Source organism: Muscardinus avellanarius, assembly GCF_963383645.1.
Source record: "Muscardinus avellanarius genome assembly, chromosome: 5".
Taxonomy (NCBI): Eukaryota; Metazoa; Chordata; class Mammalia; order Rodentia; family Gliridae; genus Muscardinus; species Muscardinus avellanarius.
Window position 1 is genome coordinate 125,957,581 of NC_137790.1, and position 72,089 is coordinate 126,029,669.

The following is a 72,089-nucleotide window of genomic DNA, read 5'->3' on the forward strand; positions in this document are numbered from 1 at the left end:
GTACCTCCGAGCTACACCCCTAACCCTATTTTTTAGTCCTTTTATTTTTGAAACAGGGTCTCACTGAACTGCAAAGGGCCTCACTAAGTAGCTGAGCCTGTCTGCAAACCGCAATCCTCCACTCAGCCTCCTGAATGCTGGGCTTACAAGTGTGTGCCACCACGCCAGGCTAGAAATTTTAAATTAAGATATTCAATAGACTTTATTTTATTTTTTTATTTTACTTCTTCCTAAATAGCTCGAGTGCACGCACACACACATACACACAGGCACACACACAAACACACACTCAAGCACCAATCATACACACAAAAATCTCGAAAACTTTCACTAATTAGAAGTTTTTTTTTTCTTTTAACATATGAGGTTATATTTACAGAACTTTGATTATCTAGACTATACATTTACCAAGAGCCACCTGCATTTTATAGAATTCCTTCCATTTTGTTCAGAAATATCAAACACATACTTTGAATTGCTTTATGGAATGTTCTTAACCTTTCAGAAAAATAATGCAACAATATCAAAATGAAATTCAAGAGAGAAAGCAGTATTTGTCTCTGTAGGTCAAATTCACATAATATTTAGGTGGGTGCTATTATTTTATTTTTTTTATTTTTTTTATTTTTTTGCAGTACTGGGGTTCCTGGAAGCCCTTCTACCTCTGGGCTACACTCCCAGACCAAATTTTTTATTTTTGGAAACAGGGTCTCTTAAGCCAGCGCGCTGGCTTCGAACCTGCGCGATTCTCCTGTCTCTGCCTCCCAAGCGCGGGGATTACATGAGTGCACCACCAGGCCCGGCATATTATTTGAATGATTTTTACCCCTGAAATCCATAAGGTAAATTCCTAACCTCAAAGATGAAGGTATTAACATGTGGGGAATTGGAGGGGGGGTCATTAGATTGTGAGGACTTTTACTCTCATGAATGAAACTAGTACTCTTTTTATTTTTATTTATTTTTATTTTTGGCAGTAGTGGGGATGGAATCCAGGGGCATTCTACCTCCAAGATACACTCTCCAAAGTTATTTTTTATGCTCTATTTTGAAATGGGGTCTCACTGAGTTGCAAAGGGCCTCACTAAGTAGCTGAGGCTACCCACGAACTGTGATCCTCCTGTCTCAGCCTCCCAAGCACGGGGATTACAAGCATGCGTCACCACGCCCAGCCTGAACTAGTGCCCTTTTAAAAGAGGACTGATAGACCTCTGGCCCCTTTCACTATGTCAGGCTTGTGAGAAAAGACACCATCTAGGCAACAGAAAGCAAGACCCTACCACTTATCAACTCTCCCAGAGCCTAGATCTTCAACTCCTAGGCCTCCAGTTCTGGGAGAAATACATTCTCATTGTTTATACGCTACCTACTCAGCTGATGGTGAGCTTTAAATAAAACTCCCAAAATGCAGCAATATCAAAATGAAATTCAAGAGAGAAAGCAATATTTGTCTCTGCAGGTCAAACTCACATAATATTTAGACAGTGTGTCCCTGTAAGACATATAGGAATTTTGTAGTTCATCAAGGTTAAACACACAGATTAGATTGTTCAGGGCCTGGTGTGGTAGCATATACCCATAATCCCAGTATTTGGAAGGCCAAACTGGAGGACTATAGGTTTGAGGACTACCCTGTTTCAAAAATGAAATTAATTAATCAATTAATTAAAAACAGTACTGGGTATATTGTTCCAGGTAGAACACCCCGGGATTAATCTCAAATACAAAAATAAACAAATAAATACATTCCTCAGAGATAGAGTATGCAATGATTAAGTTAAGAAGGTCAAGGATGCCTCATAGGAGCCAGGCATGGTGGCACAGGTTTCTAATCTCAGCATTTGGGAGGCTGAGACAGGAGAATCACAATTTGTGGTCAGCCTCAGCTATTTAGTGAGACCCTTTGCAATTCAGTGAGACCCTGTTTCAAAATAAAGAATAAAGCCAGGTGTGGTGGCACACGCTTGTAATCCCTGCGCTTGGGAGGCTGAGACGGGAGGATCACACAGGTTCGAAGCCAGCCTCAGCTACTTAGTGAGGCTCTCAGCAACTTAGTGAGACCCTGTTTCTAAATAAAATATAAAATAGGTCTGGGAGTATAGCCCAGAGGTAGAAATCCTCTGGGTTCCACCTCCAGTACCACCAAAAAATAAATGAATAAAATAAAAATAAAGAATAAAAAATAGAGCTGGGGGTGTAGCTTGGAGGTAGAATGTCCCTGAGTTCCATCCCCAGTACCCTCCTCCCCAAAATAAAAATGCCTCATAGGTAACACAGAAATAAAAATTTCAAGAAAGCCATCCAAGTGATAAAATCAAAACCAGGAAGAAATAAATGTTAAGTAAGTCCAAGAAGAAAAGTTTGAAAGCAATGGAGGTCAACGGTAAAGCACCAAAAGAGGTCAAGTGAATAAGGATTTCAAAGCATATTTAGTTTGGGCATCCAGAGGGCCATATGTTGCCTTGGTAACAGCAGTTTCTGAGAAGGGATTGGCTTTGAATTGGGAAGTGGAAGCCAGATTGTACTTGTCTAAGCTGTGAATGGTGGGTGGTGGGTGGGCAGAGGAAGTAGAGAAGTCAAATATTGACATATATTCTAGAAAGCTTCTATTCAAATGAAAGAGACAAAGGATCTGGCCTTACAATTGATGGGGATATAAAAGAGAGAATTATTACTTCACTTCTCTTTCATGTGACATCTAAATTCCTACACAAAGCATTTCCCATAGATTTAAGAACTTCCTGCCAGTAAGGGAAGGTCAATTAAACATTACAATGACTTGCTAGAAATGGTTTGTGGAATCACCTTCCCTCTAGTTTCATCTGTCCAAATTACTTGTTAAATATGCTTGAAGGTTAGGGGATGAGGTAGAGAGGCTCAGAGCTCCCTTGCAATTCTGCAGAGTCTTATTTGATTTTTTTTTTATTTTAATTAGCCTTTTAAGGAATAACTTAGAAGGGCCAGTGTAACATATCACAGATTTTCCTGGTCATAAAGAGGATAAAATATGAGAGAGTAAAGACAGATACTATATAAACTCTTATTTCTTTATCTATAAATACTCGAAGCCAAATTCTATTATCATTTCCACACTTCTTCCTTACTGTTTTATTTTTTTGTTTCTATTCTGCCTCAGCAGTTAGTTTCCTCTTGTAAGTTATTTTGTGCAAGTGTACATAAATTAAAGCAATACAAAGTAAATTAGATAAGTCATGCTCATTTGTGATAGATATTATTTTTCTTATCAGAATCCCTTTATTTAAAGAATCATGCTCTAAACATAGTTACATTTTCTTGAAAATAAAGGAAATTACAAATCTATGACAATTTAACGGAAAATCACCTGATTTTAAAAAATCTTATTGAATACAGAAGATTTATTATTTCAAGTCTAAACCATTGTTCTTTAAAGCCTCATATACAGTACTGACATTTAATTTTTCCAAATTAATGATAAATTTTGTAGTCTACTTACTTTAAGCAGCAAAGGTGTTATAAATTTAATAGAAATGATTAAAGATAATATTGACAATATGATAGTCAATTGGATCGCTGTTAAAAATTATAAAGATTTTCTCTCATGTGTCTAGAGTGCATTAAAACAGAAAAATTCTCATAAATTTTAAAACATTAATTATTCTTATTATAAAGCAATAGTACTTTATAAATGTGAGATATCAATTGACTTTTGCCATTTTAGATTGCATCTGTGAGCCGGGCGTGGTGGTGCACGCTTGCTGCGACAGGAGGATCACGGTTTGCAGACAGCGTCAGCTACTTAGTGAGACTTTTTGCAACTCAGTGAGATCCTGTTTCAAAATAAAGAATAAAAAATAGGGCTGGGGCATAGCTCGGAGATAGAATGCCCTTGGGTTCCAACCCCAGTACTGCCAAAAAAAAAAAAAAAAATAGATTGCATCAGTGTAATTTCAAATATAATTCATTTGCTCAAATATAACTCCTTGAGCCAGGCATGGTGATGCACAACCTCTAATCCTAGCACTTGGGAGACAGAGACAGAAGAATCACAGGTTCAAGGCCAGCCTCAGCAACTTAGTGAGACCCTGTTTCAAAATGAAATATAAAAATAGGGCTGGGGGCAGAGCTAGGGGGTAGATTGCCCCTTAACTCAATCTTCAGTACCAATATACATACATATATATATATATATATAATCTCTTTAACATATATCTCCTTAACAATTCTCTCAAACTATTTTGAGAAACTATATGGCGTAAACAATATAACCATATAAATTATAGTAAATTACTATATACAGCATAGAATAAATTGTTTTGAAATTATTAATACATAATAATTTAATAAATGAAAGCTGTCAAGTGTTGCTTTCTCTTTTGTTTACAGTAAACTAGTAGACCATCCTATTCTTCCCTGTCCTCCGGCACACTCACAGAAGGAGAGGGGATGGTGGACCTCTGAGGTTCTCCAAGTTCTCCTATTTTATTTATTGCATCTTATTTATAAACAAAAGATCAAGCTGTCGTGGATTCTTCTCTGAGGTTTTTAAGTAAATGGCTCCTCAAGTTTCACATTACCACCTGCTTGGGTAGAACAACAAATGGCTTCTACACTAATGTTCACTTCAAGATGCAATTTTTTTTTTTTTTGGTAGTACTGTGGGTGGAACCCAGAGGCTTTCTACCTCCAGGCTATACTCCCAGACCTTTTTTTTTATATATATTTTATTTGGAAACAGGGTCTCACTAAGTTGCTGAGAGCCTCACTAAGCAGCTGAGGCTGGCTTCGAACCCGTGCGATCCTCCTGCCTCAGCCTCCCAAGCGCGGGGATTACAAGCGTGCGCCACCTCGCCCGGCTTAAAATGCAATATTGATATAATAAATTCTCAAGTTTCTTAGAATAACTGAAAAGGAAACTACCATATGACCCACTCCCATGTAGCTTTCCAAAGGAATTGAAGTCAGACTATCATAGTAATAAGCGCATATAGTGATAAGTTTATCATAGCACAATTCACAATATCCAAATGATGGGACAGGAATAGGTGTCCATCAACAGATGGATGAATTACGAAGCTAGTACATTCCACACACAATGGAATTTTATTCAGCCACAAAGAAGAACAAATTGTGTCATTTTTCAGGAAAATGGTTTGAACTAGAGTATATTATGCTGTGATAAGCCAGTTTCAGAAAGTAAAGGGCCATACGCTTTCTCTCATATGTGGAAGCTAGAGATAAATTGCAAAACAAAAGGAACTTCAGATGAATGAGGAGAGAGGCCAGTAGGAAAGAGAAAGGGACCTGGCGTGGTGGCGCACGCTTGTAATCCCAGCATGCAGGAGGCTGAGACGGGTGAAAACTACAGTATAGCAATTGACAAGCAAGTTCCAATGAAACAGACAAATGCCAGGCTTGAGAAAGAACAAGAATATCAAAACATTCTTTGGGCTATCCAAACACAGGTTTGTTGAATGAACTGCTCAGCTTTAAATGAGTTAATAAGACTTTCTGGAACAAAGTAGGCAATACCAGATAGATTTTATGTGAATAGCAAGTCGATGATGGGCTCGTTTCTCTTGAACTGTAATAGCATTTGAAAGCTTTGAGCTACGGATGCCTTAGAGGACATTTTGAATGATTATGAAGAAACTTATTAGAAAAAATTTAGACTTGTTTTGAAGAGAATTTAGAAATCAGATAAAAATCAAACCTCTCTGCTTGCAGAAATCAAGGCCAGTGTCCAAACCACATAAAAGTTTTAAAATAGGAGTCAGGTAACTCAACATCAAACCTCGGGTTCCATTATCTTTTTAGCAAATTATATATATTCCTAAATACTGCTATTGCAAGTTTGTGCCACCACACCAGCTTTCTTTTTTTAATTCTAAAAATAGCCAGGTTTGGTGTTACATGCCTCTAATCCCAGTACTTGTCCAGTACTTGGGAGGCTGAGACAGGAGTATCGCAGGTTCTGTCAGTTTCAGCTACTTAGTGAGGCTTTCCACAACTTAGTGAGACTTATTTCAAAAATAAACAAATAAATAAATAAATAAATAAATAAATAGGGTGGGGTTAGAGCTTGGATGTAAAATGCCTCTGAGTTCAATCCCCAATACCAAAAATAAATAAATATTCTAAAAATATTTAAATACCTAAATACTATAATTATCTAAAACATTATCCTAAAACATACTTCAAATTCTTGATTTGTTCATTTAAACAATATTGACTCTCAACAAAATTAGATTATCTCTTTGAGGAAATCCCATGTTTTTACCACATGATAATATATGGAGATAAAATAGCTTTTATGCTTTTATTATTTAAACAATATTGACTCTCAACAAAATTAGATTATCTGTTTGATGAAATCTCACTTTCTTTTTACCACATTATAATATATGGAGGTAAAATAACTTTTATGCTTTCATTATTTCTATAATGTACCTTCTATTGTTTGGCTAAAACCAGGATTTCTGTTTTATCTATAGGTCGATTACAAAAACTGAAAACTGCTGATAATATTTATATAATCTCATGGCACACAGCAGTGCAGAATGAACTTGTGTGATAAAAAAAAAATAAAGGAAAAGTCACCCTGAGCTGAACTAAAAGGAAACTGTTCCCTGCATAAAGGTCTAATTAATTCTCTTTTCAGACAATCAATTGTTCAGAATATTACCACATGAGGATGCTTATTCTTCCATTTTGAACTACATATGCAACTATAGATAATTTTAAATAGGAGAGGATTAAAAATCATAAACCAATCTATATATTAGGCAGAAAGAAAGCATTATTTATGTTAGCATTCCAATGAATTTGTTAATCTCAGGAAAAACTGTTAATGAGAACAAAATGATGGCCTTAGCAAGGTAACCTTGGTAACAGTTTGGCTTGGTTTCCATGGTTACAAAGAGTACAGCTTAGAAGCTCAGAGAATCACAATTTCCTTTGATTGGTAGATTCTCAAAAATGATGATTTGGAAAGTGACAGGGAATTTGAAAAAAGAAAAAGATTTCCCTTATGAGGAATGAGACATTAAGTGTAATAATAGCACATTGATGGCTGGACAGGAGACAGGTCTTTGAAATTTAATGGAACCTCCCTTTGCTTCTTTATAAAAAAAAAAAATGGAAAGAGTATCTCAATTCATAGCAGCCTGAGTCTGCAGACTGAAATCCCTGCTCCTGATTAACTAACCTAAGTAGATTAGATGGTTTAGAGTGTACTATCTAAATTAGCCTAAAATCTATTAGTTGATTAAGTGGTGAATAAGCCTAAAGGCTCAAATAACTGTTTCAATGTCCCTGTACTGTTCTTTGGGGTTTAGGGTTTACTAGGCAAGCTCTAGCAAGGAGCCCGTGTGACTTGTGACCGAGGAAGAGCAAGGGGGTACTCTAAGATGTCACAGAGCGACTAGAGGGTATCAGGCCTGTCTAGCTGAGGCCAAGGGTGCACCGAAGAGTGAAACCAGCCATCTGACTTACATCTTCAAAGGGCAAGTTCCTCTGTTTTCCTTGAAAATCAAACACAGGGGGTGGCAATAAAAAGAGGAAATGCATGTCGGAGACTGGTACGGCAATCCAGGCAGCGGAGCGGCATGGTTGGGCTAGGATGGAATCAGAGGAAGGGGAAGATGTGGTTTGAAGACCTGACACAATTTGAAGGTAGAAGCAAAGTATCTCATGTCTGGGGGTCAAGGATGACTATGAGATTTAGCCTCCCTGTCGAAATGTTATAATACAAGCAGAAGATTACAAAGCAAAGCTGAAGGTATATTTTGGGGCAGTCAGCAGCTAGAGTGTGTTTAAAGCCATGAGACTAGACAAGATCACCCAGAACTTTGCTTATCAAGAAAAGGACTTGGGATTGCTACCTGGAGCACTCCAAATCATAGATCTGAAGAGGTGTTGTCAGGAAACATAAGAAAATATGATATTCTAGAACACTATTGAGATAATGTCAAAAATGACCGACCAACTGCATCATATGCTGCCAGTGGAGTTAGATGAGAAACAAGAACTATTGGGTTTAAGAAACAGGAAGACAGGAGGTTCACGGTTCGCGGCCAGCCTCAGCTACTTAGTGAGGCCCATTGCAACTCAGTGAGACCTTGTTTCAAAATAAAGAATAAAATATAGGGCTGGAGGTGTAACTCGGAGGTAAAATGCCCCTGAGTCCCATCCCCAGTACTGCAAAACAAAACAAAACAAAAACAAAACAAAAGGAAGCTTATAATTAACCTTACCTAAAATAGCTTTTGTTGAAAGGTGGAAGCAAAAATCTGAATGAGTGCTTTAGAAGTAGACACAGAGACTGCAAGGACAGACATCTCTTTTTAAGGAGATTTATGACAAAGAGGAACAAAGAAAAGGAATAGAAGCTGTCAGGGAGAACAAATCAAGACCTCAATCTCACTATAATGTAGAAATACAGAACACGCATAAAAGCATAAAAACAGCAGACAACAGAAATAATGAGAGTTCTTTGTATGTGCATGGACAGGATAATGTTGAGGGGTTTTTTTTTCTGTTGCAAGGTTCTTGGGTGTGCAAGAGAGGGTGAGATCTAGTGGACACACGAGGGGAGGAGCCTAGGTGGTCATCCGAGGATGTTATCCGGGGAAGGCAGATGCTACGCATGTGTACCTGGTGGCAGGTGGGTAGATAGGGTCTTGGGAAATTTTGAACCTAACACAAAATAAACACTATGAAGCATGAATCCATTCTATTGTATTTTGCCTATATATTTAATGCATATTTCCTATTATAATTATCTCGATTTTGTGGGATCTTTGCTCTTGGAGGCATCACGCTCAGGAAAGCTTAGTTCAGTGCTAGAAATACAAAAAAAAAAAAAAATGCTGCAGGAAGCAACTGCTCTCTAGCTGGCACCGAAGCGCTCTGCCCTGGAGGTGCACGCTCCGGCTGCCGTAATGAAGGCAGTGCGTGCGGAGAGCTGGGCGAGCTGGCGGCTGCAGCTGCTGGAGGCTTATTGCAGTATTTTGGTGATATCTGAATGTGCAGACAGAGGTTGGAGGGCCAAGCAGGCACATTGAGCAAGGCACAAGGTAAATATAATGTATATAATGGAAGAATAAAGAGATTTTCAGGCTGATACAGCAGTTCTTATTCAGGAGTATCGAAGTCTCTAAAGATTCTTAAATGTCTTCATTCTCCATTTCATCTACCTAGTAGCTCCAATTACTTCCCGATTCTTTTCTCCCTCTCTCCCTCTCTCTCTCTCTATCTTTATCTCTATCTCTATCTCTCCTCTCTTCTCTCCTCCTTCCCCTCATCTCTGTAAAGCACACATATAAACATACACCCTGAATGATATGCAAATAAATAATCATTGCTATGTTATTTGTTTGTAGAATACTGTTTTCTGTTTTTAATTTGTCTTGCCTGTCTGACTCCAATATATCCCAGAACGTTTACATAAATCAAAACCTCTCAGAATAATCTCATTTCTTATAGAATCTTTACTGGAAAATATCATTAGAAACTACTGATCATGTACACTGTGTACAAAAGACCAGGTGAATGCAAGAAGACAGACACTGTGAAGTCAGATTCTGTCAAAGAACAGTATTCAACTTAGTCTTAATTGAAGAAGGGGATAACACTGAAAATTTGAAAAGCATATCTAAGCACAAACTAAACTTTGGCTTCTGAATTGGGCTTTATGATCTGATAATTATAAGATATCAGTTATTCCATAAAATCATTGTGGACAAAACTCCAAATGAAGTCTTTTCCAGTCATATGGTAGAGGGGGTATACCATCTAGGTATACTTAGGTATACTTAGGTATACTAGGTGGAGTATACCATCTAGGTATACTTGCTCCAGGGCCGGGCGTGGTGGCGCACGCTTGTAATCCCCGCGCTTGGGAGGCAGAGACAGGATGATCGCGCAGGTTTGAGGCCAGCCGCGCTGGCTTAAGAGACCCTGTTTCCAAAAAAATAAAAAAAATAGGTCTGGGAGTGTAGCCAGGAGAAGGTCTTCCAGAAACCCCAGTACCACCAAAAAAAGAAATAAATACTTGCTCCAGACCCATATCTTCCTACTCAAAACAAATTCTCTATAATTACTACTTTCCTTTTTCGCATAGAGAGGTTCAATGTGCATTTGAATCACACGCTACTGATTCTAATTAGTTTTGCTTTTCAGAGAAAGATGAGTTATATCATTTTCTATTTAGGAGGAAGATGGTGACTCTTTGTAAGAAATAAATTGAATATTGAAATCCATGTTATGATATTCCATGAGAGTCCATATTCCCCCCAGCCCGGAGGTCCTGCCACAAAACTATACTCCACAATACTATAAACATGGTGAGAAGTTATTAAGTGTTGATTGAATGAACTATGGTGTCAGAGAAGAGGTCTGAGTAAGACAGTAAAAGCATGTACTTTGATGCAAGGCTTATCCATGAAGTTCAATAAATGGTTAATGAAATAAAAGTTGCATATATTTAAAGAAAAGCAGCCCAGCTTACATTGAGGATTGATTTTTTCATATTTAATAGAGTAGCTATAAATCATGATTGAAGAAAAAACAGTAATAATGATTCCTTCCTTCCTCCCCCTTCCTTCCCCTTCCTTCCTCCCTTCCTTCCATCTATCCATCCTTCCTTCCTTCTTTCCTTCCTTCCTTCCTTCCTTCCTTCCTTCCTTCCTTCCTTCCTTCCTTCCTTCCTTCCTTCCTTCTTCCCACATGCCCTGTCTTGTCCCAGAACAAATCTTAAAATAGGAAACTGTAAGTCTAGAGAGAAGACTTACGCATAGAAATGCATGCCTTAGGTACAATACATTGAATTCTTCAGCGGGGTCATATTTTAGTAGTTCACACCATCAGCGGCTGAAGGATGCTATTTTATCACTAAAATATAGACCATTTCATAGCACCCCCTACCATTAGCCATCACTTTCATGACCAATTATTCATAAAATTTGCTATTAATTACTATTACATGGCACAAGATGATAGGAACAGATAAAACATAAATATATAGAAAGGTGTTAACATTACTCAGTTTATAAGGTGCTTTAAGTTCTCTGGACACTGCCTCCTCATAGAGTAATATGTAGGAGTCCTCCAGTTAATTCCCCATGGCCTTGAGCAAGCCTGTTTTGGGAAGAGTATGTGGAAATGATATCTCTCATCCACTAGTGTTGGGATGTAAATAAGTACCAGTACTTGGTAAATTAACTCTGATATCCAGTACAGATGAAGATCTTCATACCCCATAAACCAGCAATTTCATTTCTACACATATAGCTTCAAAGGATTACTACATCCGTGCATGGGAAACGTCGCCTTACAAAATGGAAACCACAGAACCAGCCATTAAAAGGGCAGAGGCAAAGCGTGTGTTTATTACATTCGTAAAATGGGGTAATCGGCAGTGTTTTAAGATGAATGTCATTTTATATGTTATTATGAATTTTTAAAAGCATAACTTTATGGGAATGAAATGTGTTTTAGAACAACACCTAAAAAGATATTCATATAAATCTAGAAATATAAATAATTCTTTCTCACTTCATATATATTTACATGTATATGTATGTATATGATGTGTGCCTTTGTGTGCATGAGTGTATAATTTTCAGGCACGCTTTTATTATTTTATTTTATCTTATTGTGCCGGGGATTGAACCCAGGTTTATTCTACCTCAGAGCAACACCCCCAGCCCTTTTTTATTTTGAAACAAGTTCTCACTATATTGCAGACGGTCTAAGTTTCTGAGGCTGGCCTCTAACCTGCCGTCCTCCTGTCTCAGCCTCTCAAGTACTGGGATTACAGGTGTGCGCCACCATACTCACTAAGAGGCTTTTTCTTTAGAACGGGAAAGTACTTCTCGGGAGCACCCTGGTGGATGAGCAAGCCTAGCACTCTACCCTGTGATTTACAAGTTTGGGGTTTCATTGTTAGACATGCTCACCTTGCATTGTCCCTGTTTCATGAAGTCAAAAGAATCAAAGCCGGGCGTGGTGGCGCACACTTGTAACCCCAGCATTTGGGAGGCTGAGACAGGAGGATCGTGGTTTGCGGACAGCCTCAGCTACTTAGTGAGGCCCTTTGAGACTCAGTGAGACCCTGTTTCAAAATAAGGAATAAAATATCGGGCTGAGGGTGTCTCTCAGAGGTAGAATACCCCTGGGTTCCATCCCCAGTACTGCAAAAATTCGGGGGGGGGGGGGCTTCAGAAAAGCAGCAGTTTCATGACAAAGTGAAATCAACCCCTTGAAAAATCAATCACAGAGCTAGGCTGGCGGTGGTGCAGCCTAGAGTAATAATGCGGCCTCAGCTCTCATGGGGCCCACAGGTGAGAGGAAGGAGCACCGAGTCCCGGGGAGGTAAGGCTGTAGTCGCACCAACTTTGGGAGGAGCGATGCAGGCTGGTGAAAGTGAAAGTCTGGCGTGGAAAAAACCCAAGGCGAGCCATAGGAGATGAGCAAGCAAGCAAGAGCTTTATTAAGACCGCCCAGCTCCCTTTTTATCAGGCAGCTGGGGATTTTTTGAAAAGGAGGGGGCTTCCGCTCACAGCGGAAGATCGCACAAAGTACGGGCGTTTACTGATTGGGTGGCTCATACCCCAGTGAGTGTGTTATCAGGGGACTGGTCGTTGGGCATCCCGTGCCCCCTTTGGCTGGCTATGAGGTAGCCAGCATATTCCGGAAGAGAAGCCGGAGAGGCGCCATATTTGGTGTGACTGGGCTGCTTATCCTAACATTCCTCCCTTTTTGGTTTTTTAGGGGCGGGGGCTGTCGGATTATCATTCTGACTACTTCCTGCTGGGAAGAGGCAGTGATAGGAAAGGGCTGGGAGGAGTAGGGAAAGCAGCCCCCAAGTCCAGGCCATGAAAACTAAATTTTGTAGGGGTGAAAGTTGACGAATGTTCCCTGAAGATGCAGATCCCACAAAGACATGAGCCAGACGTCAGGATGGTGGATAGGAGGTATCATCCAGCTGTCTTCCAGGAGGGCTGGTATCATAAGTCTCCATCGCAAGGGATCCATCTCTGTATGCTGTCAGTGGTCCCTGGGAACCGGTATCTTCTGAGTTTCGAAGCTGGTAGTTTCTAAGGAGAAGCTGGTTAAAAGTCTGATTAGATATTTTATTTACCTGGTTTTGTATGAGCTTAGTTATGCAGGGTAAAAACATGAAGGCAACAAATATAATGAAAAGTGGGCCCAGGATGGGCCATATCCATGTAAGTATCGGGGACTGAAACCATGTGGAAAGGGATGTTTTCTGAGATCCTTTTTAAGCCTATTTTGCTCTACTATGCCCGATTCATTAACATAATAGCAACACTCTTCCCGTAAGAAAACACAAGTTTCACCCTTTTCAGCCGTCAAGAGATCAAGGGCCCTAAGGTTTTGAAGCGTTACTTGGGCCAGGGATGTAACCTTTTTCTGTAACTCTGAGAGTGATTCGGCAGTTGATGTGAGGGCACTTTCAAGTTTGCTGCCTAAATCATCAGTGGCCCACAAGGCATAGCCCAGGGCCCCTCCTGCAAGTTCGTTTCTGACGAGGGAGGAGGTTAACTATATTCCAACCAGAATTGGGAGAAAAGCAGCCCTTTTGTAAGCTTGGGTGGAGTAATCAGATATTGTAGTTCAGCATAGCTATAGAGAGTCAATTGTGGGACCACCGTGACCAAGAAACAGGGAGTGGTGGAGTTGGGATATATGATGTTGCTCAGGGTCCCGTTGCACCAGAATGCACAAAGGAAACAGTTTGAGGGGCTCAGGGCAGGAGAGGTGAGATTTAGAACTGACAGAATTTTGGTAATTAACTGAAACCAAGTATATGTAGAGGAAGATGGAGCGGAGTTAGAGACTTTTCAGAGAGATTTAAGTATCACCTAAGCTGAATGTTGAATATCCGTGGAAACTTGTTAGATTTGGGTGCCAATGGATATATATTCATGGAAAAAATAAAGTGAATCACCAGGGTAGAGGCATATCCGTTGCAGTAAACTTTGGCTGTGACTCCAGAAGCCCATCTTGGATCCCATGGATCAGGAATAGTATAGAGGTAGGTTTCAGTTTGGGGATCGAATTTAAAATTTCCCAATCCTAGTTGTCCTAGGTAGGCATCGTGGATTCTGCATGACCGGTGTGGGCATCCGCCATATACATTATCCCAATTTGGGTTGCAGCAAAAACTTTCAGTTTGGTCAAAAAGAAAACAAAGATAAGGGCGGGTAGCTTAATGAAATAGCTTAATGGTGGGAGAGAAGGCTAACTGTATACTATGAGAACATCCCATCAGGGGGCAATCAGCCGTTGCAGGTAGTTCAGTGACCATTGTCTTGTCTTCAGTGTAGGTTTGCTGAACCTTGAATCTCCAGACAAAAGGGGAGGAAAAGATTATGGGAAAGCATATGAAACTAGTGAATAGAAAAAGGTAGTTATTCATTTTGGGGTATGGGAGCATCCAAGCAAAGTCGAGATATTTGGGGTTTTAGAGGATTATGGGGGGAGATAGTGGACATATAAGTTGGTTTATTATCCTGAGGTGTTTGGTGCTTTTGTGAAGCTGCTGAAGCAGGTGGTCGGATATGCTCTGGAGCCAGTTTGAGCCCAGAAATATGAATCCAGGGAGTATACTGATTATTATTTAAGTTTTATAGCTGTTGGAGTACATAGGATAACCTGAGCTGGGCTATCCCATTTAGGTTGAAGGTAGGTTTATCTCCCAGGGAGTTAAAATAGACCTGTTGTCCTATGGTTAAGGAGGAATTGGTGGGTGCCTGCTTGGGGTCAGGGAGTAGCCAGTCTTGATATTTCCAAAGTTCTGATCTGAGATAGGGTAAGAGAGGAAAGGCTATTTGTGAAGGAAGGATATCAAAATGGGGACAAATTCCTGGGGAAAAGTAAGGGATGGCCAAACATGATTTCAAAGGTTGATAAAAGGGAGGGTTTTTTCAGTAGGGCCCAAATGTGTAAAAGTGGCAGGGGAAGTAATTTTATCCAATCTAAATGTGTTTCTAGAGACAGCTTTGTGAGGACTTCTTTGAGGGTGCGATTTGAACATTCTACCTTTGCTGACCGGTATGGGCAATGAAAATGCCAAGGCAGAGATAGAGCTTGGGCTACAGATTGAGTTATTTGGGAAGTTAACTCAGGGCCATTATCAGATTGTAAACAGGAAGGCATGCCAAAGCGGGGGATAATTTGAGAAATTAAGAGATCAGAAGCAGTAGAAACCCTTTTATTAGATGTTTGGAAGGCCTCAATCCACCCCAATAAGGTGTTGACAAAGACAAGAAGGTACTTGAATCTCTTAGCCCTGGGCATATTGGTATAATCTACTTCCCAATCAGCAGTTGGAGTATGTCCCCTCGCGTGGTGGGCCAGAAAGGCCTGGGGTCTAAGAAGAGTGGTTGGGTTTGTTTTTTGGCAGATGATACAATTGGATGTAATCTGATGAAGGAATTTTTTATCTTTAGGTGTAAGAATGAAGAATGACTGCAGGAATATCTTAAGGCTTTGTGGGTTTGAATGAAACAAGGGATGTAGATATTGTAAAAGATAAGAATGGAAATGGTCAGAATTGGAGGAGGAGTCCGAATTATTAGGGGCTGGTGAAGGTATGTCATCAGCATTGTGTAATAACAGTACGAAGGGAAGGGGTTGATAAGTTTTTTGGGCTGCCTCCTGCACTGCCTGGTCAGCCCTAGAATTTCCCTGGGTTACTGGAGATGAGTCAGACTGAAGAGACTTGCAGTGAACAATACCCAACTGCTGTGGGAGGATAGAAGCTTGGAGGAGTTTGACTATCAGTTTAGAATTAATAATGGCTGATCCCTTAGAATTGAGAAGACCACGTTCCTTCCAAATTTCAGCATGTGAAACTAAGATATGGTAAACATATTTGGAGTCTGTGTACAGGGTGAGAGTTTTTTGTGCCGCTAGTTTACAGGCTCTGATAGCCACCATTAGCTCGACCTGTTGGTTGGTGGTATTAACAGGAAGAGGATGGGCGTCAGTTGTCTCAGTGGATGAGACTATGGCATAACCCACCTGCCGTATCCCATCCAGAAGGAATGAGCTCCCATCAATGAACCAAGTAAAATCAGGATCCGTTAATGCCTCATCCAAGATGTTTGAGGGGCAAGGGAGAAAGGTTTCTAAGACTTCACAGCAATTATGTGTGGGAGAAGGATGGTTAGTTGTGGCTTCCGGTAGCAAGGAGGCAGGATTTAGGGGTGGGCCGGCCTCAAAAGAAAAGAAGGGATTTTGAAGGAAGGAAACTAAGAGAGATAAGATTCTAGAGGAAGGTAAAGTCTGTAAGTCTTTATAGGCCAGCAAGTCTCGAAGGTGATGTGGAGATAAAATGGTTAAGAGTGTTCCGAAAGTAAGCTTGTGGGCTTCCTTTTGTAGAAGGTGGTCTGCTGCTAGGGCATGAAGACAAGGTGCCCAACCCTTAACTGTGGTATCTAGTTGTTTGGATAGATATGTGACCGGGGCAAAGGTGGGTCCATGCTATTGGCCAAGAACTCTGAGGCCCTGTCCTCCCCTTTCATGTATATATAGAATAAACGGTTTTGTTAGGTCTGGCATCAGAAAGGTGTCAGAATGGAGTGTTAGGAGGGGGAAGGGGCAAAAACAGAGAATGGAGAGAATAGCAGGGCCTGTTCTTCCTTCCCATTATCCCCCCAAGCCTGGCATCAGGGTAGAGCCGGACGATCACAGTCAGATACCCTGTTATAGCCAGACTCAGGCAGATAGCCTAAGGGGGACTTACCCAGCTGGAGAGGAATGACAGAGGTGGTCAGGATGGCCGGTGGTGGTGGATGTGGAAAGCAAGCACCTAAAAGGGAGGTTGAGGACGGCCTGCCAGGGGAGAGCCAGGAGGAGGGAGTCCTCTAGATAGAGGGGTCTCCCTCCCGGGTTTTGGCACCAATGAAAGTGAAAGTCCGGCGCAGAAAAAACCCAAGGCCAGCTGTCAGAGATAAGCAAGCAGGCAAGCAAGCAAGCAAGAGCTTTATTAAGACAGCCCAGCTCCCTTTTATATCAGGCAACTGAGGATTTTTTGAAAATAGGAGGGGGCTTCCGCTCATAGTGGAAGATCGCAAGAAGTACGGGGCATTTACTGATTGGGTGGCTCATACCCCACTGAGTGTGTTATCAGGGGACTGGTTGTTTGGCATCCCATGGCCCCCTTTGGCTGGCTATGAGGTAGCCAGCACAATCCAGAAGAGAAGCCGGAGAGGTGCCATCTTTGGTGTGACTGGGCTGCTTATCCTAACAGCTGGGTCCTGCAGCAGGGAGCAGTATGCTGAATACCCAAGGAGCCTCAGAGCGCTTCACTAAGGAATCCCTAAGCCTCTCCTGGAGAAACGCTTAAAACAGCAATAGAGAGAATGACACACCTGGAATTCCAGCTACACAGGAGGCTGCAGCAGGAGTATCACAAGTTGGAGGCCATCCTGGGCAACTTAGGGAGAACCTCTCAAAATAAAAAATCCACAGGGCTGGAAGTGGAGCTGCTCGCTTGCCTGGCATGAGGCAGACCCCGGGTTCCAAAAACAAAAACAATGTTGGAAGTGTTTGCCAAGATAAAGGAAGAGTCCAATGAGACATGAAATCGCCATTCCACCTACATTGGCCTTAGAATAGCTTTGCCAGGTTCCATGGCCTGGAAGGTCTCCATTGCAGATGAAATAATTGAAATAGCCCATGAGCTCGTTACATATGGTTATGTTCAAAAACAGGGCTGACTTACCAGACAATTTTTTTGAGCATTAATATTTATTTATTTATTTATTTGCAATACTAGGGATTGAATTCAGGGACTTTCTACCTTTGGGCTGCACTCCCAGTCCTATTTTATTTTTTGTTTTGAAACAAGATTTCATTAAGTTGCTGAGGGTCTTGCTAAATTGCCGAGACTGCCAGTGAACTCGTGATCTTCCTGTTTCAGGTTTCCAAGTACTGAGCATTAACTTTTGCCAGCGTGGCTGGCTTCCAACCAGCGCGACCCTCCTGTCTCCGCCTCCCAGGAGCGGGGATTACAAGCGTGCGCCACCACACCCCGCAACTTTTTTTTTTTTAAACTTGGAATTGAACTCGGGAACATTCTGCCTCGGAGCTACACCCAGACACAGTTCAAATATGTTTAATTTACTTAGATTTTTATTTTTATTTTGAAGGTAAGGCTCTGTCTAGAACAGTCAAAATTAACTGGTCGACCATGGCCATGATTTTATTAAATACTTCACTTTATAGGACCAACAACTTAGTTTCTCTGGATTAAAGTTTGTGCCAATGCTTATGAAAAACATTAAATTTAAGAAAAGTATAAGTTAATTTAAAAATGCAAATGATAAGCAGGGCATGCTGGTACATGCCTGTCTTCCCAGTACTTGGGAGGCTGAGACAGGAAGATGGCAGGTTCAAAGTCATAGTAACTTAGAAAGACCCTGTATGAAAATTAAAAATAAAATAGGGCTGAGGTGTATAGTTCAGTGACCCTAGGATCAATCGCCACCATACACACACACACACACAGACACACACACACACACACACACTCACACACTCTCACACACAACAAGTCATATTTATACATTTTTCCTGCAGAGATTAATTAAATAAGACAGGTTTTTTTTCAACTTCAAACAGTGAGGAAACAAAACAAAAATCCTTCTTTTTCCCAAATAAGAACAATCTAAACTTTTGACAACCTACAGCCCTGTGAGAGTTTTAAATTTTTTCCTTTATTGTGTCTTCAGAGACCACTTACCTATTTTAAAAGTAGACGGCGTTCCTGCTAATGCAGTATATCCTACATGATCTGCTTTTACCAACCAAACCCTGTAGAGCAAGGAACTTGAAGAACCGGAGCACCATGGTCACCCGAGCAGCCCCATCCAGAAATACAAGCTGTCTGGTCAAGGTCACGGTGTCATTTTTACTACACAATGCAGTTCCGTATCTGTTTGCTTTGATTGGCTTCGGGAGGTTATTGAAGGCTTGCATTTCCCAATGCAAAACCAACTTAAAATAAAAATAAAGATTTATTTATAGGCCTAAAGGGTAGAAAACACATCCTTTTTCTTCTTTTTTATTTTCTTTTTTTTGGGGGGAGTAAAGAGAAAAATTAGAATAATGATGTCCAAGTATTTTTTTTTTTTTTTGCAGGTCTGGGGATGGAAACCAGGGGCATTCGACCTCCAAGCTACACCCCCTGCCCTATTTTTTATTCTTTATTTTGAAACAGGGTCTCACTAAGTTGTGAAGAGCCTCACTAAGTAGCTGAGGCTGTCCACAAACCGTGAACCTCCGGTCTCAGCCTACCGAATGCTAGGATAACAAGCGTGTGCCACCATGCCTGGCTACATTTTTAACATGCAAAGCATTTTATTTACAACTGCAAAAATCTTAAACCTAATAAAATGTTTTATGACAGTCTGGAGCACTTCTAGAAATTTCACCTCTAGAAATGAGAAACAGACTATTTGTGATGTAAGAGCAAATTCAAACGTGACTATTTGGAGACCTCTATAGCAGCTAAGTGGAAATTAGAGTCTTAAAACTAACGTCCTGTGCTTTCCTTCCTGGTCTTAATATGTTTGAATGGTTCCTCCAGACAGTGAGTTTGGGGATGGTCTCCCAGTAGTGTTCACCTTGGATGACAGCTCCGCCTCCCCCTGTGGTGGAAACTGATAAGTTCCAGCCCTCTAAGAAACAGCAAGGTGCTCCCTCCCCTGTTATTTGTAAGCTGACAGGAGGCAGACGGACACCTTCTGACATTTTATGCATGCTGTTTTCGTTCTCTGCTGCAGGGAGAAAAGCCTTTTATTTTAACCTGGCTGCCTTTGAAGAAGTGACAGAGAGATCTTCATGGCCGCGAAAGGTAAGAGCAAATATAGGCAGCTAACCCATGCTTCCTTCTATTACGCCTAAAAAGACACGGTGGTTGAAGTGCTCTAATCAGTGAGGTGCATACTTTTAAGGCTGTCAATTATGGCTTTTGGATAATGACATTTTAAAAATTTAACTCCAAGGAGTACGTTTCATTAACTTGCGAAAACAACTACAACACACATACACACTCACATTTTGTCTAATAAACTGAGAAAGCAGAGATGTAAAACAGTGTTTTGGTTGCTATGAATATAAACAGTGAATTAGCAAAAGAAGCTGCCTAGCAATGTTGAGAATTAAAAACATTTAACATCATACACGAGGAAAAGATGAAGTTCCAAGATCAAAGAGATCTGAAAAAAAAAACTTTTCACATATAACCTAGAAAGTGTTGAAGTACCATTAAATATTTTTAATTTCTCTTTTATAGTTCAAAATATAGAACAGAGATGTTTGTTTTGAAGAGTAGGATGTGTTATTAGATCTTAAATGTGATTAACTAGAAATGAATATTTCTGGTTTATGAATTTTAACATCTTTCAAAATATTTTCAGGAGTAAATTAAGTATAAGAGAGCAAATACAAAAACCTAATTTAAGCAAGTAGATCAATTGGGAACTTTTGAGGAGAGGGAGCTAGCACGTTTTTCCTGAAATCTCTAAAACTACGGAAATATTATTGCTGCTGTCTTAATTGAAAGAAGTAATTAAAAGACAAGAGGCGCCGTCGTTTAGGAAAATAAGTTACAGCATCGCTAAGAACACATGGAATTTGCATAAGAATTAAAATATAACATGATTCTATTCTATACCATAACAAACCATTAAACTTGATGTTAGAATAAAATGTTTTAGCATAAAGCATTCTGTTTTGTAATTGGTGGAACATCTTTAGTCTATTTAGAAATAGGACAAGTCCACATGTTGACATTATCCTAAATTAAACTGACGATTCATTCAAAAATTATGCGCTTACTTGTCCCCTGTATCAAAGCATACTTCAGACACTATTTAATATTAAGCTAATGGGGTGATATTTTCATTTTCATGGCCGCTTAACGTCGTACAGTCCCTGAGAATCATTGGGAGAAGTTATAAGCAAGTAGTAAAATATATCCAAGAAACAGCCAGAGCGTGGATTTAATACAAATGTGCTTTATTTTTTATATCTGAAGACAAACAAAAACTTAAGTCTGACACTCACACTTTCTTTCACTAAGTCCGACGCCAACACTTAGTCGAAAACTCTTTATCACTTTATAAAATAAAAGTTAACGCAGCCTGGTTAGCCTGTAAGGTAAAGAGTTGCAGGATGCGTAAAATATTTATAGAGTAGTTATACATTTTTAAAAGAGCAGATAGAAATTCAGAGGCAGACAGAAACTCAAAGGATTTCCTTGTACATCGGGTGGTCTGGGTCTTTGAAGAAATGTGTGACTAGAAAGCAAAGTTATACTCAAAATATAATTAACCTACCAAAAGAGCATTGATATTCAGTAATGATAAGGACTTAAGAACTACACTTACAGGCAAAACTTTGGGTGAAAAACTAACACTCTTGTGTAACCTACTCACAAAATTTAACACCTGGCATGGATAGAACACCTGTAATAAACTCTGTACTGTGTAAAATAATTGAAGTCACAGAGAAGCTAACTTTTAAATTAGAGTCTTGTTTGAGAGCACACGTTGGATTATTATCACTATACACCTAATTTGTGTGTTGTGTGTGTGTGTGTGTGTGTGTGTGTGTGTGTGTGTGTGTGTGTTACTGGGGATGGAACCCAGGGGTATTGTACCTTCGAGCCACACTCCCAGCCCTATTTTTTAGCCTTTAATTGTTTTTTGAGACAGGGTCTCACTGATTTAAGGCTAGTTTTCTTCAAGCCTATTTAAAGATATCACTTACAATTTTGTGATGTTCTCTGGCCCATGAAGTCATATTGCCAGGTAACATCTCCACAGGTAATACAGGTTATTTGTGCATCTAAAGGCAGGTCAATCTGTACTCCCCAAACAAAGGGCAGGCTGAACCGACGAACACGAGTGTGGCCAGCAACCCCTAGTTTAATACAAATAGACATATTTAGGAACAGGTAGTTCTCAAACTTTACGTTTGAGGAAAAAAAACAAAAGTTTCCAGGATGATCTCACCAAAGGCTGCTGCAACATGAACTGATAGCCCAGAGAAGGGAGGAAGTGATCTCAGAATACTAATCTCTCTTAACAGTCTCATGGAGAGACAAGGCAAATTCCACTCCTGAAGAGACTTTGAGCAAGGGATAATCTGGGCTCCAAGTACATCAATGTCTCCGGACTTACTGTGAGGTCCAAGGACCTAAAAGGCTTGGGTCAGGAACATAGAATCATTCGCAAGATAAGTTATAAGCTACTGCGCTTTATTGCAAAGACACCATTTGCAAGATAAAACATGGGGAGTTTGTCCATCTTTTGACTTACCCGATATGGTGGCAGATGCCTCTAATCCCAGTACTCAGGAGATGGAGACTGGAGGATTGTAGGTTCCAGGACAACTTCACCAATTTAGTAAGACCTGTAAGCAACATAGCAAGACCCTGTTTCAAAATTTAAAAGAAACAAAGGGCTGGGCAGGGGTATATCTGGAAGTAGAATGTTTCTGGGTTCGATCCCTAGTACCCTCAAACACACAGGCCCCAAAGAAAGAAAACAAAAAAGAAATTAATCTTACATCTTTTTGGAATTTCAGGATAATACATGTGTATAACAAATATACAGTAAAGTACAAAAAGAACACCAAACTTAGTTTCCATAATTTTTTAAAATAAAGATATACTCATATACCACCAGGAAGAGTGAAACATGGAACATTTCTGGCACGCCATAAAGTTCTCTTTCAGACTAATAATCATGTATATCTATTCCTAAAATAAACTACTATTTTGAATTTTATATACATCATAATTTTCCCTCTGTATTTTTGAAACTTAATGACAACAGTCCTTTTGGCATTAATACTGAAAAAGGATGCCTACTGCCTTTTAATATTTTCCTGAAGTTATAGCCATATTGGCTACTCTCCCAATTCTGACAAAATGTCCTGTCATCTTCCTGTAGGTTTACCACTTGGAATTCCATTTGCAGGGCCCCTTCCCAAGAGCAACAGGAGGTTCTTTTTTTTTTTTTTTTTTTTTTTGGTGGTGGTGGTACAGGGGTTCCTGGAAACCCTTCTACCTCCGGCCTACACTCCCAGACCTATTTTTTATAATTTTATTTGAAAACAGGATCTCTTAAGCTTTGAACCTGCGCGATCCTCCTGTCTTCGCCTTCCAAGCGCGGGGATTACAAGCGTGTGCCACCACGCCGGGCAAGCAACAGGGGTTCTAATGTCTATCTATTCCCTCTGCCCAAGATCTGAAAAAAAAGTTCAGAATAGGATCTTCATGGATAAAAAAGAAAAAGGTGCTATGCTATAGTATTATTAACTCCATGTGAATGGGATCAAATGCTATTTTTCCCCCACTGGGTTCTAATTTTAAAGCATATCCTGTACAAATTCCAAATGTCACAGACCAGTATAAACTTAGCTATCTATACTAATAATTAAAAAAATTTCCTTCAGGTTTAATAAATAAAGGACTCATCTGGCAAGTGTCTTTTATTAACACATATGCACACAAAATCAAAGAGCCTGTCATTACCAGAATCGATTCATGTCAGTTCACAAAGGGCCATTGGTTGGTTGTCTGTGTTCCTTCCGCAGTTTATTGGGTTGTTTGTTTGTCTGTTTTTTATTCCCTTTTCAGTGCTTATTCAGGGTCTTTGAATTTTTTTAACGATGGAAAATTTATTATCTTCGAAGGAAATTCAGTTGACTACTTTTCTTTCTTTTTTTGAGACTTAAAAGATACAGAAAAATCTCCCTCTCATATCCAAACTTCTGTGACTTTGGCTATCATTGCTGAAGTGAGACCCTTGGAATCCACTGTTAAAGATGTGTCTGCCCCTCCAATCTTAGCATATGCATAATGAGATGTAATGAGAGTGCTTATTCAAATCTTTGTGTAATTGTTATAAACATTCTCTTTGTATGAGTAAATGCATAACTGCATTTATTCATACATTAGTATACATTCATTAATATATTAATTAATATATAAAAATATAAATTAATATATATGCATAATATATATGCATTTAATTTGGCAAAATTATTCAACTTTATCTCATAACTAGAACCGACAACCTTCCACATTCTTGATCTCTGACTAACTAGTCAAATCATGATAGCATTGAGTAGGAAAAATCCTAAAAGGGGCACTGAAAGGAGAGTCATCGGGGGAAAAGCTACTGAGTTATGAAGTAACAAATATTTGAAGAAGGATTCAATGAAATTTAAATACGTGGGTTTTTTTTTTTTGTGTGTGTGTGTGTGTGTGTGTTTGTTTTTGTTTTTTTGGTCCTGGGGATTGAACCCAGATGCATGCTACCCCCTAGCTACAACCCACAGCCTGATTCTCCACTTTCTCTCTCTCTCTCTCTCTCTCTCTCTCTCTCTCTCTCTCTCTCTCTCTCTCTCTCTCTCTCTCTCTCTCCTTCTTTCAGTATTGAGAATGGAACCCAGGAGCATCCTACAAACAGGGTCTCACTGAGTTGCACAGGGCCTCACTAAGTAGCTGAGGCTGTCCGCAAATCCAGATCCTCCTGTCTCAGCCTCCCCAATGCTGGGATTACAAGCGTGCACCACCACACTGGGCTTTTATCTCTTATTTGGAAACAGAGTCACACTAGGTTGCCGAGAACCACGCTAAGTTGAGGAGGCTAGCTTTGAACCCGAGATCCTCCTGTCTTAGCCTCTCAAGTGCTGGGTTTACAAGCTTGCACCATCACACCAGGTAAAATACATGTTTAAGATTTTAATTCTCTTGCAGATGCACAGAACCAAAAAAATAAAGGTCTGCCTGGTTTTCTCCCTCGAGCTGTAGACCCAGACCAAAGCCTTCAGGTCTCTTCTTCAAATCCCAGGAACCAAGTATGGCAACCTGGCCTCTCTCCACCAAGCAGATTCTTGCCAACAGTCAGTGTCCCTCCTGGTCTAGAATATTTAAGCCAGGTATTTATACCTTTCTATTTCTGCAAATGCTTTCCCCTTAAAATCAATACAAACTTGGTTTCTTGCTTTTCATCTAAGGCTGAAAGATTTCAATCAATAATTTACTAAAGTCCGAAAAGTATTATGAAAGTCATGAAATTGTAAAATGTTGCTTTTATTTATGTTTGTTATTTGGAAATATGATTTTGTTTTCTTTTTGCCACTTGTATTTCCCTTACTCAGGCGGAGTGGTAAGACTAAATATTTTCGATAGAGCTGTTTAGCACATTTATCTACCTTCTGTTCATTGCTCAATGTGTTGGTAAATATATCCTCAAGGATCTGTCTAATATGTCTAAGTCACCTACAGCTATTTCATGAAAGAATACTTACTGAGTGCTTGTTATACTCAAAGCATAGGAAAAGCAGAAACCCTAGCCCCTCTTGCCTGAACATCTTGGCAACTGAAACAGCAAAACAAAAAGTTAATAAAGAATGTAAAAACAAAACAAAAAAAGCCAGGTAAAAACACACTTGTAAAAATATGCAGGCATATAGAGGAGAGAACATTTGTTGAGTCTCAAAATACTTGGGAAACTTCTGCAAAGAGCTAAGAATCCAGCCCTTCAACTGAACCTCAAGAAAGATAATAAATACCCCAGCTGGGCGTGGTGGTGCTCACTTGCAATCCCAATACTTGGGAGGGTGAGACAGGAGAATCGGAGTTTGCAGGCAATATCAGCTACTTCGTGAGGCCCTCTGCAACTTAGTGAGACCCTGTCTCAAAATAAAGAATAAAAAATAGGGTGAGGGTGTTGCTACAAGGTAGAACGCCCCCTGGGTTCAATCCTCAGACCTACACAAAAAAAAGAAAAATAAATAAAAAGAAAGCACCGGAAGGGAAAGCATATTATCAAATTAATGTTAGCATCTTCTGATACTGGTGCACCTTAAACCAGTGGGTTCAAAGATCATATTGCTGTCACCTACAGTTGTTCTAATCATTGTAGAGGAAACAGTGATTGAAGCCTTGTCAGCATTCTGTGAAAGAGATCTGAATTATATGGCAAATGAATAGCAATTGCTATTCACACATGTATGTGTATATATGCATGTATATGAACACACATATATTGTTGTTTTATTTCATTCTATAAAAGATTAGAAATACGCTTACACTAATATTGAGATGTCAGCACATTTGCTACAATTTTCAGCTTGTTTGGCATTCTTTCAAACCATAAAGTCTATCTCCTTTATCAAAATCAAATCTCTGTGTTAATTCCCTTAAGGTACAAGAGATTTCTGTTATGCCTGATAGGCTTTAAGCTGCATGCAGCATATGTTCCTGGGAAAATGTTTATAATTGCAGATGCCTTCTCCAGGAACCCACTGGCAGACAAATGTACTTTAGAGACTGGAGAGCTCAGGGAGATATGTAAAAGAGCTGGAGAAGCTAACCTACCGGCTTCCATCTGCAGAAAGGATCAGCTGTAATAGCTGACTAGAGTTGATTAACTGCTGCAAGCTGTTTGGGAATGTTGTCAGACAAGGTTTTGCCAAATATAAAAGTGATATAGCAGTGCCAGAGGGCTAAGGTTTGACGATCACATATGGTCACCACATATTCTTCTTCCACCCATGAACGATGACACACCCGGACACCCGGAGCCAGATGCTTGACATCCAAACATTTTTTTTTTTTTAACACCGCATGGGTAGAGATATGAACTTCTTGACTTCAGTCTAAAACATAGCACGTTTTTCCAACAATACGCCTTTCCTAATCTTTCTAAGAGAACAAAATATGCCATAAATCTTGGGGCATTTTACTTCTGAAGGGATTGATAACTTACTCACTGGATATTACAAGATACCTATTCATCTTAAACCAGAGCACATATAAGAGAATGAGCATTTCAATTGTTATACCATGAATCTGTAAAAGACACAAAATTAAGTGAATTTTTATTTTATTTTTATATTATTATTATTATTGTTATTATCATTACTGGTGGTACCGGGGTTCCTGGAAGCCCTTCTACCTCCGGGCTACACTCCCAGACCTATTTTTACATTTTTATTTGGAAACAGGGTCTCCTAAGCCAGCGCGCGTGCCTGGCTTCGAACCTGCGTGATCCTCCTGTCTCTGCCTCCCAAGCGCGGGGATTACAAGCGTGCACCACCACGCCTGGCTAAGTGAATTTTTAGATGTTAACTTTGAACTAAAAGATATAACAAAGTAAATAAAAATTAAGAATATTTAGAAATACTATATTCTTCAAAAAATAAATAGGCAAACCTAATAAAAATTATTCTATATTTAAAAAGTTAAGCTGGATAAGGCAGGCGTGGTGGTGCACACTTGTAATCCCAGCATTCGGGAGGCTGAGACAGGAGGATCATAGTTCATGTCCAGCCTCAGATACTCAGCCTCTGCAACTCAGTGAGACCCTGTTTCAAAATAAAGAATAAAAAATAGGGCCGGGAGTGTAGCTCAGAGGTAGAATGCCCTTGGATTCCATTACCAGTACCACACACACACACACACACACACACACACACACACACACACACACACAAAGTTAAGCTGAATGTGGTGGCTCATGTTTATAATCCCAGTACTTGGGAGGCTGAGATGGGATGATCACAGGTTTGAGGACAGCCTCAGCAAGTAGTAAGATTCTTCATCAACCTAGTGAGGCCCTGTTTCAAAACAAAAAATAAAAAATAAAGTAGGCCTGGGTGTGTAGCTCGGTAGTAGATTGCCTCTTGGCTCAGTACCCAATACCACACACACACACACACACACACACACACACACACACACACACACATAGCTCATTTTTTAAATATTCACTATGTTTTTTGTGAATCAAGTCTATTCAATGATGATTGAAAATATTGTTTCAAAAAGAATCTGAAAATAAGTATATGCATATATATAACAGAGGTTAAATCAAAGAATAAAATTAATGGATTATTTCTAGGTTGGATTGCATGTTCATAACAGTCAAACATTTTATCCTGTGGTGTCAAGAATAATTCCTATAATTTAGTCACTTGTAGGCAATGCCGCACATAAATATGCAATTTATTTTGAAATGCATATATCAAGTGAAATCAATGGTACCTATCAACCTCATGTTTTTGAAAATTCTTAAGCTGGATATTCAAGGCGGTCATTGCATTTTCATTTCTATACCTCCGTCACTCAAAGAATAATTTACTTGCCCTGACACCTGAATATATAGTTCAGTGTGTTTAAAGTTTCCAACACGTCTTAGTTCCTCCACCAATGGGAAAGGATTCAGAGGGCTCATTTGGACCATGGATTATAGGTGGCTGAGGGCTATCTAAAGGAAACCAAGAATAACCCAAACCAAGACCCTCAATCCAGGACATTTGCCACTGAAAGAAGTCAAATTAAATCTTATTACAGAATAGAGGTAAGAACGAGAGTAAGGAAGATAGGGAGCAAAGGCGCTTGAGTGTCACGGTGTCACTTAAGAATCGCTTTCCCTAGTTACTAAGTTTAATTTAGTAACATCGTTAACATAACAGAGTAGAAATTCGCATGTGGGAATTAGTGGACATCCACATGCTTTGTGATCTTGAATAAATGTCTTAATTTACCTGGGACCGTTTTCTCATGTGTAATATTAATGGTAGTTATCTCTCTCCGATTTGTAGGGATTGAATATTATGTTCAAATATGTCGTACACTTACTACCGTATGATAGTCCTTCAGTTATCAACTGCTAGTATTGGACATGAGAAAGGTACAACTTCCATTTCATTGTAGGGTTGATCCAAATCGATGATTTCACACTGCTGAGACTAAAATTTAATCCATGACACCAATAATAAAATTGTGTAAACGCAGGAACCTTAGCCCTGACCCAAGAGATCTCCATCCTCATATTATACAGACAACAACTACTAATCTCCATGCATATACTTGCGGCGGCTTACCCCTTCTTTTTATACAAGTTTTCCACAAGTCTCCATTTCCTCCCAGAAGATGAAATGATGCACTTTTATGATGCAATACACTATTAAAACATTTTCTGATGTATTTTAATTTTGCAGGTGGACATGGTGACACATGCCTGTAATCCCAATACTTGGGCGTCTGAAACAGGAGGATTGAAGGTTCGAGGACAGCCTCAGCAATGTAGTGAGACTCTCAGCAACTTAGTGAGATGGATTCAAAACAAAAAATAAAATAGGGCTGAGAAGTTTGCCACAATTATCATGACTTTAGAGTATTTAAGATCATAAATTATTTGGGGGAGATATTGCATGTGGAGTCTTAGAATCTGATAGCACGCTTTTATCAATAATAAGATTTTTTTGTGTGGTACTGGGGTTCCTGGAAACCCTTCTACTTTTGGGCTACACTCCCAGACCATAAATATATATATATATATATATATATATATATATATATTTTTTTTTTTTTTTTTTTTTTTTTTGGAAACAGGGTCTCTAAAACCAGCATGGCTGGCTTTAAACCTGCGCAATCCTCCTGTCTCTGCCTCCCAAGCGTGGGGATTATAAGCGTGCGCCACCACGCCCAGCCTCAATAATAAGATTTAAAAAGAGAAAATGAAATAAGTTTTATCCTTGTTTCAGGATATTCAGGGGGAAAGAAGGAAATAGCATAGCTTCAATTCTTCTGGGTTTGTGGGGTCCAATCAATAACAAATTTTAGCAATTATTGGTTTGGCTTAACATTTCCTTGAGAGTTTTTTTTTTTTTTTTTGTTAATGTGAACAGAACATAAAGGGAAGAAGATCTTAAAATAAAATAAAAGATAAAACATGAAAAAAATACAATAATGAGCAGCATTGCCAGTGTTAACAATCTCATTTGAGCCGGGCGTGGTGGCGCACTCTTGTAATCCCTGCGCTTGGGAGGCTGAGACAGGAGGATCACATGGGTTCGAAGCCAGCCTCAGCTACTTAGTGAGGCTTTCAGCAACTTAGTGAGACCTTGTTTCCAAATAAAATATAAAAAAAGGTCTGGGAGTATAGCCTGGAGGTAGTAAGCCTCTGGGTTCCACCCCCAGTACCACAACAACAACAACAACAACAACAACAACAACAACACACACACACACACACACAATCTCATTTGAGTGGGTTTCCAAGGGCTGAGGATGGAACTTAAATTACACAAAAGGAATTTTACTCTAAGAACACAGCCTTCATATTCCTTGTAAGAAAGGAATTTGCACTGCCTACCTTTTTAACACAGTCATTTGTTAACTCTCTCTATATATTTTATCTCTGCAAACTAACAGTATTTTTAACTTCATAAGACAAATATTGGGTCACATGATTAGTGGCAAAACTCTCCAGTTCACTCAATATTGTGCTGACATCCACAAGTTTTCTATTTTTTCCAAGCCCGAAAAACAGTATGAATGAAAAATGTGTATAAAATATCTTCTTTCATCTTAAACAAAATCAAACTTTCTCATGGAGAGGAATGAGTTGTTGGGTGACACAGAGACCAGAGATGGAGGGATTGAAAGGAGAGGGGAAGTATTCAAGTCACATTTATGTCATTTCATTTTTTTAAAAACTTTAGGGAGTTTTAAAACATCTTTGGCATTATCATTTACAGATTATTGTTATTAGTAGTTGTAGTAGTAATAATACTACTGTGGATTAAAATTAGAGGCATTCTTCCTTTAAATTATACCCCCCAACACAACTTTTTATTTCTTATTTGGAAACAGGTTCTCGCTGAGTTGCTGAAGGTCTTGCTAAATTTCTGAGGCTGGCCTTGAACCTGCATCCTCCTGTCTCAGCCTCCCAAGTAGGGGGATGACAAGCAGGCACTCCCACACCTAGGTTAGAGATTATTTTAAAATCCTCTGCAACTGTTGTTTTGCACTACCACAGTGAGGGTTCGCAGAGTTAACCACTGTCCTTATTCTTAGCAGTACTGTCTTGTAATATTAAGGGTTTCTGTAAAATTCTTACATGAACAAAATGTATCCTCCTTTGCTTTATAAGACGTGAGCTGTTTGAGCCATTTGAAAAGAGAACATGAGACTCGCCTGATTCCATGTACGATAGTCAATAGGTTAATAGTAATATCCCCAAAGGTTTTCAAAGTGTTGTGATGTAATACTTTTATTTCTTTATGTCATCCTTTAACAGTTAGACCTGATAATTATACACCAGCAGGTGGAACTTCTGGGAAGTAAGTACTCTCCATTCTATGTGTATTAAAGCTCTTGAAAATATTTTAGTTTTCAGAAATCTCTTTACATCTAAATATGTTATAAGCTATAGAGTTAAATAGGTAGGCTAAGCCGGGCGTGGTGGCGCACGCTTGTAATCCCTGCGCTTGGGAGGCTGAGACAGGAGGATCGCACAGGTTTGAAGCCAGCCTCAACTACTTAGTGAGGCTCTCAGCAACTTAGTGAGACCCTGTTTCCAAATAAATTATAAAAAATAGGGCTGGGGTTATAGCCCAGAGGTAGAATGCCCCTGGGTTCCATCCCCAGTACCACCACCACCCTGAAAAAAATACTTAGATCAGTATTTTTAGATCAGTAAATCAGTATTTTAGATCAGTAAAAAAAAAAAAAAAACTTAGATTCTAAATACTTCGAATTAGATCAAAAGGAACAGTTGATCCATTTTTAACAAAACCAAAAGTAAAATTATTAGTGTGATTTAAATAAAACTAAAAGTGTGAAACTCTAAGTTTTTGGTGCTATTACTATCCAAATTCTAACATTATACTTAAGGTTAAAACAATAAAAGGTATTTGATCATTCCTATGGATGTTAGATATTTAAACTTCATGCCAGGCGTGGTGGCGCACGCTTGTAATCCCAGAATTCGGAAGGCTGAGACCAGAGAATCGCGGTTCGCGGACAGCCTCAGCTACTTAGTGAGGCCCTTTGCAACTTAGTGAGACCCTGTTTCAAATTAAAGAATAAAAAGTAGGGCTAGAGATATAGCTCAGAGGTCGAATGCCCCTGGGACCCATCCTTAGATCCGCAAATATAATTAAATAAATAAATAAATAAATAAATCTTAACAGCTTCAGAACTGGAAATAAATTTGACCAAATAACAGAACTCCATGCAAAGTGGCACTGTTTTATCATTTCCCTAGTGACTCACCAATAGGCAAAGTCTTTATTAATACACGAGCCTAAGCTGGCTGCAAAGTACTTAATTTTCTGTTCCTAATATATCCTATTATTCCTAAAATGAATTGAAATTAAAATATTTGGTTGGGTAGCAGCAGTTATTGATGGATTACCAGTGGGAGATTTTTAGATGCAATCATTAGCTATCACTTTAAGTTGTCCCAGCGACTTCCGTAACCGTGATGGAGTTATGATTTGAAGAGTAGATTCTTTATGGCAACAGTTCTTTAGCTAAAAAGTGGTACTATAGAGCCGGGCGTGGTGGCGCACGCTTGTAATCCCAGCATTCGGGAGGCTGAGACTGGAGGATCGCGGTTCGCGGACAGCCTCAGCTACTTAGTGAGGCCCTCCGCAACTCAATGAGACCCTGTTTCAAATTGAAGAATAAAAAACAGAGCTAGGGGTGTAGCTCAGAGGTCAAATGTCCCTGGATTCCATCCCCAAACCCACACACACACAAAAAAAAATATTCTGGAATCAGATTGAATTAATTTTATAGCTTTGCTCTCAAATTTATCTTTGATTTCCTCTGCTTCAGGGGACTAGATTTACATAGAGACCATAAACTGAACAAATAATTAATTTTCTTTAGACAACTCCTCTCCTCTACCCACATAAAAGTGTAGCTACTAGTCAAAGCATTATTGTGTGAAATTTTTTTTCTCTGTTAGTGATACTCGGCACTGAGACCTCCAACAAGTATGAGATTAAAAACGGCCTCGGACAAAGAATTTACTTTGCGGTAGAAGAAAGCATCTGCTTCAATCGTACTTTCTGTTCCACACTGAGGTCCTGCGCCCTGAGGATCACAGATAACTCAGGTCGAGAGGTGATCACAGTCCATAGGCCCCTGAGGTGTAACAGCTGTTGGTGCCCGTGCTACCTACAAGAGGTGAGTCGCTGCTTCTGAATGTCTTTTTTAAAAAAAATTTTTAAGAGTAGCAATTCTTTCTTTAAATGAATTTATCCAGAGCTATGAGGCAATTCGCCTTTAATTATTTAAATTAGTATGTTGCTTTTTAGGATCAGAGCACCCTGAGGATTTGGTAAGTCACTAGATTTATTTTTTTCCAACTGAAAACTATGGTGTCTTCTGTGATGTTAGTGGAGACAGCTTGTGCACCACGCAATTAAGACAAATCTTTAACTTCTGTGTTACCCACATCATTGTAATGTCTACAAACTCCACCACTAAGCAAACACAATTTTGTGTTCTGTAACAGTAGCAAAATCTAGAAAGGGCCAATGATACTAAATTTCTCTAAGTTGTTCTCTTGGTTTGGTATTTGTTATAGGACAGAATTAATGATCGCTAACATATTTCTATTATTTATTTATTGCTCCTTACTATGGAATCTCACATTCTATTTGCCCAACTCCATGCTAAATTCTATAATTTGGCAGAGACAGTGTTATTGTTCCAGAGAAAATAATTCAATTTTTTTATTTTAAAGTAAAAGAGATTCTTGTTTGTTTATTTATTTATTTATTTATTTATTTATTTATTTATTTTATTTTGTGTGGTTGTGTGCTGGTACTGAAGGAGGAACCCAGCGGCTTTTCTACCTCCAGGCTATACTCCTAGACCTGTTTTATTCTTTATTTGGAAACAGGGTCTCCCTAAGTTGCTGAGAGCCTCACTTTAGTTGAGGCTGCCTTTGAACCTGTGCAATCCTCCTGTCTCAGCCTCCCAAGTGCTGGGATTGCAAGCGTGCACCACCACAGCCAGAGATCCTTATCATTTTAATAGACCTATCACAATGAATAGATTGACAAGATGAATTCCAAGTGACATGAAACTTTCACTCTCTTACTGATTTTGATAGGCCATGTGTGCTGAAGAACTGGTTTCATTCTTCTTGTGTTGCAGTTAAGAAAACTGGGTACAAACAGCGGAAGCGCCATCCCTTGATCATACCTCAGAAAGGTGATAAGGGACACCTGCCTGGTGGCGCATGCTTGTAATCCCAGTACTTGGGAGGCTGAGACAGGAGGAACAGGAACGTGGTTCGCGGACAGCCTCAGCTACTTAGTGAGGCCCTTTGCAACTCAGTGAGACCCTGTTTCAAATAAAAAATAAATTAAAAAAGGGATTAGGGGTGTATCTCCAAGGTAGAATGCCCTTGAGTTCAATCCCCAATACTACAAAAAAAGAAAAAAAAAGAAAAGCTAATTGGGGCAGGATATAGATGTCCTTATTCAACTCCAAGCTTCTTTGTTGAAGTTCTATGTATAAATGTCATCCTTAGGACAAGGACAATAAATAGTCATATGAAAGGTGATTATTTAAAACAATTTCTAACAATATCTCTTGAGCCTAATTCTCCAACTATTTATAGGCAAACACCTGGCCACATAAAAAAAATGGGTCATGTACCGTGCACAAAGTCCAAGAATTCTCATCCTCCTATGAAGATATTTAAGGTTAATATGCTTCAAAATGGCATAGACATTATAATAATAAATACATGTTCATTTTAAAACTATTGATAATTCATGTCTTAAATCATGTCACTTAAATATAGGATGTATCTTGCTACCCATTATTATTTTTTTAATTTGGTCAAAATCAAACCAACTTTTTTTTTTTTTTTTTTTTTTTTGCGGTACTGGGGATGGAACCCAGGGACTTTCTACCTCTGAGCTACACCCCCAACCTTAGTTTTTATTCTTTATTTTGAAACAGGGTCTCACTGAGTTGTGAAGGGCCTCACTAAGTAGCTGAAGCTGCCCATGAACCATGATCCTCCTGTCTCAGCCTCCCAAGTACTGGGATTACAAACGTGTGCCACCACGCCCAGCAAACCAAGTATTTTTAAAGTGAACTCAGAGCTGGGTACAGTGATACACACCTGTAATCCCAGTATTTGGGAAGCTGAAACAGGTTCAAGCCATCTTAGCAAGTCAGTGAGACCTAGTTTCAAAAGAAAACATACAGCTGGAATTACAAGTGGTGCACGCTTGTAATTGCAGCATTTGGGAGGCTGAGACCAGAGGAGCACAGTTCACAGATAGCCTCAGCTATTTAGTGAGGCCCTTCGCAACTTAGTGAGACCCTGTTTCAAAATAAAGAATGAAAAATAAGGCTGGGGGTGTAGCTCGGAGGTAGAATGTCCCTGGATTCCTTCCTCAGCACAAACAGACAGACAAACAAATAAATAATGAAAGTGACCTCAGAACAAATCTAAATAATTCTAAGCAGTTTAATTATGATCACTTCAGTTTATTCAAGAGCACTATAGACAAGCTCATAGGACTATCAATATAACAAGAAACAAAGAAACACAAAAGCAGAATAGATGATGGGAAACTGGCTTAAAGACAAACATTTGTTTTCACTCTACCCATTCCAGAATTATCTTACAAAAGAATTTTAATTAGATAACACAAGCACGGAAGAAAATAAGGTCAGATACTAAAGAAATGCCTAAAAATAAAAAAGTGCAACTTCTGGTCCATTGGAAGACATATAGCTGGCGATCACATTGGTGTTTGTTTAATAACTATAACTCTGTAAGAAGCATTCATTTTTAATCAAATACTAAGAAGCCAGTAGATGAACATTTGAAAAGAAAAAGAATCATAAACATTTAATAATTGGCAAACGAGGAGCTGGGCATGGTGGTGCACGCCTATAATCCCAGTACTTTGGAAGCTAAGACAGGAAGATCGTACTTTGAGGACAGCCTCAGCTACTTAGTGAGGCCCTTTGCAACTCAGCAAGACCCTGTTTCAAAATTAAGAATGAAAAATAGGGCTTGGGGTATAGCTTGGAGGTAGAATGCCCCTGGGTTTCATTGAACCTCAGTACCACTAAAAAAAATAAAAAAATAAAGAAAATAAAGAATTTAAAAAAATAGGGCTGGAGTATAGCTTGGTGGTAGAATGCCCCTGGGTTCTGTCCCCAGTACCACATAAATAAATAAATGAATAAATAAATAAATAAATAGGGTTGTGGTATAGCTTGGAGGTAGAATGCCCCTGGGTTTCATTGAACCTCAGTACCACTAAAAAAATAAAAAAATAAAGAAAATAAAGAATTTAAAAAAATAGGGCTGGAGTATAGCTTGGTGGTAGAATGCCCCTGGGTTCTGTCCCCAGTACCACATAAATAAATAAATGAATAAATAAATAAATAAATAGGGTTGTGGTATAGCTTGGAGGTAGAATGCTCCTGGGTTCCATCCCCAATACAGCAAAAAAATACAAATAAATAAATAAATAAATGGCAAAGGGTTCTTAAAATAGATGTGTAGTTGTAGCTACAAGTGATAGGAAGGAGTTATGAGTTACCAAATAGTGAATGGCTTATGCTTGATCAACTTCTGTACTTGAAATGAAATGGCCAAGAAACCTTTCTTCAGGGTCAGAAGAAAGCCCAGGGCTGGATTCTTGCAGGAAGTAAGTCGTAGATTTCTAGCACATAGTGGCAAATGGCTCTATATAGGGTGTTTCTTTATTTCTATAACAAAGATGTCATAAAATGTGAGGGACAAAAACCCCAAAGTCACTGCAGACATTTAGAAAGTCTTTTTAAGATACAAAAATAATACCATAGTAGTATATTGTTCAGAGGTAAATTTGCATTATCATGTAATTTAATAACTTTACATTTTTCACTTTATCACCATATCTTCTTGCAGTTAGAAATCCAAGCCCCTCCTGGTACCATAGTTGGTTATGTTGCTCAGAAGTGGGACCCCTTCCAGCCCAAATTCACAATACAAGATGCAAACAAAGAAGATATTTTGAAAATTGTTGGTCCTTGTGCAACATGTGGCTGTTTTGGAGATGTGGATTTTGAGGTATGATTGATTAACAAAAAAATAGTTTTCAACTTAGGTCTCAAATTTTTACAATATAATTCAATTTTAAAAATACTCAAACCGCCGGGCGTGGTGGCGCAAACTTGTAATCCCCGCGCTTGGGAGGCGGAGACAGGAGGATCACGCAGGTTCAAAGTCAGCCGCGCTGGCTTAAGAGACCCTGTTTCCAAATAAAATATAAAATAGGTCTGGGAGTGTAGCCCGGAGGTAGAAGGGTTCCATCTCCAGTACCACCAAACAAAACAAAACAAAACAAAAAACTCAAACCATGCCAGGTATGGTGGCACGTGCTTGTAATCCTAGCATTTGGGAGGCTGAGACAGGTGGATCGTGGTTCACGGACAGCCTCAGCTACTACTTAGTGAGGCTCTTTGCAACTCAGTGAGACCCTGTTTCATAATAAAGAATAAAAAAAATAATAATAAAGCTGGGAGTGTAGCTCGGAGGTAGAATGCCCCTGGGTTTCATCCCTAGTACCACAAACAAACAATACTCAAACTATGAAATAAATTCATAAAATAACGTATTAGGGAAATGACCTAACAAACCTATAATTTACACAGCAATAATAAAACCTCACCAATCTGGAGATACTAAATCAAGAATAAAAAAAAACTATAAAAATGTACCACCTTGGTCATGATGTCTGTTATAGACAACTGCATGTATTATTCAAAGTAGTTTTAAAAATTAAGTTAATGATAATTATCAAATAAAACTATTCCTGAAAGTATTTTTAGCTACTATACTGCTATACTTAAAGTAGTAAATGCCTTGTTTGTAACCCAAGTTTTTGAATACCATGATTTTTTTTTTTTTTTTTTTTTTTTTTTTTTTTGCAGGTGGGGATGGAACCCAGGGGCATTTGACCTCCGAGCTACACCCCCTGCCCCATTTTTTATTCTTTATTTTGAAACCGGGTCTCACTGAGTTGCAGAGGGCCTCACTAAGTAGCTGAGGCTGTCCTCAAACCGTGAACCTCCAGGTCTCAGCCTCCCTAATGCTGGGATTACAAGCGTGCGCCACCACGCCCGGCTTGAATACCATGATTTTATATACATATGGTTTTGGATTTTTGGTAGTTAATATTTTCTCATTTTGAAAAGTAGTGGTATATCCTGTTTTGGTGGGTTTGATTTATATGAAATTACAAGCACAGATATTAGTATAAAGCAAACATGTGTGTGTTTATAGTTTATCTAAATCATATATCTTCTTTCCTGCAGGTGTGATGGTTACATAACCCAGTTCAGATTTCATTTCAAAAGAACACTCCATTAAAATATTACTCATTTAACGCCGGGCATGGTGGTGCACGCTTGTAATCCCCGTGCTTGGGAGGCGGAGACAGGAGGATCGCGCAGGTTCGAAGCCAGGCGCACTGGCTTAAGAGACCCTGTTTCCAAAACTAAAAAATAGGTCTGGGAGTGTAGCCCGGATACACACACACACACACACACACACACACACACACACACACACACATACATATATTACTAATTTAAAATCTAAGTTTGAGCTGGCTGTGGTGCCCAAGCTTGTAATTTCAGTATTTGGTAGGCTGAGATAGGAGGATCACAGATACAAAGAGAGTACTGAGCTTCTTATCAACCTATTAAGACTCTGTTTCAAAATTAAAAAAAAAAAAAAATAGGGCTGAAGGTATAGCTGGAGGTAGGATGTCCCTGGGTTCAATTTTCAATACAATAAACAAATAAATAAATAAATACTATATCTTGGGAGCCAGAGACAGGAGGATCACAGGTTTGTGGCCAGCCTCAGGAACTTGTAAGGCCCTCTGCAACTGAGGGAGATCCTGTTTAAAAAAAAAAAAGTCTGGCTGGGGGGTGGAACTGAGAGGTCCAATCCCCCATATTAAAAACAAACAAAAAAAGCTATATTTGTAAGGCTTACTAAATTTGTTTGCTAAGCGATCCAGTCTGAATTTTCTGTAACTAAATGTTAAAATAGGTAGTTGCAAACTCAATCTGTGACAGTATGATGATATATCTTAATAGATTCTTCTAGACAAACATCTTGGGCAGAGAGACAACCTAATTTAAAAGGGCATACTTAATTTTTATTCATTTATTCACATGCACCCCCCCCAAGACATACCATTTTTAAGACTTCCAGGAACACCACACACACTGAACACACAGCAAATTGTGCTAAGTGAGACGTCCCGAATCCACCCATTCCAAAAGGATTTGGCATGGCGTCTTAGGAGTAAAGGAACTGAGGGGGATTTCAATGTAATAGTTTTAGTATTCATAGTATGGCAGTCCCCTTAGTAATGTTCTCTATTTTCTATCCTCTGCCACCATATGGAAAGTGAAAGTTTAGATTAAATAACTTTCAGCAGCAGCTTGGAAATAGGGAACAGAAATGCACAGTTCATAAAGTTAAAAGGTAGACTTCTTCCGGCAGGGAAGGACTGATCGTCTTTGATGCCAGATGGGTCCGAATTTTCTGCATTATACATTAATAATGCTCGGAGAATTTTTAATGTTAAAAATGGGACTTAGGGTGAGTTAAAAAGGAATGACTTAGCAAGTTCCTGATTATAAAAGAAAAGTATAATTAAGCAATGGGGAATAATGCTTAAACGTTTTAATAATTCTAAAATCTCAGCAGTAAAAAAAAATTAAAGTTTAAAATTATACCTAGAAATTATTTTAATTAGCTCCTTCTCAAAGATATCTGCATGTGTGTGTTCTCATATATAAATAAATATATGTATAAACTCTATATATGAAGTGTATATATAAAAACCATATATACATATACATTATACACACAAATCTATATTTATATATACATATATACATATATGTATATATATTTAATATATGTATAGAGAGGGGGTAGAGAATTCGGGGCTGGTAGAGGGGTTGTTTTGGGGCTACAACCCCAGCCTTATTTTATTTTTTATTTTGAAACAGGGTCCCGCTAAGTTGCCAAGGAGCTCCCTAAATTACTGAGGCTGCCCTCATACCTGTGCTTCTCCTGTTTCAGCCTCACATGTAGTAGAATTACAGGGCCACACCATTACAACTGGTTTATAGCTTTTGTTTGTTTTTGTTTATTTTGTTTATTTATTTATTTATTTATTTGACGCTACTGGGAATGAAACCCAGGGGAATTCTACCTCTGAGCTATACCCCCAGCCCTATTTTTTTATTCTTTATTTTGAAACAGGGTCTGAGTTGCAAAGGGTCTTACTAAGTAGCTGAGGCTGATGTGAACTGCGATCCTCCTGTCTCAGCCTCCCGAATGCTGGGATTACAAGCATAAAATGCACGGCTGTTTTTATTTTTTTTTATAGGAGTACTGGAGTTTAAAATCTGTACCACAGGTAAAGGAGTTACCTCGATTATCAGGGAATATAACAGAATCATGTACCTGCTGCCATCTTGTGGCAGTCAGGTCTTAATTATTTATTGTTATTATCTTCTCAACCTGCATACAAAAAAGGAAAAAGAAAGGAATTATGGTGGATTAGAAAACCATCAGAACAGCATTCTTTTTGAAGAGTGAATTGGAAAGTTAAATTTACAGTTGCAGGCTAAACAAAGCAAGTGGAACAAAGTGGAATTGACACTTTTATTAATTAGTTATTATTTTGTGTGTATGTGTGTGTGATCTGAAGATTGAATCCAAAGACATTCTACCTCCACATTATACCCTCAGCCCAATTTTTCTTTATTTGTAAACAGGGACTCGCTGAATTGCAGAGGCTGGCTTCGAACTTGCGATCCTCCTGTCTCAGCCTCCCAAAATTTAGGCTTACAGATGTGTGCCACCACACCTGGTGGGATTATCACTGCTTGATGAGGAATAAATTAGTTCATCTCTCTCATGAAGTAAATAGACTGAAGAATATAAAGCCATCCCTTCTTGTCTTTATATTTAATACCTATGATTTTTTTTTCCAAGGTGAAAACCATTAACGAAAAACTTACCATTGGGAAGATTTCCAAATACTGGTCCGGATTTGTGAACAACGTCTTCACAAACGCTGACAACTTTGGCGTTCACATTCCCGCGGATCTAGATGTGACTGTCAAGGCAGCGATGATCGGTGCTTGTTTTCTCTTTGTAAGTGTGACCTTCCACAGCAAGGGTGACAGTCCTCCTTCTCTCCTGCCATCCGCCGCAGAGCCCTTTCCAGTTGACCCCGTTTTGACCTGCAGCGGCTGTTTTGTGCACGGAAGGCTAACCACACATGTCAAGGGCCAATGTTCTTCAGAAACCAGAAGTTAAAAGCCTTTCTATTAGCCCCTCTCCAGTGTCCTCATAACACCCAAGGATAGATGCGCCATCTATCTTTCTCGCCATTTTCTCAAAAACTCAAAAAGTTTTCCCTTCCTTTCATTGTCAATCAAGGTTTTCCAGCTTATTTTTCAGTTTAACTGGAAAGATGTGAACATTAAGTCCTACGCGACTTACCCAGTGTACACATCAGGATCATTTTATGGCTTAACAGTGAGTTAGATGATATTCTGATGGTGAGAACAGTTTCCTTGCCCTTCCAATCTGAATATAGATAATGAGATGACACAAATTTATAGCTTACCTTCTCCACTATTAGAGACTCCCAGCCGGGCTTGGTGGCCCAAACTGTAATCCCAGCATTTGGGAGGCGGAGACCGAAGGATCACAGTACGCAGACAGCCTCAGCTACTTAGAGAGGCCCTTTGCAGCTCAGTGAGACCCTGTTTCAAAACAAAGAATGAAAAATAGGGAAGGGGGGTGTCGCTTGGAGGTCAAATGCCCCTGGGTTCCATCCCCAAATCTGCAAAAAAAAAAAAAAATCTCATGTATTTTGTGTGTGTGTGAGTGTGTGTGTGTAAGGTAGTATCTCTTTGTAGGTTTTTCAAATACTTTTATGAATTTGGTGATTGTGTTTATATATCATAATGAGATTCAAAGCGATATGTACACATCACTTGGTAATGATTCCCTCTGGGTCTCAGCCTGATCTTCCCCTTCTCTGTGCATTTAGTGAGATTGGCAGTGATACCTTCGTACATGGACATAACATTATTTGAAATGTTTACTTCCTTGATCTCCTTTTTCCCTCCTCCTCTTCCACCTCCAATACCTTCCGCCATTCTACTCCTGTCTCTCGTCACTAATCTGAAGTCCCTGTGTCTCCTGTCTCTCTAGGTTTCACATATGATGGAAAACATACCACCCTTGACTTTCTGGCTCATCTCACTTAGCATAATATTATCTAGTTCCATCCCTTTTTCTGCAAATAACAATTATTTTTTTTCTTGTGTCTGAGTAAAGCTCTTATCGTGTAGATATATACCACATTTTCTTTATTCATTCATCTGTTGATGGATACCTGGTTTCATAATTTGGCTATTGTGAATTGGGTTGCTATAAACAAAAACTCATGGGGTTTTAAAATAAAACAACCTTCTTCCCCATATTTTCCTGTTCTTCAGAGTTGCAGGATCTTAAATCTTATGAGTATATTCATGTATGATGCTAATTAATGACATCAGCTTGTAGTGACTGAGTCTCCTCTAAAGATATTTGGAAAACATATTGAATAAAATTAATACCTTGGGAACACCGCTGATGAATACTCCTAATTTAGCACAGAAATAGAGACAGATGAAGCGTCTAAGAGGGATACATACTCACTGAGAATAGATAGTGACACCTATCCACTTGTTTTTTAAAAAGCATATTATAAAAACATTTGCATCTTTTTGCCAATAGAGCTTTTACAATTTCTCCAGTGTATTTCCAAAGTAAATTACTTGCTCATATATATTATCATTTCAAAGGCAGGTGCCCATTACAACTTCCTACACTGACCTAGTGTATCTACAATCTAATTTCACCAAAAAAATCTTCATTTTGACTGATGATACAGTGCTAATTTAGATAAGGTTTCCAAGTTACTTATGGTCTGAAAATCCGACCTGTCAGTGTCGGAAAGCTTAAAACTTTGCAGTTTTTCTCCCCCTGATAAATTATATCCTGCAGAAAACCACTGGGAAATATAATTGCTTTATATAATCAAAGCTTACATGTCAGACTCTTGATCCTAATTCCTGCCTTTTGTAAATTCACTCATATCCAGTTTATTTATTTGTAGGATTTTATGTTCTTTGAACATTCGCTAGCTGGATTATAACAAGCAAGATGAAGAAAACAATAAAATATGCAGAATACATTTCAGTAAGTAAAAGGCCATTTTAAATGATCTCTTTCCCTTTGAAGATGTCTATATTTGACACTATCTAACTCTTTTTCATTTTCTTCTAGATATCCCTTGGGTCCTAGATTTCATTTCTGAATGGTTTAAGTATGTTCTTTTTCCTTTTTGTAACAAAATGTTAATTATTATATTTATTAAAACATAATTTAATGAGGCAATTATCCAGTTGTGAATGCATGAGAGCTAAATGCACAATTACTGGCCTGAGCGCAGGGTTGCTTTGAGAGATTACCATTCTTTCTTTTTTATCCTTTTGAAGTTATTGCAATGGAAAGCATGAAAGATGAGAACTGAGGCTTGCAGAATCAGTGGTGGATTCAATGTTTAGAGAACACTTTGAAGTTTTTCTGCTACGAAGGGAGGTTACTAATCAAAAGGACCGAACGTTTAAAATGTGTTTTTTTTTTTTTCAAAAGTAGTCCCTTTTGACTTTGTTTGCTAATTTTCTGATTGTAGTGAAAATTTTTTACTTTGGAAAGTTAACGTTTGAGTAAATAATATGCTTAAAGATGAGGAAGGTAGATGATTTTCGATTCATGCTCGTGCAAAGGACAGTTATAGTTAATAAGGAATTGATATGTATAACTAAAGCATATGTCAATGCCTACTCATGCCAGAGCTTTTCGTAGCCATACCAATCAACTTCTAATTTTGTAAAGAAGTGTTCTTTAGCAGAAATTTTATTATATTCAATGAAATGTCAGCCAATTAAAGTATATAAGTCTCTGAAAATTAAAAATGGACTATAGGTCTTAAAAACAAGCCAAAACAATCAAACAAATAATATCTGAATCCATGAGGCAAGTTTGGAAGTAAGAGAACGGAGTAAATTCAGCAAAACAATGCCTTCCATTCTTTATGTTTTTCAAGTTTCCTGACTACTATACCCTGGTCATTCACATATTTCTAAAGCCCACACAAGAGGAAAGCAACTTTTTTTTATGAATGATAATAATTCTTTCCTTTTCAAAATGAGAGAACAGATCTTTCTTAAGCAATTCACAGTAGAATTACACAAATAGTACCCACATTTTTATGTAGAGAGGAACATGTTTGGAGAAACTTTGGGCAATCCTCCCGCTCAGAACAGGGAATGTATTCCAAGTCGGTATTACAAATTCAATTGCTTGAAATCAGGAACTGATTATCTTCCAGAAATAACATCAAATGCACAGTTGTGCTTCCCAAACAGCTCACAGGTATCAGTTTCGTTCTGTGCTTCAAGGTAAGGGCTGTAGGTTATCATGTAAGATAGAAACAGAAGCTCTTCCCTACTTTTTGGGTTGATTTTCTGTGGTATTCTTTGTCCTCATTTCATACCTCTACCTTTTCTGATTGCCCTTTTCTTGAGCTTGCAGAAGCCAAGAACTGCCTCAGTCAAGGCACAAACGTTCTACTTGCAGCAAAATAGCTAAAGCACTAAGCAGCAAAATATAATGATGCTTCAGTACCACACACCATTTCTAGCAGTCACATGGTCCTTCAGTGAGGCTGAGTTCATGTGCGTGCTTGGAGCAGTGCAGTCAAGGAAGGGAAGGAGCAAGCTGCATCAGTAGACGTCACCCGTGATACAGTGTGTTCGTCTGCTGGACATCCTTACATCTGTGGTTGCTCAGAATCACTTCAGGTTTTCCATGGGACCTTGCCAAGCTGTGTTTGTGTGTTTGTGTGTGTCATTTAAGCCCAGCTAAAGGAAATGGCATTTTTTAAAGCTGATGCTTATTAACTAATCTAAAGGAGAACAATAGTTGGCTATGTTTTGAATGTTGGTTCCCTTCAAAATTCATGTTAAAACTTAATTGCTATTTTTTTTTTTTTTTGGTGTGTGTGTGTGGTACTGGAATGGAACCCAGGAGCCTTCTACCTCTGAGATACACTCCAAGACCTATTTTATATTTTATTTGGAAACAGGGTCTCATTAAGTTGCTGAGAGCTTTACTAAGTGGCTGAGGCTGCCTTCGAACCTGCGTGATCCTCCTGTCTCAGCCTCCCAAATGCGGGGATTACAAGCGTGCGCCACCACGCCCGGCTCTTCATTGCTATTTTAATAGCATTAAGGTCACGAGGATTCCATCTGCCAGAGGTAGCAATATAATGTAATCATTGAAGATCATAAATGCTGATAAAAAGTCTAGCACTTAGTATCTAAAATAATAAACTGAATTTATTAGCCTGGCATGGTGGTGTGCACTTGTAATCCCAGTACTTGGGAGGCTGACAGGAGGATCGTGGTTCAAAGACAGCCTCAGCCGGACGTGGTGGTGCACGCTGTAATCCCCGCGCTTGGGAGGCGGAGACAGGAGGATCACGCAGGTTCGAAGTCAGCCTTGCTGGCTTAGGAGACCCTGTTTCCAAATAAAAATATGAAATAGGTGTGGGAGTGTAGCCCAGAAGTAGAAGGGCTTCTAGGAACCCCAGTACCACCAAAAAACAAACAAACAAACAAACAAACAAACAAAAAACCAAAGACAGCCTCAACTACTTAGTAAGGCCTTCTGCAACTTAGTGAGACCTGGTTTCAAAAATAGAGAATCAAAAATAGGGCTGGTGATGTAGCTCAGAGGTAGAATGCCCCTGATATCCATCCCCAGTACAGCAAAAAATAAATAAACTGAATTTATTGTTTGCTCAGGCCAAGGAGAGCCAGGCTGGTAAGAAGAGAACTTGTCTAGGATTTGGGGAAATTATGAAGTTCAGAAGATAGAATGTGGACATTTGTGGACTGCTGGGAACACATTTAAGAGAATAGGACTGACGCTAATTGGTAGAATCTCAGAAATCTGTTCCTTACCCTAAGGCTGTTGCTGATTATCTGATTCTTCAGAAGTTTTGTGGAGAAGATGTGGGTTGTCTTCCAGAAGCCTGTGTACTTTTGTCATCCACTGATGACTGATTATACAAGTTCAATCCTGGTTTTGATCGGTTACTCACCTCGACAATGAGTTAGCAATCCGTTCTCCCTCAGGTCGGTTGGAATTTTATATTCCCAAATGCATGATGGAAAGTAATCCAGGATTAAAAAAAAAAAAAAAGGAGGTGCTGCTACATTTGAGCATAGAACAGACCAAAAGAAAAAGAAAAAAAAAAAAATAAAAGAAGCAAGTTATAAGAATATTTGGAAAAAGAAAATGCCAGGCTAAGCACAAAGGCTTTGAATTAGGAATAGTCTGAGAAATTTTGACAAACTCTAGGATTTTGTGTGGCTGAAGGGCGGAACACAAGAGAAAGAGGAATGAGCCGCTGTAAGGAAAGTAGCCAGGAGGCCAGGCAAGGGGCAGCCCAAGCCTATAATACTAGTACTCAAGAGGCTGAGACAGGAGGATCACAGGTTCAAGGCCAGCCTCAGCAACTTAGTGAGGTGCTCTGCAATTTAGTGAGGCCCGGTTTCAAAATAAAGAATAAAAAATAGGGCTGGGAGTGTAGCTCAAGGTAGAATGTCCCTGGGTTCCATCCCCAGTGCTGCGAAAACAAAACAAAAGACAGTAAGAACTCAAGAGATAAGAGTCTCAGTTTCTGTCCTGTCCTAGTCTCTGTGATGGGAACCCTAAGATGTAGTCATGCCAGTCACCCTAACTATAATTTTTATTCTCTCTCAATACATTTTGTTTTGTGACTCAGGGGTTATCTCAGAAGGAAAAGGGCATTTTAAAAAATCTTTCTAAGTAAGAAAAAATGAATTTTGTGCATTTTTATTTTTCACCATTAAAAAATGTGAGAAGCTGGGTGTGGTGGTGCATGCTTATAATCCCAGTACTTGGGAGAAAAAAGTTGATTAAATATTGTTAAAGAAAAGGATAAAAATAATGTGGTTTTCTTTTTTTTTTTACCAAACCATTATTTTATGACAGTCTGCCAAGTCTTATTATCAACACAATAATATTAAAAATGCATTTTCTAAGCCCAGTGAGGTTGGTGCACACCTGTAATCCCAGTACTTAAAAGTCTGAGACAGGATGAGGGCGGGTTCAAGGTCAGCCTCAGCAACTTAGTAAGAGCCAACAGGTAGAGCACCCTTGGGTTCAAGCCTCAGTACTGAAAAAAATAAAATGAATTTTCTAAAATTTTATCTATTAAATACATGTTTTTTAAAGATTAGTTAGCCGGGCATACTGGTGCATGCTTGTAATTTCCACCTCAGTAGACTGAGACAAGAGGATTGCACAGGTTCAAAGCCAGCCTCAGCTACTGAGTGAGGCTCTGAGCAACTTAGTGAGACCCTGTTTCCAAATAAAGTATAAAATAGGTCTGGAAGTATAGCCCGGAGGTAGAAAGCCTCTGGGTTCGATCCCCAGTGTTAGATGAATTCAGTTTCTATTCCAGAAACCCCCCATGAGTTGTGCCCGTTTCCTGAGAGGCCCTGAACAGATGAGCCACCATCCCCCTTCCAGGTGGACTTGGTCAGATACCAGGAAGACTTGTCCTCTCCTGGTCCACCCTGGCCAATCAGTGAAAAGAATATTTCCCACTGACCCTGAGCCAATTACCTGGCCACAGGATGCCCTCCAGTGGGACCTGGCCAATTAGTTCAGAAGGCATTTTCCTAGCCTATTAGCCTCCAACATGTAACCCCTAGCGGGTTTATAACCCTCACCCGGGCCCACTCTCCTTTCTCCCTCTCCCTCTCCCTCTCCCTCTCCCTCTCCCTCTCCCTCTCCCTCTCCCTCTCCCTCTCCCTCTCCCTCTCCCTCTCTCCCTTTCATGCTGGCCCCTCCAATAAATCTCTTGGCTACAAGGTGGTCTCTGGTATGATCAAACTTTGTCCTTTCACTCAGTACCACACAAAAAAATTTTTTTTAATTATTTTAAAAAGTACGCTGAATGAGCCAGGCGTGGTGGCACACACTTGTATTTCCAGTATTTGGCGGGGGGGGGGGGGGGGGGGCTGAGACAGGAGGATCGCAGTTTGCAGCCAGCCTCAACTACTTAGTGAGGCCCTTTGCAACTCAGTGAGCCCTTGTTTCAAAATAAAGAATAAAAAATAAGAATAGGGGTGTAGCTCAGAGGTAGAATGCCCCTGGGTTCCATCCCTAGTACTGCAAAAAAGAAAAAAAAAAGGTAAAAAAAAAAAATAAGAAATAGGGCAGGGATGTAGCTTGAAGGTAGAGTGCCCCTACAAATAAGTAAGTAAGTAAGTAAATAAATAAATAAATAAATAAATAAATAAATAAATAAATAAATAAAATACACCAGATGATAATTTGGAAGCCAAGGGAAAAGGTGTCTTCATTTCTTTGAGATCTGAATAAGTATTATTTTCATCAATATTACATACTACACTCATTTGAAAAGGTGACATATGAACAACTTAAAATCTTTTACCCGCTGATAGTGCATCTATGATATTACTTTTATGAATGGCTTTGTAGTTGTTCTTCCATATGACAGTGGAAGGATCTAATTTGTTAACCCGAAAAAAAATTCTTTTTGAAAAAAGATTTAAATTATATTGGGTTTTTTTTTTTGGTTTTTTTTTTTTTTTTTTGCAGTCCTGGGGATGAAACCCAGGGACATTCTACCTTTGAGCTACACTCTCAACCTATTTTTTATTCTTTATTTTGAAACAGGAGCTCACTGAGTTGCAAAGGGCCTCGCTAAGTAGCTGAAGCTGTCTGTGAACCACGATCCTCCTGTCTCAACCTCCCAAATGCTGGGATTACGAGCATGCGCCACCACACCCGGCTATTTTGAATGTTTTTAAATGCACATTTTAAGTATTTTGAAGGCTAGCAGTATAAAATGCATAGAAAGACTAAGACAGAAATTAAATAGTTTTACTTTTAAGTGAGCAATTGTCTAAAAGCTTGTGACACATGCACGGATGATGTACACTTTTAATAAGCCTTTCATGCTGCAGAGGGCAGCGCTGCGTCATACCACACCAGTCTCTGCATAGCTGAACCAGAAGAATCCTGGGAATACAAATCATTATTGAGTTTTCACTTTGTTCTTTCTGTAATCTGAAAAATAAAATATATGCTAATTTTGTATGTAGGAGGGTGAACTCTGATTTATTTTTCTTATTGACCAAGAACCTAGCCATTTTTATTGCAGAATAATGCACACCACAAAAAATGATGTATTTTTTATAAAGTTGAAAAATATGCAATTTGATTAATTAAGTGAATGCCTGTGTTTTTATATATATTAATTGACTCTCACTGACATAAGGAATAGCTAAATAAAAGCAATCCTAGGGACCAAGCCTGCAGCTGAAAGCAGGTCCCCAAATCTTATTTCTAAGCAATCATTTAAGAACTAAATCATCCTTATAGAAAATTTAAAATGATTACAATTATGCAGAGAGTGTCTTCAATTTGGGCATTTGTATTTTGCATCTTGGTCACCTTCAGAAGAAATTCACACAGATTCAAATCTCTTCCCAGTTTATTGATTCATAGTCATCAAGCCAAGATAAATAACTCTGACCATGAAAACAAATGTCCCACCACTTAAAAATAGGCTTTTAATGTAATAATGCGATCAGAACACCAAACTGTGATAAATATTCTGTAAAGGACTGAGATGTGGGGTTAGCAGAAGAGAAAGTAGAATAAAATGCAAAGAAATCAACTTTATCCTATATGGGTGATTTTAAATCAAGGGTAAATGTTTAAATCGCAATGGTGGGTACTTGCTCAGAACCCAATATTCAGGCTCCATTCAAGACTAAGTAAGTCTCTGGAATAGAAAGCTCAGAGATATAATGATGTTTAGACTCCATGGAAATTTAGTTTATGTTAAGAGGTTATTTCCAAAGCAAAAGGCTAATGTTTAAGTAAATATTTGTTCATTTAATAATAATTTAATAAACTCTGCTGAGGAAAACTTTAGACAACAAGGAGCCACTGGTCTTTGGCTAGTACTTTTCCAACCCCCCTTTTGCTAACAATAACTACAGAGGCTGAATGTGTAGTCTGAGTATGTGTAACGGAGAAAAGGATGTACAAGTGTTACAGTCGGGAGCACTGTTCCGGGACACTGTTAGGCTCCTGAAACTGTTCCAGTAGCTGCGGGCTCTTGTTCTGAACTACAAATAGATAAAACACTAGTTCGAACTCTTGCTGAAAACTTAAGTGAGTTACTATTACAAAGAGAGAAATATAGGAGATAGTTTGCAGCTCTATGCAATCTCTACCTGGGATAGTATAGGGGGATGGCTAGAGAAAAGAAGTCACCCACCGACAATTCCTGGATCCACAGTATTTTATAACCAATCTTCTGACCCCACTAGATCTGTCCTTTCTCTGGGGCAGGTCTTTTGTATGGAGATTCCTCCCTGTAGACTTGCCCTTTCTCTGGCATTCTGGAGACTGAGACCAGAGGATCGTGGTTCAAAGACAGCCACAGCTACTGAGTAAAGCCTTTGCAACTCACTGAGACCCTGTTTCAAAAAATAAAGAATTAAAAATAGGACTGCGGGTGTCACTCAGAGGTAGAATGCCCCTAGGTTCCATCGCTAGTATTGCAAAAAAAAAAAAAATGTAAATAATATAAATTGTAAAGTATATATTACACACACACACACACACACACACACACACACACACACACACACACGGATGGACTCTCTAAGTAAACTCTAGGCTACAAAGACTTATGTTTCTAATTTGAAAAGTAAAATATATTTCAGTTCTTGATTTGAACTTTGCAACTCTATTCCCTATTTCAGCCAAATTGGGTCCACTATGTCAAATTATGATTGCAAAAAATATTTCTGTTGGCATTCCACTTGCTGGTTTTATTTTTTTATTTTTTTATTTTTTTTGCGGGTTTGGGGATGGAACCCAGGGGCATTTGACCTCCGAGCTACACCCCCTGCCCTATTTTTTATTCTTTATTTTGAAACAGGGTCTCACTGAGTTGCAGAGGGCCTCACTAAGTAGCTGAGGCTGTCCGCGAACCAGGATCCTCCAGGTCTCAGCCTCCCAAATGCTGGGATTACAAGCGTGCGCCACCATGCCCGGCTCCACTTGCTGTTTTTTGACTGATGATAGATTCCAGAGAATGCCAAACTGTAAATCACTTCACTGGATGGAATATTTTGATCACTAAAACAACAAATGGGAACACCATTGAGGCAGGCCGGAGAACCTGGGAACGGGAAGAATTAAAGTGGCCTTCTGCATGGACTTCTGAGAAGTTGCAAGAGGTAAACAGGAAGGAGAGAAATTGGTGAGCTCCAAGAAATTACCACCAACCCACAAGATAACAATTCAAGTTAAGGATCAAAATTGTGCAAATGTCATTGGTTCCCCCAAAATCAATTCTGACCAATCACAACAGAATAGATGGGAAATCTCATTAAGGTTTAAAAGTTCACTTCTCAAAAGCTTTGAGGGTTCCTCTCTCTCTGAGACCCCCCCCTTTTTTGTGAGGTGGCTGCTTTTGTCTTTTATGGTTCCCTGACTTAAAACAAACTTTCATATTTCTATACTTTTCGCTAGTCCTTGGACTTCATTCATCAAATCCACTGGACAAGAAGCCTATAAGAGGAGATACCTGGTTTCACTGTGAGGCCACAAGAATGACCACACAGAGGTGGGTACAATGGTGCACACCTGTAAGGCTGAGACAGCAGGATTGTAGGTTTGAGGCCAGTCTCAGCAACCTAGTGAGAACCTGTTTCAAAATAAAATCAAACTGGGAGTGGTAGCACATGCCCATAATCCTAGGTAGGAGGATCACAGGTTTCTGGCCAGACTCAGCAAGTAGTGAGACTTTCATCAACCGAGTGAGAGACCCTCTTTCCAAATAAAAATAAAATAGGGCTGGAGGTATAGCTCAGAGGTAGAATCTGCCTGGGCTCAATCCCCAGTGCCACAAAAAAAAAAAAAAAAAAAAAAGAAAGAAAAAGGGCTGGGGGTGTAGCGCAGAGGTAGAGTGCCCCTAACTCCAGCCAATCCCAAGAAAAGAATTAGGACACAAGATACAGATTTTTATTCTTACCCTTCATAAATTTGCCCATAATTGCAAAAACAAAAACGAGCCCACATTACATATTAGTAAAATAACAAAAATAAAATATTAGTAAAATATTAGTAAAATAACAAAAATAAAATAAAGAAACTCTGATGTTAAAAAAGCCAGTATTAATTAAACTTTTTAAATTTACTTTAAAAGCAAAAGAAGAAAAATAAATGTGGATTTTAAAGAATCAGCCTGACTTGTTTTATTCAAGTTCCTCTGTACTTGAGGCACCTGCCTCGCTTGATGTGTATCTGCTTTCTCCTCCCCCTTTGCACATTTCATCTTTTCTATCTGTCCAAACACTCTCAATCCTTTAATGCCAAAATTGTTTCTGCCTTAAAATCATTGTCTGATTTTCATTCATTCTACATTACCTTCACCATTCTCTTCCTGTCAATAAAACACAATGGTAAGCTTGTGATGGAAACTTCCCTGTTCTGCTGGATAATACAGCTGTTTATCCTCTACTTCTGACTCATCTTCTTCACTAAACTGTGAGATGATTCGGGGAAGGCTTTGACTCTGACGTGCTTTTTTTTAAACTTATCTCCCATGATGCCAAGCACACTCTGCCTTACAAATATATTTCATCTCCATAACTATTCATTGTTATGAAACAAAAAAAAAAGATACCTGTAACATTTCAGAATTGACTAAAGTCATCGCTGAAATTTCAAAATAGAGGGTGTGCCAGCATTCTCTGTGAAAGAAAAACACACATTTTCTTCAACTCAAAACTCAAGCTATGATAGGACAATGTGAAGGAAAGACACGGCTTCAAGAATGCGGTGACCACTTCGCTTTTAATCTAACATGAGGACTCTGTCTCAGTTCCATCCAGAGTTAACCGAGATGGCCGTGGACACAGGGTGTATGTGTTTGGGTTGCAATTACACTGTTACTGAGGTTTCAATGATCTAAGCTCTAGAGACTGTAGAATTGTTGCTGTTGTTGTATCTGAGAGGCAGACACAACCGCATATGGGAACAAGTGCTGACAGAGGATGGCCTTGAGGTCTTCAGTGTCCGGGTAACAAGCTCATTCCTCACCTCAGGAACTCAGGATCCGAGGAGCCTTTGTCTTCCGTGACAGAACAGAATCTCAGCCAACGCCTGTCAGAGAAGAAAACAGAGGCTTATTTTGGAAAGCAGGGGGTACACGTTCAAGGGAGAACAAGGCCCATTTCAAGAGGGAGAGAGCGACTTGGGGTCGATGTTGTTCTTTTTTATAAGAGACTCTCTGAGGGGTAGGTAGGGGTGCACAGCAAGGATAGACGTCTGAATTTCCTCAGAATCTCAGGTTCCTGACATCAATGGTTGGTGGCTGGGTGGCTCTTGAGCTTGACCAAGTGTCAGACCTTCCTTAAGGATCTTTTTTTACCAAGTATCTCAAAAACTTTGGATGGGGAGATAGACCTTTAGGATTAAAGGTGGTGGCCTTTTTGAGAGGTCTGCCTAAGGAAAACACAGACCCAGTAAGGTGAAGATGAGGGTCTTCATGGAGTTTTTAGATTTAAAGCTACAGTCTTTCTCCCCCACCTTTTGGCTCTTTTTACCTATTTTATTTCTCCTATCTTACCTCATTCAGGACTGGGCTGAGTAAATGACTTAATAATATGAATGATACATGAAAGAGAAGACACATGACTAATCCTTCCCTTCATATGACACCAAAGACAAGGAGCTATACTAATATCTCTTCCCATGATTAGTCCCAAATGTTCTATACAACCTACCAAAGTAAAAGGAAAATCAATTTGGTAATAAAACTGAAGTCTTAGGTGTCAATTTCCTTTCATTAGAGATCATGGGTCTTCTTTGCTATGTGATGTTTGCTGAAGATAGTTGTCACGGTTGTTCCAACGCAGTGGGATCTTTTCCTCAATTCAAAAAAGATAAATTGAACTGGGATATTAAAACTAATAGCTTGGCTGCAGCTTTAACAAATATTTATAACAAAGTTAATGGGCGTGGTTGTGCACCCTTGTAATCCCAGCATACGGGAGGCTGAGACCAGAGGATCGTGGTTCGCGGACAGCCTCAGCTGCTTAGTGAGGCCCTCTGCAACTCAGTGAGACCCGGTTTCAAAATAAAAGAATAAAAAATAGGGCAGGGGGTAGAGCTCAGAGGTCAAATGCCCCTGGGTTCCATCCCCAGACCCACAAAAAAAAAAAAAGAAAAGAAAAAAAAGAAAGTGAAGAGACAAAAAGCATTGTGCGGGAGAGACACACTGGAGAGCCTGAAGAGGAAACTCTGACTTTCTCTTTTCAACCCTGGCCTTTAAATGCAGGCTTTCTTATTGGTATGTTCTTTCTTATTGGTATATACCAATATTGATATTGGTATATCAGCATTACCAAAGTAATGGGCTAGTACCTTATTTCTTAGGCAGAAGGTACCTTCTTGTCTCTGAGTAGTGCACTCACTAAGTGCAAGAGTTAATCATATTTCTTTTACCTCTGTTGTATTGGGCTGTACTGGTTGCCCATCAACTACGGATGCTTTGAAGCAACACAGGGAGTCACATTTCCCATACCAAGGCTATGTCCCAAAGAATAAGAGAAAAACAAAGGCACAAATTATAGCCAGTATAGCTCTGTTTAAACTCTAAGAGCAAGGCATAAGGCTCTTGCTATCTTTATGACTCTGAAATACACTAGGCAGAGTCACTGTGATCTTAGAGCTTTTAAAATTATCTTTACTTATTTTTAAGGCTAAATATTTAATTGCTTTTACATTCCTTATGGGTAAACATTAAGACAAAGGATAGAGAGAGGGAGGAGGGGGAGCTTTGAAGTGTGAAAGGCAAAGCTGACACATTTCCCTGCCTGAGAACCTCTGCGGCATGACGACTCTGCCTTCATTTTACATTTTATTGGAAATTAATACCAGAGCAATTGCTCTATACCAGCATATGGTCACAAATATCCTCTCTAAAATAGCCTTAGAGCTGGGTCTGGTGGTGCATGCTTATAATCCCAGTACTTGGGAGGCTGAGACAGGAGGATCTATGGGGGGAAAAAAATCTATGGGAAAGTACCTTTCATGACTATAAAATACTGGCATTATGTATGCCTCTATTAGGATGTAGTGATGAAGCCTATAACCCTAATACTTGGGAGGCTGATACAGCAGGATCGCAGGTTCAAGGCCATTCTCAGCAACAGAGCAAGAGCCTCAGTAACTTAGACATTGTTTCAAAATAAAAAATAAAATAAGTATGGGAATATATCTCAGAGGTAGGCTGTTAATCCTCAGTATGAAAAAACAAAAACAAAAAGAACAAACAAAAAATACTATTCCTGGAAGTAGGCAAACAAATGAAACTCTTCTAGTTGTAGCCATATTCCACTCTGTATAAAATATATATCATCTCTAAAATTGAAATGAAAATTTATTCTAAAACATAAAGAAATAAATGTTTGGCATAAATATTTAGATCAAAGAACTCCTTAGAAATTCTGCCTTAGAAATTTGACATTTAATCAGTTATTAATTAATTTTATTTATCTTGCAGTACTGAGGACTGAACCCAGGGGTGTTCTACCTCTGAGCTACACCCCAGCCCTATTTTTTATTATTTAAACTGGGTGTCACTAAATGGATGAGGCTGTTCTTGAACCTGCGAGCCTCCCATCCCAGCCTCCCAAGTAAAGGAATCACAGGTATGCACCATCACGTCTGGCTTGACAAACATTTTAAAAACTAATTTTGAACTGAAAATAATGTTTCTTTCAAAACCCCTAAGCAAAGCAAAAAAAAAAAAAAAAAATAGAATATACTAACAAAGAACAAGAAAAAATGTTGAGAAAGTAAACAGAAATTTCTAAGTAATGTAAACACATTTCATTTTATGCCTTTCCTCTTGCCCTGGTTCCCACCCTATCTTTCCAAAGCCTCCCTGCTCGCGTAGATTCCTGAAAACTTAAGGAAGATCCCACATGCCTGCTTTATTAATGACCCTTTCAGACTTGGGCTGACATTGCCATTAGGAAAATACTCACATTTAGTATTTTAGATATTTATATTAAAGGATCCTTATATCAAACTCACCCACTTTGAGGGACAAATTTAAAACTAGAAAGTTGAAAGTTATGAAAATTAGTGCTCCTGGGGCCTTTGAGCATCCTCAACTCTTCAGCCTTCCAGAATGAGGCCCTCGCTGCCAAATTTCTTGTTTCCAATGGAGGTTCTGACGAAGTGTCTCTGCAGTCACAATAGAACACCTCTGAGAAATTTTCAGATATAATAATTGTTAAAATTATGCACATGCTTGGAGGGATGATACATGTCTATAATCCTAGTACTTGGGAGGTTGAGACGGAAGGGTTACAGGTTCAAGGACAGCCTCAGTAATTTAGTAAGAGCCTCGGCAATTTAATAAGACCCTGTTTCAAAATAAAAATATAAAATGGTGCTGGGGGATAGCTCAGAGGTAAAATATCCCTGAGTTGATTCTCTAGTACCACAAATAAATAAACAAACAAACAGGTGGACTTATGTTGACTCGTCTAGAAAAAACATTTTTGGAGTTCTATAGAGGAAATTTTTATGTAAATTACCTTTTACTTTATAAGGCAGCAGTAATTTCTATTTTTAAAAAAATTTGCATTAAAAATTATATTCCTTACTTGGCTTTAAAAATATCAAAGGCTGGGAATTTTCCTCATTCAAAAAAATGTATTACATATTTTCAAATAAAGTTTTACCTTCAAAGAAAATTCTCTAAACTTTGGTCGCAGAATTTAAGAACACAAAAATATATGACATATATTATAGAACATAAAATGGGTTTGGGCAATATTAAAATGGAAATGTTAATCAAAATTTCTTAAGTTTTTTTTTTTTATGGTACTGGGGATGAAACCCAGGGACTTTATACCATTGGGCTACACCCTCCGCCCTATTTTATTTTGTAAAATAATAGAGTCTCATTTAGTTGCTGAGGCTGGCTTCGAACCTACCATCCTTCTGTCTCAGCCTCCCAAGTACTGGGATTACAGGCATGCGTCTTAAAATATTTTAACTGTACAATTGTACTTCTACTCTGTATATGTACAAACTATCAATTAATTAACCTACAAGAGAACTGAATAATAGACAATATTTTGAGGAAATTTTCAGGGGACAAGAAAAATAATTTGGTAATATGACTATGGTTCTCTTCTGACAGGCAAGTAGATTGAATTAACTTTTTTCTCTGAGGATGGCAAAACAAAAACAGAATTGAAGTACCACTTAAAAATACATTTCTTATCTTTGCTACCAATCTACTTTAATCTCAGTAAAATCACTCAAGACATTTGTGGCATCTTTTCTCTAATCTGTGATTAAAACCGACACAAAGACAAATGCAGATAACCCCCATACAATCTAGTTTTGTGTAAACTCTTCTCATTTGAATAGGGATCAGCCTAGTTTGGGACTGGCTGAATTCTGGGATTCTCAGGATCTCAGGCAACAGAAAGGGACTGAGCGTCTGCCCCGCCTACCTGGGTTCTGTTCCAAGTTCCGTAAGTGAAGACTTAGCCAGCGTTTCGAATGTCTCTCAGCGTCAGTCAACCAAATCAGCTTGCTGATGAGCTGTTTCATATAAGGGGTTGAAGCAAGAATACGATCAGTTAAGACGATAGACTAGGCTCATTTAAATCCTAAAAATATACATTTATTCCTCGGTACCCATGGTGAGGGTGCTTTCAAGACCCTTAGAGAAAAAAAGTCTACGTGTATTTAGTACAGATTTTTTTCTTAAACACTTTGGACCAGTCATGAGTGGTGACATATGCTTGTAATTCCAGTACTCAAGACACTGAGATAGGAAGTTAGAGCGGCCTGCCATAACTTAGTGAGATCCTGTTTCAAAATTAAAGGTAAAAGAGGTCTGGGGTATAGTTCAGAGGTAGAGCACCCTTGGGTTCAATCTCCAGTACTCCTAATATCTATCTGTATATTTTTGAGCCACCTATCCATGGTTGTTTGAATCCTCAGATGAAGAAACCATAAATATACAAGGCTGATTGAAATTACTAAGGATATTTAAAGATGACAACACAAATCGTCCCCTGAATGTGAAACTAGACTCACAAAAATACGAGGTTTTGCCAAGTATCAAGCTTCACTCATAATTTTTAATTTATATTTTTTATTTTTTTTGGTACTGGGGATGGAACCCAGTGGCAATCTTTGAGCTACATCCCAGCTCTATTTTTTATTCTTTATTTTGAAACAGGGTCTCCCTGAGTTGCAAAGGGCCTCACTAAGTAGCTGAGGCTGTCCTCGAACCACGATCCTCTTATCTCAGCCTCCCAAATGCTGGGATTATAAGTGTGTGCCACCACGCCGGGCACTAATAATTTGTATCATGCAAATAGTTTAGACTCAATGTTGAAGTGAAATAGGAAGAGAATTAGAAATTCCCATAACTCCTCAAATACTTTCTTGCCACTTTAGGACACATTCTGGACCAAATTTAAATTAGAGGTTCCTAAGTAATGTATGCGGCTACATTACCTAACAGGATGGAGTTGTTTTGCAAATTAAATATTCTCATTTGATACTCAGATATTTGGTTACATAGTGGGTTTTTGTTTGTTCTTGTTTTTTAATTTTCCAGGAAACTATGCTCCATAAGTCCACAAAGTCTAGATTCATTTGCCCTGTAAATCTTAGGTGGGCCAGGTGTGGTGGTGCACACTCGTAATCCCAGCATTTGGGAGGCTGAGACAGGAGGATCACAGTTTGTGGACAGCCTCAGCTACATAGTGAGGCCCTTCGCAACTCAGTGAGATCCTGTTTCAAAATAATGAAAAAAAAAAAAATAGGGTTGGGGGTGAAGCTCGGAGGTAGAATGCCCCTGGTTCCATCCCCAGTCACCGCAAAAATAAAAAAAGGAATATGTTAATATCATAGGAATTGTCCTATTGTTTATGAACCCAGAATTTTTTGCTGTTGTTCTCAACAATGTTAAAAATATGAAATATCAAGCCAGACATGCTGGCTCACACTTGTAATACCAGCATTTGTGAGGCTGAGACAGGAGGATCATGGCTCATGGCCAACCTCAGCTACTTAGTGAGGTCCCTTGCAACTCTGTGAGACCCTGGTTCCAAAGAAAGAATAAAAAATCGGGCTGGGGGTGTAGCTCAGAGGTAGAATGTCCCTGGGTTCCATCCCCAGTACCACAAAAATTAATTAATTAAAAAATAAAAGTATGAAATCTCTAATTTTACTATATATGATGAAGATAAGACCGGCAAGACTACTATCAAATTAAAGCTATTCAAATTCAGTGTAAGCCCGATGTGGTAGCACACACTTGTAATCCCCGCTTAGGGAGGCTGAGACAGGAGGCTCGTGGTTTGAGGACAGCCTCAGCTACTTAGTGAGGCCCTCCACAACTTAGTGATGTTAAGTTGGGTCCTGCACTCATGTGACTTTGTGTCACATGACCTCTGCAGGGCAAGGGAGGGGCTGAAACCCCCGCGAGAATTGGGCATTCCCGCGAGTAAACCCCCATCTCGCGAGATGCATGCCTTTAAAAGGAGAGCCCACATCCTCAAGCTTCGGACAGGCGCACGGGCCCCATGGTGCCTCGCCCTGATCCCCGGGAGAGCCGTGCCATTAAAACTTTACATGCCATGTGTACCGGACCTCTCTCGTGTTTTTCACACTCCGCCGTACTCACTTATTTTTATTTTACTCGCATTTAATTTTTTATTTTACTTATCAAGTGAGACCCTGTTTCAAAATAAAGAATAAAAAATAAGGGAGGGGGTATAACTAGGAGGTAGAATGCTCCTGGGTTCCATCCCCAGATTCCAAAAAAAAAAAATAATAATAATAATTGCAGATGCATTTTTTTTTCCAGAATACTTCTCATCTGTGATTAGTTGAACTAGTGGGTTTAGAGCCAGTGGGTAGAGAGGGATGACAATACGGGTGATAACCAACTAGTTGGAGCTGACATATGAAATGGGGGCATTCTTCTGGTACTGAGCCTTCATCTGTAGGATCAGACACCAACTCCTGGTAGTTGCATCAGAACTGAACTGAATTCTAGAATCCTTCCCCACCAATCCTTCCCGTTTCTGCTCAGCGACATGTTGCTTGCTGTCTGGTGGAGAGGAACGTACCACACTTCCAAAGGACTGAATGCATGGTCTGTGAGAGTGCAGAGAACACAGCTTTGCCTTTCTCCTGGTTCAAGGAGAGATTAACATTTGAATCGGTAGCGTGATAAAGATCTCTCTCACCCAAGAGGTGGGCGTCAACTGATCTACCCAGGGCCCAGATCAAATAAAAATGCAGGAGAAAGATGAGTTCTCTTTCTTCTTAACATGATATGTTCATTTTTCTCCATTTTTTTTTTCTTGCTCTTGAACAAGAAATCGGTTTGTACTGTCCTCAGACCTTTAGGTTCCAACTTGGACCCACTATATTGGATCTGTGGGTTTCCTGGCCTTTAGGCTTCGATGGGAACCAATATTTTTGGAACCTCCAATTTGCAGATAGCAAATTATAGAGCTTCCCAGCCTTCTAAATCACAGTACACAATCCCTTATAATAAATTAGCATTGGCCAGGCGTGGTGGCACCTGCTTACAATCCCAGCATTTGGGAGGCTGAAACAGGAGGATCACGGTTTGAGGACAGCCTCAGCTAATACTTAGCGAGGCCCTTTGCAGCTCAAGGAGACCCTGTTTCAAAATAAAGAATAAAAAATAGTCTGGGGGTGGGGTGCAGCTCAGAGGTATAATGTCCCTGAGTTCTACCCCTAGTATCACAAAAATAAATACATACATACATACATAAATCATCTTTACAGATCTATATATCTTCTCTTAATTATAATTCTCTGCAGAACACTGACACATACACCTTGTCTAGATATAGTGGTCTTCATATTGTCCTTAAAATTATATTCTCTTTTTTTGATTGGGTTGTGATATTTCCAGAAAATGTTATACTTCCAATTAACAAATGGTAAGTGATAAGTTGGGTCCTGCACTCATGTGACTTTGTGTCACATGACCTCTGCAGGGCAAGGGAGGGGCTGAAACCCTCGCGAAAATTGGGCGTTCCCGCGAGTAAAACCCCCATCTCGCGAGATGATGCATACCTTTAAAAGGAGAGCCCGTGTCCTCAAGCTTCGGACAGGCGCGTGGGCCCCACGGTGCCTCGCCCTGATCCCCGGGAGAGCCGTGCCATTAAAACTTTACATGCCATGTGTACCGGACCTCTCTCGTGTTTTTCACACTCTGCCGTACTCACTTATTTTTATTTTACTCGCATTTAATTTTTTATTTTACTTATCATTTGGTGCCGAACCGGGAGAACTCTTGGGTCCCTCCCCATTTTTTTCCTTTTTTTTTTTTTCTGTTTTCTCTTTTTATTTTTACTCTCTTTTTGAGCCCCGGACTCTCCGACCCGCCAGCAGCTCGACTGTGAGGTCCCACACCAGCGCTCCGCTTGCAGGCGTTGCTCCCACCACTGCCGCTGCTGCCGCCTCGTGCCTGCCCGGACCGTAAGCCTTCTTCCCCAGCCCCGCGCTCTCCGGGAGAGCCGGCGGCCTTCTTCCCGCCCCGGGCTCTGCTGAGAGCTCGCGGCCATCTTTCCGGCCCCGAGCTCTGCTGAGAGCTCACGGCCATCTTTTCGGCCCCGCGCTCTGCTGAGAGCCGGCGGCCTTCTTCCCACCCCAGGCTCTGCTGAGAGTCCGCAGCCATCTTTCCAGCCCCGAGCTCTGCTGAGAGCTCGCGGCCATCTTTTCAGCCCTGCGCTCTGCTGAGAGCCCACAGCCATCTTTTCGGCCCCGTGCTCTGCTGAGAGCCGGTGGCCATCTTTTCCCGCCCATGTGCTCTCTTCTGGAGCACCAGAGGCCATCTTCCACTGCCACTGCGGCCGCAGCCACCACCGCCGGGGCGTGCAGGCTCCACCGGCCGCCAGGCTGCCAGTTCCACCCGCCCAGAGCCAGGCTCCTTGGGTGATGCTGGCACCTGTTCTACTTGCTGACCTCCTGCACGGGCCAGGACCTCTGCCTGCTGCTTGGACCTCCTAAAACCACCGTTCCCGCCTGCCCACGCCGCCCGCCACTGGAATGGGACCGCGCCGCCCGCAGACTGCGCCACGCCGTGTACCTATGTTTTCTCCGCGCCTGACGTTGCTTAGACCCGCCTGCCGGGGCCGCCTGCCTCCTCCATCTAGGTGGCCGCCACTCTGCTAAACAGCCCCCAGCCCGCCAAGTCCAGCCCGCGCTCCAGCTGGTTCCTCCACTCGGACTCGCGCCCTGGCGCCCTTCACCCTGTGCCTGCCCACCCCTGCTGCCTGGGCCTGGCCATTCCGGTAAGCAGCCACATGGAATTACTGGGGGGGGGGGGTCGCCAGCTTTGGCCCGCCATCTTGGACACGTGAAATCACTGGGGGGCCGCCATCTTGGCCCCACCATCTTTAACCCCTCCCACCTCATGGCCTCACTGGAGGCCTCGCCATCCTTAACCCCTCCCACCTCATGGCCTCACTGGAGGCCTCGCCATCCTTAACCCCTCCCACCTCATGGCCTCACTGGAGGCCTCTCCATCCTTAACCCCTCCCACCTCATGGCCTCACTGGAGGCCTCGCCATCCTTAACCCCTCCCACCTCATGGCCTCACTGGAGGCCTCGCCATCCTTAACCCCTCCCACCTCATGGCCTCACTGGAGGCCTCGCCATCCTTAACCCCTCCCACCTCATGGCCTCACTGGAGGCCTCGCCATCCTTAACCCCTCCCACCTCATGGCCTCACTGGAGGCTTCGCCATCCTTAACCCCTCCCACCTCATGGCCTCATTGGAGGCCTCGCCATCCTTAACCCCTCCCACCTCATGGCCTCACTGGAGGCCTCTCCATCCTTAACCCCTTCCACCTCATGGCCTCACTGGAGGCCTCGCCATCCTTAACCCCTCCCACCTCATGGCCTCACTGGAGGCCTCGCCATCTTTAACCCCTCCCACCTCATGGCCTCACTGGAGGCCTCACAATCTTTAATCCCTCCCACTTTCCACTCCTAACCAATCCTAGGAGTCGGCGGCCATCTTTCTGGCCCGAGCCAGGCAGCTTGGCACTTGCTCTGCCTGCCAACTGCCTGCGCGGGCCAGGACCTCTGCCTGCCGCTTGTACCTCCTAAAACACCGTTCCAGCTTGGTTCTCCGGTCACCGCCGGGACCTCTGGCCGGTTTGCCCCACCCGCCCCGAGCCAGGCTCACTGGCGGTGCTCCTCGGGGCCCAGCCTCAACGTCTGGCGTGTGCCTGGAAGCCATTTTGTCTCCACGCCGCGGGCCCGGCAAGCCATGCCGCCTGCGCACCCCCACTTATCCCACCTGCGCCAGCCGCCAGTGCCGTCCACACCAGCCACCGGCATCCACGCGCCCCAGCTCCACCATGCTCCCAGCAGCTTCTCAGCGCTTCTGTCGCAGCCAGCGCTGGCTGGCAACACTTCACTCCGGTAAACTGCCTCCTTCCCTTGGTTAGCGGGTTCCGGACTTGGGTCTTCCGGTCCACTGGGACCTAAAAATCCAAGCGCTTGGTGACCCATTGTCCCCCGGTCCACTGGGACCACGCTGCGGATGACCAGGTCATCCTCCGGTTTTGAGAAGGAATGAAGACGTTCTTCCCTATCTCTTAACCTCTGTTTCCGAACGATTGAGCAGGGAAATCGGGGACGCCCATTTCCTGTTCTTCGTTTCCGCCCGCGAACCAATTATGGGGAGTCGAACCTTTATACTAGCAGATGCCCTGAGAGCCTGTCTGCCTTGATACGAGTTGGGAAATAGGTTGCGGTGGCCCAGGAATAGTTAGGAACTTTTATAAGCGGTCTGGTATCCTTCCAAATGCTCTCCCCCATCAGCTTCCATTTATTTTCCCGCCAGCTGCCATTTTGTGATGGCGCGTAGTCACTGCCTGGTGATGTCACAGTCGCCATCTTGGCCTGCGCCAGACTGCAATTTTGCTGGGTGGCCCGCTCGGGCGCGCCCTAGGTGCTGCGGGAAACGACAGGCCGGGGCTGGGGCGACACTCTCTGTCTGCCCGTGCGGAGTCCGCGTTGCCATTCTTGCTGGACACCCGTCTCGGGACGTGCTCTTTGTGAGTATAGGTCCGTCGCAGCTGACAGAACCTTAACATAGCATCTAAGTTTTAATTCCAGAGAGAAACAGGTGGAAATGGAGCATACACTCCGACTTTGCCAAAAAGCAGATCCCTGGTAGCTGCCCTTCGGCTGGCGGTGGCGGCTCAGCCCCCTGGAGCGCCACCTAGATGTGGAGGACTGCAACAACAACTACCTCCAGGAGCCTGCCTCAAGTGGGGCGAAGCCACGCCTACCAATCAGACTGCTCGGCGTGTGGCCAGGAGGGCCACTGGAACAGTGCCCTTGGAAAAGGGTGAGCCCCAGGTGCCTCAACACAGGGGGAGCACCTTTCCAGACCAGGCTCCGCCGCTGGCCCTACTCAGCCTGGCTGAAGACTGATGGCTCCTGGATCCCTCAACCTCCATCCTCTTTGCCAGCTCAGGCCCTTGCCTGTTCAAGCCTCCTCAAGCGCACATCACTAAGCTGTCCAGGGTAACCTCCAATTCGCACTGCAGCTATGCACCCACCTGCACCCCCTTCTGGGGGACTGGACCCCCGACTCCTCCCGGCCTGGGGCCCCTGACGACACCCCTTGACAGCAGGAAGAAGCTAGAGGGTCCAATCGTCATCCATTATCCCTACCATCAAAAGGCCGGGATGATAAGTTGGGTCCTGCACTCATGTGACTTTGTGTCACATGACCTCTGCAGGGCAAGGGAGGGGCTGAAACCCCCACGAGAATTGGGCGTTCCCGCGAGTAAAACCCCCATCTCGCGAGATGATGCATACCTTTAAAAGGAGAGCCCGTGTCCTCAAGCTTCGGACAGGCGCGTGGGCCCCACGGTGCCTCGCCCTGATCCCCGGGAGAGCCGTGCCATTAAAACTTTACATGCCATGTGTACCGGATCTCTCTCGTGTTTTTCACACTCCGCCGTACTCACTTATTTTTATTTTACTCGCATTTAATTTTTTATTTTACTTATCAGTAAGTTCAATGGATTTATGTTGAAGTAATTCCCTTTTTACTGGAAAAAACACTAAAATAAGCTGGGTATGGTAGCACATGCTTGTAATCCCTGCATTTGGGAGGCTGAGAGGAGGATCCCACAGGTTCGAAGCCAGCCTCAGCTACCTAGTGAGGCTCTCAAGCAACTTAGTAAGACCCTGTTTCTAAATAAAATATAAAATAGGTTTGGAAGTGTGGCCCGGAGGTAGAAAGCTCCTGGGTTCTACCCTCAGAACCACCAAAACAAACAAACAAACAAAAAAAAAACCCACTGAAATATAGATTCTACCTCCACCATTCAACAAAAGGGGCCCATTTTAGGTTAGAAATGGCCTTTTAATTTTTAGAACCCATGGATGCTATTAAATCTTGACTAAAAAGTCAAAGAAATCTCTAACATACCATTGTTTAGGCTTAGACGTTTCTTTTTCTTTGAAACCTGAGCTACTTATTACTTTAGGTAGCCATTTGATAATTCTCTAAATAGGCAGAAACCCTTACGCTCTAGATCTATCCGTTTTGTTTGGTCTGGGGTTTGAGTCAGTGATAATTGTTTGAGGTACAAAATGAAGAACTAAAACAGCCAAGCTCGCCAGGTGGTGCCTGATAAAAAAAACCACAGCTAGAACCGGTTCGCCTGAGAAACAGTTAGCCCCGTGCCTCTTCCAGGACAACCAGCCTACACTCACCCTGCTGATAAAAAACAAAACAAAAACCCCACAAAAAACACCTTTGTTCTCTTCCTGACCTGAAGAAGAAAATTAACCTATATGCGTGGCACCTGTCACTCTCCAGTCAGATTCTACGTTCCTTCTTTCTGCTCTAATAATAGCCACCTACTAGGCTTCAGATTTGGGGATATCTTATCATTAATGACTTTTTTTTTTTTCCTTTTGGAACTGGGCAGGCTGAGGGCTCAACAAATTAGATAGCATGTTTGACAAGTAAGTATGAAGGAGTCTTCTACTGTTCAGGGGCAACCCAAGGTCCAAGGAGTGAAATCAGGTGACCTGGGCGCAGAGGCCGGCCATCTCTATGGCCACAGCTCCCTCTCCTTCCTTGTGGCTTGTGACATCATTGATTACTTTCTCATTACGAGTCTCTTATGTCTTAGTTTCAGAAAAAACACACTTGTGTTTGACACATCTCTCTTTGTTTCCCCTTTCAGTATTCTTTAAGCAAAGGCTAAAGAACCCCTACTTTTTTTTTTGCAGTACTGGGGGTGGAACTCAGGGGCATTCTACCTCCGAGCTACACCCCCAGCTGCCACCGCCCGCCCTCGGCATATACGAGTGTGACAGATGCTTGTATCACTCGGCAAGGTCCAAGGAGGCCACGCCCCGAGGAAGGAGGCGTCATCTCTGGTAGAAATACTCCCTGCTCTTAGATTTCTACACTAAAAAAAAGCTCCAATGATGTAAAACAGGATCCCAAGAATCAGGACTGTGGGAGAAACTGAGTCCGTGGAAAATTTTCTAGTAATTTGTCTAAGCCTCTGAACACCCTCGGCTTTGCTCAAAGATGTAAATCTAGTCAGAATTCAGATACTGTGGAAGCAGTCCTGCTACCACAATTACAAACGCAGAACTCCTCCCTATCTCTGACCTTCATTCTAATCATTACAATAGAGCCAAGGGCTAGAAGGAATCTTGACCTTTGCACCCAGTGACAGCGCTGCCTGGAGACAGGGCGACACCACCTGGTTAAAATAGCTATGACAGAACAAAAGACAAAAACTTCATGTTGTTTTTTGGGCCCTGTCTACTAAAATATATTTTAAGTTTTTAATAGGGTGAAGCGTTCAGACAGCAGATGGTATTGCAGACAAAATCCAGCAGACATCCATCGAAATCCCCTAAATCATCATAAATGTACACGGATTTCCCTACACCAACGGAGGTTGCTAGATAGAGAAGGACATTGGGCTAAGCCCTAGGAATTAAAGGGTTAAAGAAAACTCTTAAAAACTGGATCCTGCAAGTGATTTGGGGTGTGACTTTTGTTCTTCTGCAATTTGCCCACTAAAAGCCTCTGCAGCTGCAAGGCCAAAGGGGCTGACTCGAAGCACACGACCCACCTGTAGGGTCACGGGACTGATTTCAATCACAAAGACCTGTGATGTCACAGGCCTTACTTTTCTCTTGTTCAGGGTTGGTGATTTACATGTATATCTCACTATTGTATTTTGGGTGTTTGCACTTTTCTACTAGGGAATCATGGGGAAATGGGGAAATATAAAAAATCTTGTGTCTAGAATAAAGTGTTCGATTTCACAAGAAGCATTGATCCATGTCAGATTCTTTTTCGGAGAGTAATCTCCACATTTAGCGCTGTGAATAGGAACTTAAAGGAGTTTATTTCATAAAAGGGAAAGAATCGCTGCAGATAAGTGGCTGCAGAACTACCATCTAAACCTTTGTCCACCTTTCTGAGATAAAATCGATCTCGAGCAGGTTTAGTGCTGGATTTATTATTCCCAGCTGAGCCAGGCTGCTGCACCCAGCCCTATTTTTTTATCCTTTATTTTGAAACAGGGTCTCATTAAGTTGCAAAGGGCCTCACTAAGTAACTGAGGCTGTCCATGAACCGTGATTTTTCTGTCTCAGCCTCCCAAATGCTGAGATTACAAGCATGCGCCACCATCCCCAGCTCCCTTTCTTTCTTTTCCCCAGAATCTACTTAGCTACCTAACACTATTTGGTTTGTTTGTGTTTATTTGTTTATCTAGAAAATTCCTTCCTTTCTAATTTTACTGAACATCACTTCAATAACAGTTCAGGACTGCACAGTTTTGGTCTTGAGTTGCTATCAAAATGATCTTCTAGCACGCTTGTAATCCCAGCATTCGGGAGGCTGAGACCAGAGGATCACGTTTTGCGGACAGCCTCAGCTACTTAGTGAGGCCTTCTGTAGCTCAGTGAGACCTGGTTTCAAAATAAAAGAATAAAAAATAGGGCAGGGGGTGTAGCTCGAAGGTCAAATGCCCAGGGGTTCCATCCCCAGCCCCCCCCCAATTAATAATGATCTTCTAGTAAGCTGCTTACTTCTCCAGTCCTACAAATTATGCTTCACACCATCACTAATTCAGTCTTTCTAAAATAAGAGCCTAATCATGTCTCTCTCATACTTAAAATTACACCAAACTTTATCCCATCTTCCATGATAAAATCCAATGGGTTCTTCCTAGTATATGGTCTATATACCAAAGACTCCTTTCCAACCTCTCCAGGATTTTTGGGTTGGACAATGCAAGCTACCATAACATATTTCCAATGAAGTTTATTTCTTCTTTATGTGATTATCCAGGTGGGAATTTCTGCTTGCGGGGCAGCTTCTATCCAAGTGGTATTTCATAGTGAAGTGATTCTTCTGCTTTTTAGCCCTACCCTCTTTGGCATCAAACCAATGGAAAGGAAATAGCAGGGTGGAGGCTCCTCTACTTTCTTAAACATGTGGCTTGAAAGAACACCTTCTTCTTCTTCTTCTTCTTCTTCTTCTTCTTCTTGGATCCCCCTGGCTGTAATTCAGTCACATAGCCACAGCTAGATGCAAGAAAATCTTGTTCTAGGCTGGACATTCTCTTCTCAGCAATAATTCTATGTTGTGGGAGAGGGAGTGCGAGTTTGGGCCATAGCGATTACCCCTGCCTCAGTATAAGCTGCCTCTGTGGGCTCCATACCTTTCTCCCTCCAGCACAGAAGCTGCACCTAACTATTTCCATTCTTGAAATATAGCACTACCTGCCTTTGCATGTGTGGCCACCTTCTGCTCATAGCTAAGGTCTACTCTTCCTTTAAAACTCAGCTGAGCAAACTTTTACAGCTGACAGCTATCACTGAATTCTTCCCCTTCGATCACGATCGAAGGAGATCACACTCTATCTGACCTTTATTTTTCCATTGGAATAAATGCTTGGGCAATCTCGACAGGCTCAGTTCTATGCATTCTTGCTTAAAAAATGCTCATTTTCTCTTTTGCAGCAATGACATGAAAAGCATGGGTCTTAGGAATCTGGCTCATTTAGAATGATTCTTAGTATAAATGTCTGAAAATAATTTATATTGATAAAGTAGGAAAGCAAGATTTTTATAAAGAGTTGTGATTATAATTAGGCTATTTAGTTTGTATTATTATTATTATTTTATTATTATTATTATTATTATTATTATTATTTGTAGTACTGGTGATGGAGCCCAGGGGCATTCTACCTCCAAGCTACACCCCCAGCCCCCATTTTTTATTCTTTATTTTGAAGCAGGGTCTCACTGAGTTGCAAAGGGCCTCACTAAGAAGCTGAAGCTGTCCGCGAACCCCGATCCTCCAGCCTCCCAAATGCTGGGATTACAAGCCTGTGCCACCACACCTGGCTATACAGTTTGCTCAAGAGGTGCTTGTTTTTGTCTTAATCTTTAGTGGCAATCCCTAGAAGATACAATAAAAAATCTCTTGACTGAATAGTACTAATTTATTTTTTCTTTCTGGAAACACACTAGACTGCATACATTTTGCAGCTTAGTATGGCCATGTAACTTAGTTCAGACCAAAAAAAAAAAAAGTGAACAGAAGTGATAGGTTTCAGTTTCAGGCCTTGCTCATGAAAACCTCCCATAGGCCACCATTTTCTTCCCTGTGTTGTCCACAGACCCCACAACAGAGTCCAGAGCAACCTTAGAAGTACTGTATTGACAATGACCAAGTTTACAATACTCTGGGTCTCTGAATGATATTATGAAACAAGCTTCCCCCAACACACACAGTTTTTTTTTTTTTTTAACATGCACACCTCTACTCGGTTGTTAAACAGTTCTACACTTTTTATTTCTTACTTTATTATGTTATTAAAATTTGGATGCATGGGGCATCACGACCGGCTCATAGGGCAAAGTTTTCTTTCTTTTTTTTTTTTTTTTTTTTTCGGATCTGGGGATGGGACCCAGGGACATCCTACCTCTGAGTTACACCTCCTGCCCTATTTTTTTTTTTTTTTTATTCTTTATTTTGAAACCGGGTCTCACTGAGTTGCAAAGGGCCTCACTAAGTACCTGAGGCTGTTTGCAAACCGCTGTCCTCCAGTCTCAGCCTCCCCAATGCTGGGATTACAAGCGTGCACCACCACACCTGGCTAGAGCAAAGTTTTCTATTTTGAAAAACTAGCTTCAGCAAAGGATTTAATAATTTCTGATTAGATTACTTATACAAGTTCTGGGTAAATTAACATTGCTCCATATTTTTTTCAGATAATGTTGGGGACATTATAAACATCCAAACCCATCTTCATGTTACTAATCATCTTCTTTATTTTTTTTTCCCCCCGCGGGTCTGGAGATGGAACCCAGGGGCATTCGACCTTCAAGCTACACTCCCTGCCCTATTTTTTATTCTTTATTTTGAAACAGGATCTCAATGAGTTGCAGAGGGCTTAAGTAGCTGAGGCTGTCCTCGAACCATAATCCTCCAGTCTCAGCCTCCCCAATATTGAGATTACATGTGTGTGCCACCACGCCCGGCTTCATCTTCAGTTTTGAAGTCCAGGTTGGTGGCTCAGGAAAGCCTCGCTTTCTTGGACTCTTCCCACATTTCAACTCTACCATCCTCCAGATGTTCTCATTGTTACAGATTGGGAGAATATAGTTTGGGGAAACTGTTCCCCGGGAACCCCTGCTAGGCTCCCGGACACACTTACCCCCAACCCATAACAAAACCCCAAACGACCAAAAACAGAAAAAAACCCGTGGATTCTTGTCCTAAGCTAAGAATAAATATGCATAGTGTGGACAGTTGCTGAAGATTTAAAGAAGTTTATTAAAAAGATAGAAATACAGAGATAGTTACAGCCCTGGGCCGGAGAGGGGCACAGGGGGACAATTCGAATGAAAATACCAAAAGACTCCAGTTTAGCTGAGTGCCTTTATCCTGCCAAGTCCATGGTTTCTCCAGGATCTGGGATTTCCTCTCATCTCTGGCTCCAGCTTTTTTTCCTTTTCTTTAGAAATGTAAATGACAAATCCCTCCTTTCTGCTAGCCCTGGCTTTCTTAGTATAAAAGATATATTTTTAAAATTGGAAATCTTTTCCAATACTGATACATTAATACATTTTAAAACCTCTTCCCAATACTAGTACACTCATGATCTTGAGATGGCTATTTCAATAGGTTTAAGGCCAGCCTCAGCTACTTAATGAGACCATCTGCAACTTAGAGAGACCCTGTTTCAAAATAAAGAAAAAAAGCTGGGCTAGGGGTGTAGCTTGGAGGTAGAATGCCCTTGGGTTCAATTCCCAATTCTGGAAAAAATAAAAAAGAAAGAAAGAAACAACACCACCAATAAAACTAAGGTGAGGGATGCTGATAACATCCCTCATTGAGAGACCTATGCTCTCATCCCCTTGGAGATATGGGGAAGGGATGAGGACATTTCTTCTGTGTAAAAATGAGCAGATAGTCTTTGGATTCAAAAACACAATACTCATCCTAGAGGGAGAGGTTGAAAATTGAAAAATAAAGCTACTGAGTTTCTACCACCTTCTTCAAGCAAAAGGCCAGGAAGGCAAGAAGCAAAAACCCAAGCAATAGTTTACCGCAGGTGGGCACCTTTTTAATCTAGCTAACATATTTTAACTTCCCCAAGCATCACAAAACACGACGAAGGAGAGACTATTACCACCTTCATTTGCAGATTTATAAAAATAAAGAGAAAGGGAGACCGAGATTGTCAGTTAAGTTTTACAAGTTGTAGAGATGCTAAGTAAATAATAATAATAATAATAATAATAATAATAATAATAATAAATAATTATGATTTTAAATGAAGTAGCTTG

The 72,089-nt window shown here is 40.5% G+C and overlaps 1 protein-coding gene across 1 annotated transcript; it reads left to right on the forward strand.

Annotated features, from left to right (window-relative positions):
* Nucleotides 1–19,857: 19,857 nt before the first annotated feature.
* On the forward strand, nucleotides 19,858–43,119 carry PLSCR5 (phospholipid scramblase family member 5; the record flags this gene model as incomplete). The annotated part of the gene is made up of 7 exons (XM_080696600.1): nucleotides 19,858–19,870; nucleotides 24,791–24,972; nucleotides 31,128–31,170; nucleotides 32,805–33,025; nucleotides 36,777–36,938; nucleotides 40,899–41,060; nucleotides 43,081–43,119. 7 exons carry the CDS (start codon nucleotides 19,858–19,860, stop codon nucleotides 43,117–43,119), a joined length of 822 nt encoding a protein of 273 aa, XP_080552726.1.
* Between the last annotated feature and the right edge of the window lie 28,970 nt (nucleotides 43,120–72,089).